General features: G+C 29.5%; 4 protein-coding genes and 1 long non-coding RNA gene across 9 annotated transcripts in view; 4 read left to right on the top strand and 1 right to left on the bottom strand.

Annotated features, from left to right (window-relative positions):
• The window catches only part of LOC107882148 (cubilin), a 40,738-nt gene extending 35,559 nt beyond the window's left edge, over positions 1–5,179 (top strand). For both annotated transcript variants that reach the window (XM_029489605.1, XM_016802452.2), the window contains exons 54-62: positions 70–284; positions 1,011–1,176; positions 1,245–1,459; positions 3,151–3,301; positions 3,427–3,608; positions 3,672–3,840; positions 3,927–4,067; positions 4,786–4,892; positions 4,987–5,179. In XM_029489605.1, the coding sequence (XP_029345465.1) occupies positions 70–284; positions 1,011–1,176; positions 1,245–1,459; positions 3,151–3,301; positions 3,427–3,608; positions 3,672–3,840; positions 3,927–4,067; positions 4,786–4,892; positions 4,987–5,103 (1,463 nt within the window). In that variant the 3' untranslated portion in view covers positions 5,104–5,179. The remainder of the gene's footprint in view (positions 1–69; positions 285–1,010; positions 1,177–1,244; positions 1,460–3,150; positions 3,302–3,426; positions 3,609–3,671; positions 3,841–3,926; positions 4,068–4,785; positions 4,893–4,986) is intronic.
• A 7,728-nt stretch (positions 5,180–12,907) lies between these two features.
• LOC100574729 lies at positions 12,908–14,769 on the top strand. Its single transcript, XR_001679071.2, has 2 exons — positions 12,908–13,188; positions 13,786–14,769. It is a non-coding gene; the product is annotated as an uncharacterized LOC100574729 (long non-coding RNA).
• Positions 14,770–19,930: 5,161 nt separating this feature from the next.
• LOC100166382 (plasma membrane calcium-transporting ATPase 1) lies at positions 19,931–33,140 on the top strand. Its single transcript, XM_001950459.5, has 14 exons — positions 19,931–20,200; positions 25,821–25,985; positions 26,076–26,267; positions 26,350–26,579; positions 26,749–26,884; positions 26,943–27,077; positions 27,533–27,760; positions 27,822–28,024; positions 28,134–28,889; positions 28,957–29,136; positions 29,199–29,393; positions 30,690–30,896; positions 31,681–32,243; positions 32,797–33,140. Exons 2-14 carry the CDS (start codon positions 25,826–25,828, stop codon positions 32,831–32,833), a joined length of 3,222 nt encoding a protein of 1,073 aa, XP_001950494.2. The 5' UTR covers positions 19,931–20,200; positions 25,821–25,825; the 3' UTR covers positions 32,834–33,140.
• An 835-nt stretch (positions 33,141–33,975) lies between these two features.
• LOC100160169 (cubilin) lies at positions 33,976–67,098 on the top strand. 4 transcript variants are annotated; one of them, XM_029489602.1, is made up of 62 exons: positions 33,976–34,611; positions 35,388–35,517; positions 35,596–35,769; positions 36,093–36,134; positions 36,201–36,341; positions 36,901–37,149; positions 37,235–37,382; positions 38,174–38,274; positions 38,459–38,582; positions 38,660–38,848; positions 38,925–39,071; positions 39,146–39,333; positions 39,391–39,562; positions 39,641–39,825; positions 39,940–40,111; positions 40,233–40,438; positions 40,551–40,710; positions 41,160–41,344; positions 41,787–41,967; positions 42,040–42,265; positions 42,395–42,525; positions 42,583–42,772; positions 44,543–44,703; positions 44,777–44,970; positions 45,806–45,965; positions 46,053–46,287; positions 46,908–46,965; positions 47,035–47,400; positions 47,472–47,640; positions 49,054–49,391; positions 49,453–49,858; positions 49,929–50,261; positions 50,332–50,501; positions 50,573–50,795; positions 50,903–51,127; positions 51,371–51,529; positions 51,611–51,804; positions 52,114–52,248; positions 52,455–52,657; positions 53,303–53,481; positions 54,265–54,516; positions 55,798–55,962; positions 56,253–56,464; positions 56,665–56,848; positions 57,613–57,798; positions 57,868–57,962; positions 58,036–58,215; positions 58,622–59,029; positions 59,225–59,368; positions 59,432–59,594; positions 60,359–60,559; positions 61,201–61,342; positions 61,408–61,664; positions 62,237–62,460; positions 62,708–62,873; positions 62,936–63,153; positions 63,990–64,143; positions 64,278–64,465; positions 64,529–64,694; positions 64,781–64,921; positions 65,673–65,779; positions 66,753–67,098. In XM_029489602.1, exons 1-62 carry the CDS (start codon positions 34,532–34,534, stop codon positions 66,867–66,869), a joined length of 11,499 nt encoding a protein of 3,832 aa, XP_029345462.1. In that variant the 5' UTR covers positions 33,976–34,531; the 3' UTR covers positions 66,870–67,098. The 4 variants fall into 4 exon arrangements, with proteins under 4 accessions (XP_029345462.1, XP_016657940.1, XP_029345463.1 ...); XM_016802451.2 differs by having other exon boundaries at positions 49,929–50,264; XM_029489603.1 differs by having other exon boundaries at positions 49,929–50,278; positions 50,349–50,501.
• A 613-nt stretch (positions 67,099–67,711) lies between these two features.
• On the bottom strand, positions 67,712–71,545 carry LOC100571812 (UPF0691 protein C9orf116 homolog). The gene is made up of 2 exons (XM_003242816.4): positions 71,331–71,545; positions 67,712–68,226 (listed from the first exon to the last, which is right to left on the bottom strand). Exons 1-2 carry the CDS (start codon positions 71,422–71,424, stop codon positions 68,039–68,041), a joined length of 282 nt encoding a protein of 93 aa, XP_003242864.1. The 5' UTR covers positions 71,425–71,545; the 3' UTR covers positions 67,712–68,038.
• Between the last annotated feature and the right edge of the window lie 544 nt (positions 71,546–72,089).

Below are 72,089 nucleotides of genomic sequence, written 5' to 3'. Positions count from 1 at the left end.
AACTATTTATAATAATATGCAGTATAGTATATTATAGCGTATATATTATACTATGTATAATAATTTTAGGTAAATCTCGTGGATGTGGAGGCACTATAAGATTAAATCAATCAAATAACAATATGACACTGAGTAATTCGAACATTTCTGCGAAAACTGATTTGGATTGTGAATGGTTAATATTAGTACAGCCATCATATGCTGTCCAGATGCACGTGGTCAACTACACAGAAACACCCAAATGTCCTTCAAACGAAACAAACTGTGTATGCAGTTCTGTTCAGGTAATAATAATATTCATACTTTAACTCAAAATGTAATTTTTTTTAACATTAAATACATCAGAACTCGGCACATTTCTAAACTTAACATTATGTTTTTACAATATTTTATTTTAACTATATTGTTCAGGCTTTTAGGTTTTTAGTGAAGCGATGCATGTAGGTATTGGTTTTACAATGACGTGTCTTAATTATCCAATGCCACTAGACTGTAGCCTACCACGTTTCGTGTGAAAATTGGCTAAGTAAAAAATAAATAAAATCTTTTAGCTTCATAAAGTTTTGATTTCACATTTTACTGCACTACCTAAGTAAACTGAACATATTATTAGGTGTGATCAATGACGTACTTATTTACTTGGCGTGAACATCAATTTTTTTAAATTAAAATTTAAACATTTTATAATAGGTCCTAACAGCTGTTAAGCGTTAACCTCACAATGCTATATAATATCTCTATGAAATTCTTACAAAGGAATAAATTACAGTATTAAGCAGAGATACCGATTATTTCCGCTTAATTTAGCAAAGTATAATATTATGATAATATCACTACATTATGGCGCTAAAAGTTTTTTTTTTTTTTTTTTGTACTTCAACTTTTTTAGTAAGGGCCATTGTGGACGGAATTTTATTTGTGATAAAACAACAAAGTTTGATGTTTAAAACAATATTTTATTTTTTATTATAACTGCTAATAAAATTTCAAATGAACGGTCTTATTTTAAGATTTATGATGGTCCCGGAAGTTCAGCTTTGAAAATTCGTCAATATTGCCCAGGAAATGTTGACTATGCTTCATTAGTTTCGTCTGGTAATAAAGCTTTTATTAGATACTCAAGCATCGCATCGGACGTAGACACACATTTTGAGATAAAGATAACATCGGTGACATGTAAATTAGCAAATATTGTAAAAATGAATCAAAATAATTTCAATAAACTAATGTTTCTCTTTAAATAGCGATTTGTGGTCCAAGTACATTGATTGCGACCAATCAATCACAAGTATTAACGTCTATAAATGATCCATTGCCATATAACATGAACGATTTAACTTGTACGTGGTACATACAATTAAAATCAGATGACCAATATCTTGTGTTACGATTCACGGATATGAATTTGGCGGACACCAAGGACTGCTCGTCTAATTATTTGGAAATAAAATACAGGCATGTGAGTATTCCATTATTTAATATTTAGTGGATAAATAAAAGTTAGCTATTTGGAAAGCAAATAATTATTGAGAACTAATACTTATGTAGGTAGGTACTTATTATTATTAAAGGATTATGTTGGTAATCTTTACAATTTTTTAGTTAATTTATTACGAATTCATAGTGTAATATCATCCTCTGTATAGACTGTCTATTTGTTCTCTTAATAATATAATAAAATATAAGATACTAGCCGACCCGTCACAACATCGCCCGTAATTGGTTGTTTATTTTGCTTCCGGACGATGAGATGTATATTTTTTTTATTCAAATTTTATCGTTTAATGTGATCGGCAAGTAAATATAAAAATAATTAAAGAAAACGTATTGAAATGTTTCTAGCACTATTAATGATAAATATATTTTTATTAAAAATAGCTGATCCCGTGGACTTTGTTGCCCGTTAAATGTACCAACTTTATATGACTCAAACTTTGTTCAATTTGTTATTTAATATTCGGTATATGGTGTTCAAAACTTACCTTAGATGTTCCGTTGCCCAGACTAAAAATTCTGATTCGCAGCAGTATATTATCAGGTTAGATCGCGGACCCCATGTTGTTTGTACGTAAGTGTATGATTTAGCTCTGGAGTATTAAATTTATACCAAGTTTGTCGTTTTTACTTAATTCCACCTACCGTGGATTAATATAATCGATTAATACAAAATCCTAACCTAACCGTACTAAAATCCGATGAATAAAAAAAAACCAAATTTAACCCTTTTTAAATTAATCTATCTTCTTCCCAGAGGTCTAATCTACACACAAACATTAATTTATATATATATATTGGCGAAAAATAATAATACAAATCAACTAACATGCCTGAATAACCAATAGCAACTATTATAATATATTATATTATAATACACCAGTGGTTTTCAACCTGTGCGTGGCGGCTCCCAGGGGCGTCGTCGGTTATTATCAAGTGAGCCGCGTTCGAAAACTAAAAATACAATTGTAATAATTTATAGTTTTTGACTTTTTGTTATCTACTTTTCACTGCCGTGTAAGTCTGCGCGCCCTATACATGTTGTACGCACTTGGGTATGTGTGAGATAGATCGGCCGATCGGCCGATCGACAGATTTCGTCATTGAATAAAGTTAGATTGAATAATGTAAATTTGTTTGTTTTAAATTTGCATATGGGAGCCGTATATTTGATTTCAAAATCAAAGGGAGCCGTGGACCCAAAAAGGTTGAAAACCACTGTAATCCACTATTATTATTTTAATGTGCAACAATAAACTAAATTTTTTATTATTTAGTTTATTTTTTTCTGGGCAGTTGGCGCCACTGGTGTATTTTTGACATCCATATTTCTTCCTATCCTGGTGGATTTTCCTAAAATTCTTTCATAATAAACTTGTCCTGACAAATACGAACACAACAAAAAAAAAATTAGCCAAATCGGTTCTGTAGTTTTCTCGGTTAGCGCGGTCATAGAAAATCCTTTACAATTTTATATAATAGTATTGAGTATAGATAAAATTTAAAAAAAACAATTATAATAAATTTGAAAAGAGCTGATCTAAAATAAAAATAGATGTAATATAAACTATTGACTCTCAAGTATTCAAAAATAAACAATATTGTCCTAAGACTTTAAATATTTTAAAATGTATTTAATATGCAAATTATATTTAGTTTTTGGGATTGTACAATACCCTCCACTTATGCCACGAAGACCATGCATTTGATTTTGTGAGTAAGCCATCGAATGTGTTAACATTGACACTACATACAGTAGCCGACCAAAAAATACCGAAAGGCTTTAGACTCGAGTACATGACTACAGGTATGTACATATGTGCATTTTGCATTATTTAATTTGTACTTAATACACATTGATTATGCGGTAGACTGATTTCATATTATAGTACCAAGTAATAATATATTATTAACGATTCAATTCAATCATAGGATGTTTAACAACATACACAAAACGCTATGGGTATATTCATCATGGAGATAATAAACAATTGACGTCGAGGAAAGATGAATGCACATTCACCATAAACTTAAGTCAATCAAATTTAACAATTTCTTTATTTATTACAACGTTCATTTTTATCGGATCAGGGTCTTCGTCTAATTACCTAAAGGTATATTAGGTGTTAATTACAATAGTCAGTTCCAAATATGTAATTTACACATTTTTATTTTAGGTTTATGATGGGCCATCCGTCTCATCGCCACAGGTGACCACATTGAATGAAAAGTACAAAATTACTCCTTATCCTGTATTTTCAACGGGTCCGTCGTTGACGATAGCTTATAAAGCAACAGACATATTGATTGGGTTTTTTGATTTGAGTTACACATCTACGGATCAAGGTAGAATGAGTGCATTATTACTGAATTACACGCGTTGTTCGTGAAATGTGTATTTTACTGGAGTATGTTGGATACAAAATATATAGGTAGAGGTTGTGGTGGAAAAATGTTCAATATGGATGGTATGATAATGAGTCCACTGTATCCCATGGTGTACAGTAAGAGCTCAACTTGCAGGTGGGATCTAGCGGTTCCTAGACCAAATCCGATCAGGATTATGTTTAGAGGTGTGTATCATAAATCATAATAATATATTTTAACATGAACGCTATACTTATCCCTAAAATTATTAGCTTATACGAAACATTTTTTAAAACTTGTGCATTTCTAAAAAAATATTTTGGAAAAAATATTATAATTCTAACTATTTTTTTTTTTTAATCATAACTTAAGGTTGAATAACCTTATTATTTTTAGAATAAATTATTGTATTATCTCTAGAACATTTTAATATCAATATTTGGAAAAATTTTCAAGTATCTATACGGAGAGAACAAAATATATTTTGGCGACAACTGTTATACGCAATCATTTCCGTTATTTCGTAATTTTTATTTGGTTTTTATAGATTTTCTTGAAAATAAGGTGCTAGAAAACATTTATTTTTATACTATTTTCAGTCTTTTCTGTCAGAACCTTCCCTCAGAGTTGAAGTTCTGAGCATTTGTTAGACTACAAAAGTTTCGTTTAATAATGACTTGAAACTGTGTAAAACATATATATATATATATTCAAAACCTTATTATTCAGATAAAGTAAAATGAACCGACGATAGTGGTTCATCGAATCATCCTGTAGATATTTTTAATGAAATATTATAAAATGTCGTGTGTAGGTGATAAATCATATAATTAAATAGTCACATAAGTTCGTAAAATATGTGGTAAATGCCACATTATTGTTATATTTTCACGTCGCTACGGTTTTATTTTTCAAAATGTATAGAGTTTAACCTTGGTGCGAGAACGACATGCAACACCGATTATTTGGAAATGTACAACGTCGATCAGTCGACTGGAGAATCGTCGCTTGTTGCTAAATACTGCGGTGGAGTGAGTATAATATTATATAATATATTACTTGTTAAAAAATTAATTATGCCGTTAAATTTCATTAATTAATTGACGGTTTTGATCGTTTTTTCAGGATACTCCAGCGCGCCACATCAGCAAAACGGGAGCAGTTTTCATTCGTTACGTGACAACCGTACACAACACCGGCACGGGTTGGATATTGCACTTTGATGAAAAAGGCAATTTGTAGAACAATTGTTTTTTATTTTTTGCTAAGGAATTCAAAAAAAAAATTATAATAAACGATTATAGGTGTTTGATTTTAATTTAATTATAATATAGTATCGTATATCTTGCGTAAAACGTGTTGAAGTGTTTAAAGAGCCTTGAGTGCATAAGTTGATAGGCTTAAGATTCGTGTACCTACATATTATTCTAAGACGTTCATTAGGTATACCTACTTCAGAACCTACCTCGAACCCATGTTGTTCTGTATGATAAATCATTTGCTCACGGAGTTTGGATATTAATTGACTCATTAATATCATATTGGGTACCATTTGTATCATTGTGTATGGCCAAATTTTAGATGCTAAAAGGAGAATAATTAGCTGTAAGAGCTAGAAATTGACGTATAGCTTAATTAATATAATTAATTCGTTTTATCAAATCTTATATTCTGATATATATATATATAAATGTATATTAAGTTAATGTGGTTAATAACTGGTAAAAACTTTCTGGTATGTATAAATGTTAATACAATATAAGTAAGGTATAGGGTTAGGACGCAGTGCGCACTTATACAATTTACAACAAAACATGAACATAAAATAACAAATCAAATTGAAAATACAATAATAGACTTCAAAATGTAACTTAATACAGTTGCAGATAAAATGTTGACCGAATCTTTTAAATTTATTAATAGTTGATCTTCTCACGGTTTTTGCAGCTTTTTACAATATTATTTCTGAGTAATTATCCGGCCACCGTGTCTCGGCCAATGACCTACATGTTTGTTTTTTAAGCTGCAGGGTACGTAGAGATAATAATTGTCCATATTTGATAAAGAACATATTATAATTAGGATACTTACACAAAATTAACGGAACAAGAGAATATGAATTTACTATAGGTACTCTTATTCATTAATGTTAGAATCATAATAACATCTAAATTAGGGTCGCCATACGTCCCGGTACAACCGGGACATGTCACCAGTTCATGACTGTTCTCAAGTAAAAACTGTAGAAAGTATCATTCAATGTAAATTTAATTTCAAAATGACTTGTTTGGAATTTCATACGTATGCTATGGGAAAACCAGAGCTATTGAAACAGGTGATAAAGTCAGAAAAATAAAATATTTCAAAATAAATAAATAAATATTATTTCATTAATCATCTAATTTAATTTCTTTCATAATTCAATGCTATTATTATTTTATTCTATGTAAACAGACCCAGGTACATTACACCATGTTCTAAATTTTAAAATTAAAAAAAAAAAAAGTTTGTTTAAATTATTTTTGTAAATGTCCCGGTCAGTACTTGAACTTTTATGGCAACCCTAATCTAGATACAATTTTGAGTCGACTCTCATTCGTATGAATAAGTCAAATTTTTAAATTTGCAACGAAGGCTGCATCCAAGCAGTTGGATCCTAATATTAGAATATTCTTATACCTATACTAATTGGGTTTCGGGTCATTTTAGGTACCTACTACAATAGTGTTTATTTTGAACAATTTATTTTTACATACGCACCATAATTTGCATGCAACGCCAACTTATATTTCCCAAAACCAAATTTCTACTAAAGTGGAATTTAAAGTTACGAAAAATTAAACATTCACGATTTTAGTAGTATTTATTATTTTAAAATTAATTTTTATATTCGCCCTACTCAAGATTATAATATTATAATATTCTAGTTACGGATTTGTATGCACAACGTAGGTATGCACAAAGAGAAGTGAGATTCGTCATGAAGTGCAATTAAGATAAAATGGATCGATATTCGATAATATAGATAAGAGTGTAACGTAAAAATTAAAAATAGTTAAAACTGGTAAATAATATGTACAACAATTAGGTATAAGATAATAAGACGTATTGCATTATATCCAGAATATAGTTTGGTAACGTTGCAAGGTTTATTAAAATTATTAAAAATATTTCGGGGGCTAATGTGTTATAAAAAAGGTGTGTCGGGCGCAAATGGGCTGAACCGCAGGAGGTCACCATTTTAAATTCCTAATTGTTTTAAAATGCACCCGGAAAATCAAAGTAAAAAGGTGGGCAAGTGGGTGTCACTCTGCTGTACAGTAGGTTACAAGTGAGTCACTGTAATATATAGTAGGCATCCAAAATAATTTTTTTTATAAGCATTTAAAGTTTAAATTTGTACAACATTTATCAAATATAAAATAAAAAAATGATTTTGTAATTAAAAATTAATAAAATGTTGAACTTTTATAGCTAAGAACTAAAAATTTAAATCAAGGTTCCGCGTAAATAGGTATAAATAAATTACTATATTGAAAATATTATCATCAAATATGCTTAGTTATATAACATAGGCTGATTGACCGTCTTAAAATTCAGAATTAATAAACACATATTTTCAAAGTATATTTATTCTGTAGATATTGACTCTTTAAAGAAGAAAATTAATTTTTAAAATCTAAATTAAATGGTATTAGCAATGGTAATATAAATTGTAACGAGAGATACTAATGTAAAAACAATATGCATGTGAATGGTCTATATCAGAGTCTTAAAAATATAATCCAAACGATACATTCAATAATAATATGTGCAATTACGACCCAAACAATAATAACAACAATAATTTTAATAATCAAAGCTATATAATGCAAATAATTAATTTATTCCAAAACAATTATTTTAATAATTAAGATTATCACCTAAATAGTACATTTTATTCAAATAATAATTATCGTGTAAAGAACGAAATTATGCCGAACCCGTATAATATAGATAATAATAATTACTTCAATCGAAAAAATACGTATAACCCCCCTCAAACAATTTTAATAGTAATAATGGCTATCACTATACAGAACCAAAGTGGAATAATACATATAAGAATATGTTAACCTAAACAGTCAGTCACAGCAATATTTTAAAAATAATGTAAATAATAATAATCAAGGTGCATTTAATAATAAATGTAATTCAAATAAAATATATCATAATGGCCAAAAAAAAAGTCTTAAGGCAAGGAAGAGTGGTGAGACTCGCTCTGTGCCAAAAACATATTCTAGTACCTATAACATTGTTAGAATTAATAATTGCGAGGAAATATAAAGATGACGAAGCCTTAATTCCCACACAACAATTAAATTACTTAAAACTTAACAATAAGCATAATACACTTGATATTAATAAAAACAATGACATAGACGGTTATAATATAGGTATGAAGTTTATGCAATGAAAGTATAATATCAGACATGGTGACCATAACAATATTTAAAACGACTTCAAAAATAAAATTTTAGTAACTGCTGAGCATCCACAAAGTAACGACAAACAATAAAAAAAAAAATATAACGACATGTAACACCATTTTGCTTCCGGTAGCATTCGAAACTAGTTATAGACACGAGGTAGTAGGCATAATTAATAACGTAAAATATAATTTTGTAGTAGACACAGGAGCCACCGCGTCTATAATTATAATTAATGCTGACAATTTACCTTTAGGAATCCCGAATCACTCCAAAGTAGTAGAATGCGTAACGCTATATAGTCACGGCAAAAGGTTCAAATTTAAAATAACATGGTATCATTGATACGATTGTATATTATTTTGTAAATATTGAATTTCTTATTAAATTCACGGTAGTTGGGAATTTAGTAAGCTGCGTACGAGTTGATTCCCGGGTAGCTGTTTACCTGCACTGATACCGTTGAGTTGATTCCCGATTGATTAAGAGGTACGTAGGTACGTAGGTACGAGTTGATTCCGTGGTCATTTTATTTTTTTTTTCAATATTTAGTCAAATATTCAGTCTATTAGAGTAACCCAAGAAACACCACGAGGAGGTTGGCTGACAAGTAGGACCTTGTGTAATAGTCACAGACTTTTTAAAATTATATCAAGCAAAAATAAATTTTGTTGGTAAACAGATAATTTTAACAGCTAATAAAGATTTAGTTATTTTAGAATTCGATAAAAAACGTATAACTTCATATAATATTAAATTGCAAATTTTAAAAATATTTAATGAAACTACATTAAATTAGGATAAGAATAATATCAATGAAACATTTTTATGTTTAATTCATTTAGTAGGTATCAATATTTTACTAAACATGATGCACTGACTTGTCTTGCGCTGAAATTCCATCGCTGAATTTATTGTCGTGAAAACAACTGCGCTTAATTGTCGCGGATCCCAGCGCCCACGACATACCAAGGCCCGATCGGTAACCCTCGTTCATATTGTATGATTGTAATAATATGTTGTACTCTGAATATTGATAAAACGGTGTTTATGCCGTTTTCAATAAATAAATTATAGAACAGATTGTAACTTCAAAACTATAGCAGTACATAGATGCATCAATAACAAAATATGTAATCAGAAAAACTGAAAAATAATTAAATTAGTTGAAAAATTCGATATTTGGGTGTTACCTTTGAAAACAACATTAAATGGAATTTTCATATTAATAATGTATTAAGAAAGCTACGTTTCATTACATTTAATTTGATCAAACTTAAAAACATGGTACGTAAACAAACAATGAAAATTCAAAAGTCTATTTTTCACTATTTATTTATTTATTACTAGCTGATCCCGTGCACTTCGTTTCCCGGCAACCAATAATTATTATTATAATAGCTTCAAAACCTATGGCAACCATTTATAAACAAAAATTTCCATATGAAATATCAAAATCCCTATTTGAGCACCTCCCGGGGTTGGTCCTCTCCCTTTTTAAATTAGTCTATCCTCTGCTCAGAGGTATAATCTATCTATGTATATAAACATATCTGATCCCGTTCACTTCGTTGCCCATTAAAATTTCCAACTCTATATGAATAATATGTTTTACAGATCACCATGGCAACCATTTATATACAAAACATTCCATCAGAAATTTCAAAATAATATATAATCGGTTGCCATGAAAGACACATACCGACGAAAATCTCTAAACAATATATAATTGGTTGCCATGGTAATATGGTGACACACACGGACGGAAATCTCAAAATAATATATAAATGGTTGCCATGGTAACATGGACACACACACTGACACACATACATTCATTTTTATACATATAGATTAATAACACGTGCGGAAGTCCAATTTAAATATAAAAACAAAGATAATATTTACATTATTAAGATACAAAATGATGTAGAACAACAGCAAAATACAACTATAACAAAATATACAAGATTATTAAAGAAATATCAGTGTTCGATCACCCATACTCTATAGAATTCTTGACTTATAAACCATGCAGTATTTTTCTAAATTCGTACCATATTTTGATTCTATTATTTTCATAACTATTATTATTATTATCAAACATATTTATGAAATGTCACTATTTTATTGACTATGAAATCATGTTATTTTTTTAATATGTTATATTTTGAATTATTATAATTATTTAAATAAATATTTTTGTAAAATATAGCTTAAAATATAAAATGACAACGTTGCAGAGTTTTTTATGCTCAATTGTGTAGGTTTTCTTTTGTATTCCGATTTCCTTTGATACGCCGACAATCTGGCTCAATCGTGTCGTAAAAAAGGTGTTTTATGCTCAATTGTGTCTCAGCCTAATTTATGATGCAAATAGACATATCAAATTAATTAGTTTTAATTAAATATATTTATATCATATTATATTTTTATATTTAATACCGTACTTACACTTGATCGCAGACTTACCTGGGCTCCCCACCTTAGATCTAAAAGACAAAATTTAAGCCTACGGCTGCGCCCGTTAAAAACTTTTTGCAATAACAATAAATACACACACATTAAAACTAAACTCCTAATTTACAAATCTCTAATTAAGCCCATCTGGACATATGGCACACAACTCTGGGGTAACGCAAAAATATCCAACATCAACAAAATACAAACCTTCCAAAACATAGCGCTAAGCAAACTACTTAATGCTCCAACTTATGTCTCCAATCTTTCCATTCAGCAAGATCTCAGGATGAACTCCGTTAAAGATGAAGCAAAACTCTACTATAAGTGGTTTCACAGTAGGTTACTTAATCATCCTAATCCTCTAATAAAAAATTTAGCAGTTCCTTCGATTCCGGAAAACCCCGTCAGACGTCTCAAACATAATTGGTGTCGTGACCTGCTGGATGCTTGAACCCTAGACCAAATCTTCCTACTAAACTCTAAACAAAATAGGCAGTGGTTTCTTCCGTCATATTACTTATGTTTTTTATTAATCTCATCTAATTTGCATATTGTTCTCTGAATAGATTGTAAATATTTTGTAAAAATAAAAAAAAATATATTTAATACCCGCATTAGACATTTAGACATATTTTATAATATCATTATTATTTTTCAATTCGCAATAGGTACTAAGCCATGCATTATACTATAGAAATAACATACTTACTAAAAGTAATTCCCATTAAATTTTCGTTACTTACTACGAAATAATTCTAATAAAATGACGTTACTATCTAACACGGGTATTTTGTATCGCTGCAGTGAGCGATCCATACTATTTATAATCAATAATAAGTACTATAGGAACATAATCTTTAAAGTTTAAAACTATAGCAACATTTATATTTTATATTTATATTTATATTAACATTACATTTATATACAACAACTTTACAAAAATCAACAAAATATAGAAATTGGATAAAAAAAAATTTAAAAATATCAAAAATTAATAAAATTGTAATAACGATGAATTGATTAATTTCTTTTATAAAATATCATTTTTATGAGTCAATTTTATTAATTATTTTTAAATATTATATTTTTATTAATTTTAAATGTAATTAATTTTTAATCATTTTTAAAAATCAGTTATATCAATCATTTTTATGGTTCAATTTTATTAATCATTTGTTAAATTTTTTCATTATTTATGTTAATTGGATAAAAATTGCAATTTGTGTAAAAAATCCATGTTTACAGGAATCTAATTTGAATAAAAGAGCCTTGTAGAATAAAATATCTCAATTGGATAATACAAAACCTTGTCGAATAAAAAATCTGAAACGGATAAAACACCTTTGTTGAATAAAAAAAAATCCTTCTTGAATAAAAAAATCTGAGTTCACCAAGATTGATTTGAAACGAATGGTAAAAAAAATTATTCAAAACAAAATTAGGGATTTCCCCAGTACCCCACCAAATTTTTGATTTAATAAAAAACCTAAACCTTACAAACCACAAAATTTATATTACAACCAATAAAAAAACCGACTTAAAATGAATGGTAAAAAAAAATTTGGGGGGAGGGCTGAGGAAATGACGTATCTAAGCTATGTTTAATGTGCTTCAAATTATTGCCTAATAAATTATATAAAAATACAAATAAAAGAATAAGTATTCTCAACAATTTGAAAAGTCAAGATTATATAAATGTATTATTATTTATCTGCACAGAATAATTATTTGAAACTCCTGCAGTCTCTCTTAGGGGTTTCCGTTTTCCGCCAAAATGACCCTCGTTCGTTATTACCATGACCGTTTTCCGCCAAAGGTATTATATTCCGATTTCCACCTAACAAAATTAATAAATTATTTGAGATATTTTTTGAGAACCCCTAGCTGTATCTTAATCCTTTAAATCGTAATGATTACGATGTACGCGCCTCACCTTGTATTACAGACGAAACATATTGATCATATTAAAATATTAAATGTATATTAAATTAAACGAATAGTTGGTATAAACAGGCCGGATGTGTACTGATGTCTTATATGTGTAAATTATGTCGGTTATTGTAATAAATACGCAGCACAATATTATCAGTTTGAAGTCATAAAGTCATCATTATGTAACATACAATCAAAGTTTACGTCAAATGGCTCATAAAAAAGATGAAAATTGTAATAAAGATAAAAATATCTATAGGTACACATTGATATCACATTTATATCTACCTTTTGTTCGTACACGGTACCGTCGCTGCCCGTCGACCAGTATGGTGTTTGTATGCATATCCGTGTTGCGTGTGCGTAAAAATTAGTGAAAAACGAAAAAGAAATGACCTAACAATTTATGATACAATGTCAATACTATTACAAAAAAAAACAGACATCAATAAAAAAAATTGTTCAAGTTAGTACATATATTTATTTAAATTTTATTTTTTTTTAGTTACCAATTTATGCCTACATTATTATGTACATTAATTAGAAATAAATAATAATAAATAAAATAATTATATTTTTAATAACTATGTGTTATGATTATAAAATTGGATGCAACACTAATACACTACATTATTAATTTTTTTTTACTAAACGCAGGTTTTATTATTTTTTATAACTTTTTTAACTTTCCTTTAGTGTTAATAGTTTTATCAATCGGATTATGTTATCAGTTATATAACTGATATGAAGGGTTCTCAAAAAATATCTTAAATTATTTTTTTATTTTTTTTTTGGTGGAAATCGGAATATAAGCTTTGGCGGAAAACGGTTACGCCCTCTCGCTTACATCTCTGATCTCTGACAGAACACAGATAATAATGTTATCACCATTAAATTTGTTTATTAGTCAATATAACTACTTATAAAACTAAACGTAAATTTGAGATATAACATACTTGCAAATAAATAAAATTGGAGACTACATAATAATAGTAATATGAGGTTGATATCTTAAAAAAAATTTGCTAAAACTATAATATTAAAAATTCCATTTTGTTGACAGTGTTTGGAGAGACAGCAGTGTAATTGGTTCGAACCACTCTTAGTAAACAGCAATTGGTTTTCCAGAAAGCATCAGTTCAGATATTCGTAATGAGTGTACGTGTTTACCTATAAAAAAAATATTCATACCTTATTTGACTTACCTATTTTCTTTGTATTATCAAGTGTATCATAAGATAAAAAAAATATAATAAATAAAAAATATATTTGTATGGGTCTATTAAGAATTTAAATATATTAAAATTACTATAGATACTCACACATCATAATGGAAAATAGTTTTCCGCAAATATGGAAAATAATAGATATTCACCACGGTGGTCAAATGAAAAAATTTATATTCCAAGAAATACCAGAACATTATTATGATGAAATTATTAATAAATATGCACATGAATTTTGGTCTGAAGAAATTACATATCGTAGTTGTAATTTCTTGAATGACCCAGTATCTGCATTAAATATGAAAAATAAATATAGAAAATATTTAGCCCAAAAAATATCAATTGGCGTATTTGAATATATAGAAAATGATAACAATACATTAGTAGGTCTTAATTTTTTATTTCGTGAGAATATTAAATCAATGAAGATTATGCACTCAATCTCAACTTACTCCGAACAAATTTCTAATTACCTACAAACTGTTTCCAAGAGTTATGCTGAACAATTAATTGGCAATGAAGATTATCTTGCATCAGAAATGTTATTTGTTCATAAAGATTACCGCAACATTGGCTTAGCTCTACAGCTGCTGGAATTAAGAAATTATATTGGAAAAAAATATAATTTGAAATATACAATCAGTTTTTTTACTAGTAGCACTGCTCAAAAATTAGCCGAAAAAGTTGGCTTTACAAGAAAACGTGTATATAGTTTTAATGATGCAGTAGATAATGAAAAAAATTATCTATTTCCTTTATTAAAAGATAAAAGTGGAACGTGTATGATTAAATATATTTTATAATTGATCGAATATCTAAAATGTTTAAATTAAAAATATATATAATATAAACTATACCGGATGATTCTTTTATTATTGAACACTCATTATTTCAAAAAGTGTACATTTTTTTACATAGTTTCAAGTCGCTTATAAAACAACGTTTTTCTTAAAAAATTTATATTTTTAAATATTTTTTATCCTTATAATTTTTTAAGTTTTTTACTTTTTTAAATGACAACACGGGATTTTAATTTTATGTTCTAAAGCAGAATATTTTTCTTAGTATTTTGATACATGAAAATCGAATTTCGGGTGAGTAGTTTATGAGTTATAAATATTCAAAGTTTAGATGAGCGGAGTGGAGTGGTACGGGATTACCCCGCGAAATGTTTGTCCACTTCTCCGCTCATCGAATAACGTTGTTTTATAACCCAGATAGCATTTTTTTGTTTAACAATATTATTATAATATTATAATAACGAATAATATTTGTATAACGTTATTATAATACTATTATAATATTGTCGTTACAAACTGCTGTCTGGGAAGCGACTTGAAACTATGTAAAAAAATGTACACTTTTTGAAATAATGAGTGTTCAATGATAAAATACCCGGTATAAGCACAGAATAGATTAAATTTAATCTATTCAGTGATATAAGTATAGCTGTATAGGTTATGAACTTATGATCTATATTTTTAAAAGTAATAAAAACGAATAAAAGATAACATGTATACAATCAAAATTAATATAAGCAATTAATAAACAACCAAAACAAATTTAAAATAATTAATTACCTAGATAATAATATAAATATATAATGGAAATTTATAGAATTATATCCAAAATAGTATATAATTCGTGGGTGTAATTGGGTATATTTTGTAATACCGTGTAGTGTAGGTATATGTTTAATGTTTATTGTCGAAAATAGGTTTGTATTATGTACCTAGTAAGTACATAGGTAAAATATATAAAATAATAATTTAAATTTATAAAAATAAAAATTTAAGAGGAAATTATAAAAAAAAAAAACAGACTAGTTGGATAATAATTATGAATTTATAACTCGATATCCAATTCCCAATCCTTCTCATTCATTACAAAGTTATTTACTAATGTTTTAATTTTTATTGAAAAACAATGTCAACGATTTAATTTTTTTAGCTCTACCTATTATGAAATGTACATTTTTTTTGCGATACCTTATTACTTGTTGTGAATTGTGATACAATAAATAAACTTGTTTAGCAAATAGTTTTGTTTTTTGAATCCTGTATAACGATTTATTTTTATGATTTGATGTGAAAAGAATAATACGCTGTATCGTATCCATACTTATACATGTTTAGTGACTTGGTCCATATTAGTATATTATTAAGTGATAACTTAATAATTCCTTTAAATATTATCATGATTTATTTATTTAATATGTTGCATTTCTGCTCATAATTATATTAAATTAGCACTAAATATAATAAAATATATAATTTTATGAAAAAGTTATGAAAAATGAAATGTTGTTAATTTTCTTCATTGACGGTTTTGATGTTTTCTCAGGATACCCCAGCGCGCCACATCAGCAAAACTGGAGCAGTTTTCATTCGTTACGTGTTAACCGTACACAACATTGGCCCGGGTTGGGTATTGCACTTTGATGACAAAGGCAATTTGTAGAATAATTTTGTTTTGTTTGATGTTAACGAATTAAAAAAAAATTATAATAAACGATTATAGGTATTTAGTTTTAATTTAATTATAATATAGTATCGTAGGTAATAGTTATATCTTGCGTAAAATGTATTCAAGTGTTTAAAGAGTCTTAGATGCTTTAGTTCATAGGCATAAGATTCGTGTACTTATAATATTCCAAGACGTTCATTAGGTATACCTGAAGTCCCATGCCCATTTTGTTCACTGAGATAAATCATTTCCACACGAAGTTTTGATATTATTTGACTCATTAATATCATATTAGGTACCATTTGTATCATTGTATATGGTCAAATTTTAAATGCTAAAAGGAGAATAAATAGCTGTAAGAGCTAGAAATTGATGTTTAGTTTAATCAATATAATTAATTCGTTTCATCAAATCTTATATTATGATTTATATTTTGTACGGTTAATATCTGATTAGAACTTTCTGGTATATGTATAAATTGTAATACTAAATACAATATAAGTAAAGTATAGGGTTAGGACGCGGTGAGCACTTATACAATTTAACAACAAAACATGAACTTAAAATAACAAAATAAATTAAAAATACAATAATAGACTTCAAAATAGTAACCTAAATTAGGTTGGTGGGTCATTGGCCAAGGCATGGTGGCTGGATAATTAATCAGAAATAATATTGTAATTCGGGTAACCTTTTGAAAAAAAAATTCACTGGAGGCAATTCAAGGGTCAGATGGGAGGCAATTCGGGAGCGCCCACTTGACTACTCTATGAACTCCCCCGGCCCCCCTCAATATTAAATATTATTATTATTATGATAATTATCATAATAATAATATATAAAGCCAATTATTGAAAAATTAAGAAAAATTATTGAAATGAAGTTTTTTATGGCACCATGCGGGGCTAGTCGGGAAAAAACGTTCCTGACGAAATACAATTTTTATAATATATTAAACAGTTATTTTAGCCAAAACATCCAATTTTCATTCTATCATACTGATCGATCTAGTAATGCGATAATACTTTTTAAAACAGATTTGAATTCGTTATTATGTCTACTTAAAATTGGTCAGTCCAATTGATCAGTTTTCAGAAATATTATCGCATTATTAGATCGATTGGTAGGATTGAACAAAAAAAAAAAAGGGGGAGCGTTAAGTTGTAGAGACGGTCCGCAATAGATTGATTATAAATATCATGCGTATATAGAGAATATAATTATTGATAATACATCGCTACACTACATATATTATGCATTTATAATTATTATAATTAATAAAATATATATGTATAGTAAGTATATAATATATAAGTATTGCATTGTACGTAGGTTTTATATTCTTTGTCACGCATGGACCGAAAGTTTGATTTCGACCACGGTTGAAGCGTTGGAAAGCGACTTTTTTCCGTCTAGCGGACCGTAAAGTGGGAATGGGGATCCCCATAGAGCCGGGGAAAAAAGTGGTAATCCTCAAAAGTGCTGGGCGTGTACATCACGCTTATTCCATGCACAACCAGACACTGAAATCTATACCACGGTCCTTACAAAGCATAAACTTTCGGTTACACCTTATATAGGTGCATATTATAATCTCCTATAGCATGACGCGTAAACATTTTTATTTCATGAAATTGTTCTCGTAGAATTATCTGATTGTTGCATATATAGTGCTTTACCTTTGCCGTGATTACATTTATTTGTGTGTCACGGTTGGTATACTAGGTACCTAATAGAAAACGGATATAACGCGATAGGATTTGAAACAGTGTGATAATATCTGCATACTAAAAATTATTATAATTTATAAATTATAACAATTTGGTGACTTTAACATCAATTTTAATGATAATAAATCGGAAACTTTTAAAACTTTCCTTATGGACACATTCAATTTACATATATGATAAACAATCCAGCAGAATCTTCAAGACTACAACGAAAGATGACACCACTATCGATGCAGAACTTTCAAGATATTTGGAAAAAATTACATCACAAACATACGTATCATATTTCAGTTATCACAGGCCTGTAATTTCGTTTATTGAATATGATTGATATAATAGTAATTAAATAGTAATAATAATAATAACTTTCGTTTTAATTTATGATTCACATTTACTTTTATTTTGAATGGTTCCACTAAAATGTATTTGTAATCTATAATATTTGTTGGAAAAGAAACTTTGTTTATACCGGATGTGGGACAGCACTCACTTTTTTTTTAGTTCTTACCAATTTACTATTTATGATCTATATATTATATAATCGGATATGTGTTGATTGAAAGATTGATCAACGTAGAGCCTAAACGATGGTTTACACTAGACACGTGACATTTTCAAAAAATTGGTATTATAATAATTTACAGCAATACAATGGTCTCAATAATTATATAGCGCGCAGCCCTTTCGGCCCCAAAGAATAATAATATTATATGGCGATACCGCCTTACACAAGTAATAATATTAATTACTAATAATTCACACTTAGCGCCCTCGGAGCTTACTATTTACAAAAAACTCTGTGATTAGCACCCTCAATAATAATATTACAATAAAATAACTACGGCGACGTCGCGGCACGTAATTATAATAATGTTTCGCCTTGACATTCACGACCGAACTGGTTGCGACACCGGCCGCCTATATTGACCGATGTCGTGGCGTTATCTATATATTATAGGTATTATAATTATTATTTATTACACAACGATTAAGTAAAAATAATATAAAGACGATATAATTATTATGATCGTGTGCGTTTCTGTCGGTCAGTGGGGGATACATATTATGGCACTTATTCTGTCATGGCGACGACAGGTTTACTATAAGTAAGAGTTTTCCGAAATTCTCACTTGAAAAAGGTGACACAAGGATCACGATGGATATCAAACAATTTTTTTTTATTTATAAATGGTTATTTGCGTAGGTATATAAACGGTTTTCATTGGTTACTCGGGCAGATGAGGTAAAAGAATGCATCAAATCGTCGCATTTACGATTAAAGAAACTATAGGTATATCTTAAAAACATAATATGTATCTTATATATTCAAAAACTACCGAAAAATCAGCAAATTGTTCTTAGACAGGTATATCATAAACGTTTAGAGAGTAGGTAGTTTGAATCAGTAATCACATTAAAAGTATACCAAGTGCTAAATCCAATTAGCCCAAACTGTTCGATGCCAGTCCGTCGTGGTATAAACTCGGGTCGGTGCGCGCCGCGAGGGATGGTTTCATATTATTTTTCGGCGGTTCGTACATCGGAACGAGTGTCGCTCCTAACGAACAAGAACCCGACGACCTGCTAATCGAGTGTCGTTCCTATTTTGTTCCGTGATGGTATCACGATTTAACTATTTGAGATAATGTCTATATTATGATTGTATGAACATGTTGATATCTTAAATCCTGTACGGTATCTACGCTGTGATACTGAACGATGCATGTAATAATAACTAATAAGTCGCCAGCTGCAGCTGTTGCAGGCTGCAGGCCGGTGTCGTGCACAGTCACAGTGCATGTTTTACTTCCGTCGAGTGCGCACCCTGTCCGACGGCGTCCATGCGTATCGCAATCACAACGACGGTAGCATTCGTGTACCGATCGTAGACCCGTTACAATATATTATTAATACTCGTCTAGTGCCGTCATTCGATTCGGCGTTACAGACTAAAACAGTAATAATATTATTTTTACATTTCGTTTTAAGACGCACACATACGAGACCACACGCAACATACGTACCCGCGACGACGGTGACGCCGACCCAAAATACGGTGAGATCGAACAAATCCGACGAGACGGATGTTGTTATAATGATAAAATATTGTGTTTTTGTCTTTTATTCCCCCGGCCATCTTCCTCCCGCCCCTCCACAAAGACTCGAAGGATTTTCCAGTCATTATACAGGCGATACAGCCGATATGACTCGATTAATGATAATTACCCCCTGTGGCGAGACATAATATGTACGCACAAAATATTATGATATACGTACGGCGTTGTCGTCGGGTAGCACGGAAACGGGCAATAACGACCACTCGACAAGCGACGGGTACCCAGGGACCTATACGACCCGATCACTGTTTATTCCGACATTTATTATTATTATCGTCGGAATTTTTTTTTTCGTTTTCGTTCCGTTCCATCGGAACGAATGAGAGCGGGAAAAAGCGTTACACGCCAAACGTTTAAAATAAAACAGGATACCGCGTACAGAAGCGCGCGCACACCGATGTTTGTGATATTATTTTTATCGCAAATGCCACAATATTCCCTTCCGTTACTATATAAGGAATTGTGGTGTTGGTATGTATTATAGCGTTATCGCTCCCGCGAATCACGTTCTTTCCCTTCTTCCACTCTTTGTCATAATATACAATGAATGGAGCCGTGTCCCGATATTCGAAGAAGCAGCTAGTCTATCGTTAAGATGTGCTATCTGCGCATGCTTGTGTATACTCGTCGCATATTTATGCTAACACAACTGCGTTCTTCCTGGAAATTCATAAATGATAACCAGTGATACAAGTGATAATTAATATACGGCGAGCATAGTTGCGCATGCGCAGATAACGCATCACAACCAGCGACACGTCGCTAATACGTGTTTCAAATTGTTTACATATAGCTGGTGAGATATGTCTCCGTCCATTGTATTTGTATATTATGACCTAAGCCATAACAAATTAAATAGGAATGTCAACAACATTCCGGTTTTGAAACAAATCGAGCAGCCACCCTCCACCCAGCCTTGTACTGTGACGTAAGCATTTCTCCGATACTCATTGGTCCACTCCCACTGCCGTCGCCGCCGAGGACTAACCACCACTCCACCGCTCACCAAGTTGGAGAAATGCCTACATCACACCGCAGGGACGGGTCTAGGGGCCCAAGCTCCCCAGACATATTTTTTTATAAATATAAATATAATATATTAAATAACAAATAAACAAAATCTAAACTTTTTTCACATTGTTTTTAATATATTTTATTAAATAATCAATAATTTATTGATCACATTGATTACCTATACCTACTATTATAAAAAAAATTTAGTAAAGCATAATATTTTATTATATTTGTGTTTGTGTTGTAAAAAAATAGTTGGGCCTCCCAAGATCTTTGCTCTGGATCCCTGCCTGCGTCATAGATATACGTATCACAAGTTGTTAATACATACAAATTTAATTTGTCGAAGCGTCTACCACGGACTAAGATAATAATATAATATACTGGACTGGTATCGATTACCTTATCAGTGGTCCTTAAATGTTTGTTACTATGAATGCTTTTACCCCTACTTGTATTCAGTGTTGTAAAGTATTTGAGTTAATGTATTTCAGTAAAAGTATTTAAATACTTTTTTCCGTATTGAATACTTTTTATTTTGAAGTATTTGAATGGCATTTTAAATACTTGTTTTTATTCTTTTAAATCTTAATTTGTTTTTACTTATAATGCTTGTAAAATAAAAAAAACCGTGCTGTCGTGTTTATCCTTCAACGTTATAACAACATTATATTATATATTTATAATTTATTATTTATGGACAATTCGATATCAGTTTACGTCGATTATAGTAGTTTGGTTAAATGTTTTTTCTCCAATCGTCGACGACTACGGTACGTCGGTATCAGAATAACCTTATTAAAATAAAATATATAATATTATGAAATAAGCTTTTGCTTAACTTTATAATTTATTTCACAATACGAAAATATTATTACTAATTATTAGTACTACCTATTTACCAAGAAAATAGTTAATCAATATTATATTATTATCATTATCGTTTATCGTCGATGACGATCGATGACGATATGGGGTATATCCAAATAGTTCTAATAGGTTAGATGTACTGTAGAGAAAACTTCATTTTTGTGGTGGAACTATCACTAAAAATGTGAGTAAGTGGATGTCACTCTGCTGTACAGTAGGTTACAAGTGGGTCACTGTAATGGATGGTGTTAAATTTGAATTCAATGATATATTATCATTGTATAAGAATAACGATTCTGAGCGAAAGCGGTCAGTCAGCCTATGATATTTGATGATATTAAGGTGAATATAGAAATTTATATATAACCTATTTATGTGGAATCTTGTTTTAAATTTTCAAACCTTAGCTAGATAGTTGAACATTTTATGAATTTTTAACTAGAAAATAATTATTAAATTTTAAATGTAATACATTTTGTCAAAATTTGAAATTAAAATGTTTATAAAAAAATTGTGCCCGTGTATTTATAAAAAATTTTTTAACTGCTATTGTAACAATATATCAGGAGCCTTGTATTCAATTTTCACGCTTTTCTACCCAACAAATAAAATGTTATTGATATTTATAGAAAAAAAAAAAACTAAAAAAATTTAAAACTGACAATTATATCTGTAAACAGCCCAAAAAGAGTCAAAGTGTTTTCAAAATTTTATGGTGTATAGAAAATGAAAATATCAACATTCAGTGAAATTTTCAAGTATCTACAGTCATTCGTTTTTCAAATACAATAAAATAAGTAAATCATTACATGAGAAATCGAGTGAATACTAAATGTTGTAAAAATATGAATTTCAAACGCTCATAAAAATTTAATTTGGCTTTCTTGTACATTTTTTTTTTTTTACAAAGGTAGACAAACTTCTGAGAAATCTTGTATTACATTTTCAAATCTTAAATTTAAAAAGAAAATTTTTTATGAATTTCTTGTAATTTTTACGTATTTTGTCAATATTTGAACTTTAAATGCTTATAAAAAAAAAGACTAGATTTTTAATTTTTTTCATCTGTCTTTAAAATTTTAAAACAATATACTAGGGCCCTTCTATTAATTTTTCAAGCTTTTTTAACCAACAAATAATATTTTATTGATATTTATAGAGAAAAAAACTAAAAAAAAATGAAACTGAAAATGTCCGTAAACAGCTCAAAATAAGTCAAAATATTTGGAAAATGTTATGGTATATAGAAAATGCTAATATAAACATTCAGTCACAATTTCATATACCTACGGTCATTTGTGCAAGAGTTGCACCAAAAACCAAAATCGATTTTTTCCAAAACAGATTTTACGTACAAATTTCCGTTTTTCGGTTTTCCTTAATTTTTCTTATGTTTTTCACGGCGCTTTAGAAAACTACTGAGACATTTTTACTTTTGACTTCCCAAAGTACTAACTAGATTCATTTTCCTATCAGAAAATAGATACTGTTGAAGAAAATCTAAGCATTTTTATTGTCGTAATGGGTGATGACAGACACACAAAAAAAAAAAAAAACACATCATTGTAAAATCAATACATTCATCGCTCCGCTGAGAATCTAAAAGAACTAACATGACTGATCAGAATTTTGATTATTGAACGATAGTCATGTTATTAAAATGCAATAAACAAATTTTTGATTATGACAAATTATATCAGAACTAAATATAATTTTTTTTTTGTATTTTACGATTATTTCAAATACTTCTAACTATTTATCTAACTAACATTTTATAGTATTTGGGTGGGTGGTATTTTAAATACTTTATTTTACAAGTATTTGAGTAATTACTTAAATACTTTTTTAAAAGTATTTTTTATAACACTGCTTGTATTTATGAATGGGCGTGTGTCAAAACATTTGAGAACCGTTCCTTATTACCCTACGACCATGACGATACCAGTTCAGTATATCTGGTCCATGGCACCCATAGACCTTTAAACTATTTGAGTCATTGTATAATGGATGGCATTATAATCGAATTCAATAATATAATGCCATTGATGTTGTGACGGTTTGTCAGTGTGAATATTTGATATTATATTTATATTGTTATTACTTATTATTAATACGGTAACCGATAAGTTGAATTAATATCATAAAAATACAACAAAATAACTATAAAATCGTTATTCTTGTTTGTTTAATATGTAATTTCTTCCAAATTTGAACATAAAATAACCATATAAAAAACTGGATTTATATTTTTGAGATTTTTCGGTTACAGAAAAACCTATTTCCGTCGAATCTTGTTGTAAGTTTTCAATCCTTAGCTATAGGTACAATTTGAACATTTTTAAATTTGATAAATGTTGTAAAAAATAGAACTTTAAGTGCTTACAAAAAAAAATTATAACTGTATTTTTAATATTTTTCAACTGCTATTTATGCAATATTTCAGGAGACTTATATTAAAATTTCACGCTTTTTGGCCCAACAAATAAAATTTTATTGATAATTATAGAAAAAAACAAGAAAAATTGAAAACTGACAACTTCCATAAACAGCTCAAAAAAAGTCAAAATATTTTTAACATTTTTTGATGTATAGAAAATTATTATATAAATATTCAGTAAAATGTTCATGTATCTACAGTTATTCGTTTTTGAATTACAACAAAATAAAGAAATCGCTACATGTGAAATCGAGTGTATATACCATTTTTGTAAAAATATGAACATCAAACGCTCATAAAAATTTAATTTGATTTAATTGTGAACATTTTTTTTTTTTTTTGGTAAAGGTAGAAAAATTCATGATGAATTTTGTATTATATTTTCAAATCTTAGATTTAAAAAGAAAAAGTTTTATGAATTTCTAACTTAAAATAATTTTCAAATGTTTGTGTCTTTTACGTATTTTGTCAAGATTTGAATTTTAAATGCTTATAAAAAAAAAATTGTGACTGGATTTTTAATGTTATATTTCAAATGTCATTGTAACAATATATTAGGAGCCTTGCATTCATGAGTTATCAATATTTTTACCCAACTAATACAATTTTATTGACATTCGTAGAAAAAAAACTAATAAATTTGGATACTGAAAATGTCTGTAAACAGTTCAAAATAAACAAAATAATTTGAAAATTTTATCGTATATTGAAAATTGGGAATATAAACAACCAGTGAAATTCCATGTATTTACGGTCATTTATTTTAGAGTTACACCAAAAACCAAAATCGATTTTATCGAAAACTATTCTCGTTTTTCATTAATTTTTATGTTGTTTTCCCCGACGCTTTTGAAAAACTATTGGGAATTTTAAATTTTGATCTCCTCAATGTATCAACTAGATTCACTTTCCCATCGAACAATATACTGAAGTTGAAAATTGAAGCATTATTTCGACTACCTATCGTGTACACAGACACAAAAAAAATTTTAAAAATACATTTCATTGTAATATCAATTCATTCATCGCTCCGCTCAGAATCTAAAATTATTTTTCTGTTAAAATTGATAAAATATTCAACTTCTATAGCTAAGGATTGAAAACATTAAATGAAAACTGTTATTCAGTCGAATTTTAAGCTTGATTTAGATGTCTCAAATCTATAAAGTTTTAGATATAATAAACATTTTCATGACATTTTAAAACCCTAGTCTTATCATATAACTATTACAAAACAGGTTAAATGGCCACAATAGATGGGCGGCCCGCCCAATATGGAGTTACACTTCAAGAATTACAAGAGCTTATGAGCTGTAGTAGAAATGAGGAAGGTGTGGCTAAACTAACCAAACTGGGTGGCGTTCATAGTATTTGCACGAAACTCTACACTTCACCTAGTGAAGGTAATTATTTAATTTTAAACAAAATGTTGTCGCGTGTAAAAAAATTAATATAATTTTGATTCTATACTGTTATCCAATTACTTTTTGTAGGATTAAGTGGATCTACAGCTGATCTAGAGCACAGGAAAGCGACGTTTTCCTCAAATACCATACCCACTAAACCTGCAAAGACGTTCATGCAACTCGTATGGGAAGCTTTGCATGATGTCACTCTAATTATTTTAGAAATTGCTGCTCTCGTATCATTGGGATTATCACTTTACAAACCTGCTGACGAAGAATGTAAATTTTTTTCTGGAAATTCTCTGTATATAGTTTTTGTTTTTTTTATATATAATCTAATACTACAATTTCATCATCGTAGCAATTGATGTAGAGAACGATGAAGTAAAACATGGATGGATTGAAGGATTAGCCATATTAATATCCGTCGTAGTGGTCGTTATTGTAACAGCGTTTAATGATTATACGAAAGAAAAACAGTTCCGTGGTCTTCAAAACCGTATCGAAGGTGAACACAAATTTAATGTCATCAGACAGGGCGAACTGCGACAAATTTCCGTAGAAGAAATAGTAGTTGGTGACATTTGCCAGGTAATTGTACTTAGATGACTTAAGGTACCCACCCACTGCAGTGATGGTGGTAGCTGTTAATGGGTCAGGACACAATTTACCGCCACCGCTGCCTTGTTTGGGAATCTTTAACCAATGACGAGTTAATATAAATATTAAATAGTAACCAAACGTCGTCATTATTATACAGATTAAATACGGAGATTTGCTACCAGCCGATGGTGTGCTAATTCAAAGTAACGATTTGAAAGTTGATGAATCTTCTTTAACTGGTGAGTCGGACTCCGTCAAAAAAGGAGAACCATTCGATCCCATGGTCTTATCAGGTATGATTACTTTGGTTTTTTGTTGTAAAAGAATCTCAATATATTTTTTTAATTTAAGGAACCCATGTAATGGAAGGCAGCGGAAAAATGTTGGTCACTGCAGTGGGTATAAATTCTCAGTCTGGAATAATTTTCACACTCTTAGGCGCGGCTGTAAATCAACAACACGAAGAAATTAAGAAACAATGGAAAAGTAAGCTGTATGATCTCGTTCAAACTTGGTATAGTTATAAAAATACATTTCTGCATATATGAAAAATCCTCGGAAAATCATATATAATTGTGTAGTTTTATACATTTTTTTTTAATATGTAGAAAGTTCAAAGAGATATGATGACATGTACAAACTTTTATCAAGTTATTTTATACTAACTTAAAAATATATTTGACACGTTGAAATTCACCTTGCTAACTTAGTTATCAGTGACTGGGATATGCATTTTTTAAGATATCCTTAATTTATTTGTCATCGATATTTTATTTTTATTAGACAATCCGTGTATTTTGTATTTATTAGTAATATGCATAGAATTTTACTCCTAAATAATTTAAATATTCTTATTGATACTATCAATTAAAATTTTTTTTCAAACTTATTAATATATTAAAATAGTTGAGTTTCATAAAAATTAAATATTTTATCAATAGAAGCCAAAAAATTGAAGACAAAGAAGAGCTTAACTAATGAAGTACCACCTAATATCAACAGCAATGCCACTGATATCAGTATGAAACTAATTGGTAAGGGAGGTGAAACAGATGAAAATGGTGCTGGAGATGGAGGACAATCTGGCGAGTCAGAAGAACCAGCAAAAAAAGACAAGTCCGTGTTGCAAGCTAAACTCACAAAGTTGGCCATTCAAATTGGATATGCTGGTTAGTAAGCCAATTGTTATCTTTTAAATTGTATGTAACTCATATTCTATTTTCATTATAGGATCAACGATCGCTGTACTCACTGTGCTTATATTAGTAATTCAATTTTGTATCCATACATTTGTCATACAACAAAAACAGTGGAAAAATCACTACGTTGGTGAATTTGTTCGCCACCTTATTATTGGTGTCGCTGTCTTGGTGGTGGCTGTTCCTGAAGGACTTCCTCTCGCTGTTACTCTGTCTTTGGCATACTCAGTCAAGGTAATTTATATCATTGAGATATTATCATTGTATCATTGGTGTTTATTAAAACATAAACGTTGCATTGTATTTTTAATTATTGTTAATATTTATTTTGTAAACTATGTAGAAAATGATGAAAGATAACAATTTGGTTAGACATTTGGACGCTTGTGAAACTATGGGTAATGCTACTGTCATTTGTTCTGATAAGACCGGTACATTAACAACAAACCGAATGACAGTTGTCCAGTCTTACATCTGTGAAGTTCTTAGTAAAACAGTGCCTCAATTTGCATCGATACCATCGAATGTTGGAAACTTATTAATGGAAGCAATATCTATTAATTCAGCTTACACGTCTAAAATTATGCCACCCGACGATCCAACCAGTGAACTACCTAATCAAGTCGGTAACAAAACTGAGTGTGCACTTCTAGGATTTATTCTTGCTCTTGGTAAAAATTATCAAACATGGCGGGACGATATACCCGAAGAAATGTTAACACATGTATATACATTTAACTCTGTACGGAAGTCCATGAGTACAGTCATTCCAAGAGAAGGCGGTGGTTACAGATTATTTACTAAAGGTGCCTCCGAAATCGTAATCAAAAAATGTTCGTATATCTATGGTCGTGATGGTCAATTGGAGAAATTCACATGTGAAATGCAAGACCGTTTGTTGAGAAATGTCATTGAACCCATGGGTTCTAATGGTCTTCGTACTATTTCTGTTGCGTTCAAAGATTTCATACCAGGAAAAACCGATTCACCCAACCAAGTGCATTATGAAGGTGAACCTGATTGGGAATCTGAAGAAAATATAGTGTGCGACCTCACTGCACTGTGTGTTGTAGGAATTGAAGATCCCGTTCGACCGGAGGTAAAATGTACACATTCTCTATGGCCATTTAAAGAAAATGTGTTATTTACTTAGAATTTAAATTTAGGTGCCTGAAGCTATAAGAAAATGTCAGCGAGCAGGTATTACTGTGCGTATGGTTACCGGAGATAATGTGAACACGGCCCGATCAATTGCCACAAAGTGTGGTATATATAAAACTGGCGAAGACTGGCTTGTATTGGAAGGAAAAGAATTTAATCAACGAATTCGTGATGCTAATGGCAAAGTTAGCTTAATTTGCTATTTTGATTTTAATAAACTATGTATTAAATGGTTTTGTTTTTACAGGTTCAACAGCATTTATTGGATAATGTGTGGCCTAAATTGAGAGTATTGGCTAGGTCATCGCCAACAGATAAATACACACTGGTAAAGGGTATTATTGACAGTAAAGTGAATGAATGTCGTGAGGTAGTGGCAGTGACCGGTGACGGTACCAATGATGGTCCTGCATTGAAAATAGCTGATGTTGGATTTGCCATGGTATTAAATATAAATAATTGTATAGTAAAAGTTAAAAATAATAATAAGTAATAACTATATATTTTATCAAAAACTCGCAACTATTTATTAGTTGTTAACAATTTCTGTTACTTCTATGATTTTTAACGGTTTGTTGTTTGGTTATTTAAACAAAGTAAATGGGTTGGTTTTTAATATTAACTATTATTTATTTTAATAATCGTGCGACAGTCGTTTATAATTGTTTAAGGGTGTCGGTGCCTGATTTTTCAATTTTCCGAAATTTTATAAAATTTTAAATTATATAATATATTTCATATTTCAGTTACTACATTAATTATAATACTTTTCCACTAATCTACAGTTAGGAACCTATTTAGGGGGAGGGGGGGTATTACTAATACCGTGATACGGTGTATTATATCAACGAAAATGACTTTACAGGAAAAACTCTCACGCTCTGTTCAATAGTCAGATTTTGTTATTTTTTTTTTATTTAAAAGGAGAGAACATTTTCGGATCAAATGCCAAATTTTCATTTTACTTTAAATAGTCGTAGAAAAATACGTTTGAAAAAGAACAAATACTGTGCATTATTCAGATGTATCTTTTAGCTACTATAATATTATAATTTTGAAAATCAGGCTTTGATCTGACTTGCAAAATGTTCTATTCTTATGAATAAAAAAAAAATCCGACAATTCTACAGAGCGTGAGAGTTTTTAATGTAAGACATATTTTTGTGCTAAAAAATGCTCTAGCCCTAAATGAAGTGTCTAAAAGATTAAGAATGTCCAATGTCCATATGATTTTTTATAAATTTACATTGGCAATTAATTTAGGAAAAACAAGATCTATTTACACTATTTAGATCTTGCTGCAATATTATATTCCCAATTATAATGTTAAATAAATTCTAGTCATCCACACTATTATCTTAAATATAATTATGTAGATATTACATTGATTTTATTCCTTTATGTTTTCATAATTAATATCTATACACTATTGTACTCGTATACATTGTATTGTTCAATTAAAAAATCTACCCAACTTTGATATATAACTTACTAGGGTACTTTAATAACTTAACGATTCATATCTTATGCTTAAATGTCTGGTAATAGAAAATTAAAAAAAATCATATATAATAAATGTAACTTTTAAAATATTGTATACATTTTGGACAAGTAAAAACACGTAAAAAATAAACTATAAGATATTAATAGGATTACAAAAGTTTGAATAATTCTCAGTGTTATTTTTAAATTAAATTTTAATCGTTCACTTAATGTACTCGTATGTTGGTTTTTGTAGGGTATTGCTGGAACAGATGTAGCTAAAGAAGCTTCAGATATTATTTTGACAGATGACAACTTCAGTAGTATTGTTAAAGCAGTTATGTGGGGTCGTAATGTGTACGACAGCATTGCTAAGTTTTTACAGTTTCAGTTAACCGTAAATTTGGTAGCTGTTATTGTAGCGTTTATAGGAGCATGTGCCGTCCAAGATAGTCCGCTAAAGGTAAGTGTAACGTCAAACATGAATGTAGTAACATTAGTCGTTGCTTTTTTTTTTTTTTTACGAAAGTTTATCACAAAGCTGATTGAATTACTTGTGAATTTAACCAGAATTAATGAGTTAAAAAGTAAACGCACAACAATTTATACGTATATAATATTTCCATCTAACCGAAGATTTATCTATTATAGGTACTCTGCCTGATTATATTATGAGATTAACCTCTTGGGGGGGGGGGGGGGGGGAGTTCTATGCCCGCGCGGGCCGGTCGCTTTGTTTGGCTGAGCACCGTTAGGTTAGGTCAGGTGCGTCATTTTATTGTTTCTGCCTTGTATTTTGCTAATAATAACAATAATAAAGTGATATTTCGGTCGTGGTCGATAGTAAGAATCGAAAGTTGAGACGACGACGGTGGCAAGGGGTGTGATCTGACCAAACCGAACGAAAATCGGTTCGCCGCCTGAGGTTAGTTTTATACGAGACAGAGTATAAACGATAGTTTAAAAATAACTGTTACTTTAACGATACCTACATTGATATGAACAGTTTTATGATTTATGATATCTCAAAAGTTGTTGATATGACTCATATTTAAAAACACGCTTCGTCTTATATTAAAAAAAAAATTAAAGCGTTTTCTGTGATGCCAGGTATTTGATCCCACATGAATGTTTTTTTTTGTATTCCGTTAACGTCGATTCATTATTAATATTTTACAAAAAACCCAAATGTATGTCTTAACATGTATGATTTTCTGACGTTGGATTTTGTTTACGCACATACCCAGGCCGTTCAAATGTTGTGGGTGAATTTAATTATGGACACGCTGGCCTCGTTGGCGTTGGCCACGGAAATGCCCACTTCCGAATTGCTGTTGCGGAAACCCTATGGCCGTACGAAGCCTCTGATATCGCGCACCATGACGAAGAATATCGTCGGCCAGGCCGTCTACCAACTGACCGTCATCTTCGCACTGTTGTTCGCCGGCGACACGATGCTGGACATACCGACCGGCCGTGGAGCCGAATTCGGCTCGGAGCCCACGCAACATTTCACCATCATCTTCAACACGTTCGTGATGATGATGCTGTTCAACGAGATTAACGCGCGTAAGATCCACGGCCAGCTCAACGTGTTCCGCGGACTCTTCACCAACCCGATATTCTACGGCATATGGATCGCCACCATGGTGTCACAGGTGTTAATCGTTCAGTACGGCAAGGACGCGTTCAGCACCAAGGGCCTCACACTAGATCAGTGGATGTGGTGCTTGTTGTTCGGGTTGGGCGCCCTGCTGTGGGCTCAGATAGTCACCGCTGTGTTGACTCGCAAATTTCTGAAACTTTTATCGTAAGTCAAATAAATTATATGCTCGCAAACGCTGAGCCTCCCGTCGCGGCCCCGAAACGGTTTTCAAAATACATTATACGAGTAACACGATAAAACTTTTATCCTCTGTGTTAAATAAAAGTTATTAGTTTGAAAGCAATGAATGTAGTCTTTATTTGATAATAATAATAATAATAATTTTTATTTATTCAAAAATACAATCTGTAAATAATGGTTACAATAAGCATATGCGAATTTAGTACTATAAATACATATATATATATATATAAGATATATATTTAAACATTAGCATTTTTAGATAGATGGTATTCATTGTAACTTTTAAGCAACAATTTTATAAAATACCTATATGAGACACTAGGGTATTAAGATATTTGTTTTAAATTAATTTAAATTTTGTTTAAAAGCGATATTAATTCTTAGTGCGTAAGTTGCTCCATAAATTAATATTTCCTAACATACACAGTTGTACTACAATTTAATTTACATGTAATATTGACTCAAACTTAATAATTTAAAAGCATATTTTTTATATTCTACTTTCCTGTTACAGAATGAAAACGAGAACAAACGTATTAGTAGCAGCATGATCATATACACACATATATGAGATGGATTGCAACTTTAATAATTACCAATTACATAATTTTTGTATATAAAAATAGCTTAAATTATATAAAAGATTTGTTTTTAAAAATGCTATAATAACCTAAATATTTTTTTAAGAATGTATGATAATTTTATATTGTATGTAAATTTGTTTGTAACAAAATATAATATAGGAAATCGGATGTGAATTGTATCTATTTCATGTGCATTGTGCACTGAAAATTTACAATTTATCGTCTAAATTTAATTAAATCTTATTTAAATAATTCATTACGTACAACAATTTAAGTTTGATTATTGTTTGTAAAATATCATTTTAATATTATTTTCTACACACAATTTCATTTCAACAAAAAAAGAGTGTAAGTAGGTGTCGTTTTGCCAGTAAGTTACCAGTTGGTCACTGTTTAATGGATGATATTAAATTTCAATTCAATAATACAATATCATTGGATACAAAAAACGATTCTGGATGGATACGGTTTGTCGGCCTAGGATATTTCGTCCAAATTTGAACTTAAATAACTATAAAAATATCTGTGTTTATATATTATTTAGATTTTATGCTTACAGAATTAGCTACTTATTTGAAACTTTGTTTTACATTTTCAATTCTTCTCTATAAAAGTTGAATATTTTATACATTTTTAACTACTAAATAATTTGAAAATTTGAAATTTTGAAATTTGTTAATTAATAATTTTTTCAAAATGTGAACTGTAAATGCTTATATAAAAAAAAACGTGCCTTTGTATTTTTAATGTTTTTCAACTTCTGTCGTAACAATAAATCAGGAGCCTTGTATTGAATTTTCAAGCTTTTTCACCCAACGAATAACATTTTATTGTCATTAATAGGAAAAAAAAACTAAATAAATTTAAAACTGAAAATGTCCGTAAACAACTCAAAACGAGTCAAAATATTATCAAGTATAGGTAATGATCAATTAAACATTTGGTGTAAATGCTAAGTGTCTACGTTCATCAGTTTTTCAATAATAGTAAAATAATATAATCGTTGTATGAGAATTTGTTAGTTACGGATGAATATGACATATCCAATAAAATATTAAAATGTCTTACTTCAATCGCTCGATAAAATATACTTTGACTTTCCTTTAAAGTTTTTTTATGAAAACTGATATATTATCTTTGGTCTTTTGAATTTTGATTTATAAGTCATAACTTTAACATTAATTCGAATTTCAGATGCTTATGTACCGTCCAGCTCTAAGTCTTCTGCCAAAGGTATTGCCATCTTTATCAGTTAGGAAGTCATGTATTAGTATCTTTAGATAACTATATAGGTGATGTATGTACTATGTATACTGCAGAATATCATTGTTTATGTCAATATGTCATGTTTATCATGACTAAGTACAGACGTGAACGTATAATAATCAATTTGTGGGTGTATACAATTAATGATTGAATGTCATAATACCATATTTCATCAGGATACAGTGTACGTTTATTTATATATTGATGTGTGTACCTCTAGCTAATGACTATATCAAACATATTATTGTATTTTATTGTAGTCCACGAATTCCGTTATTAGTAGTAGGTATCGAAAACAGTGTTGTTTTACTGATATTTTAACTGTTTGGTTAGGTTATACACATAAAATATATTATATTAACTTCGTTAGTTTAAATAAATTTTATATTTTTCATTAAAATGTGGAAAGCAGTTGGGTCACTTTTTATTTTGCTTTTTATGTTAATCGCTTCAACAATTGGACAGTATAATAAACAGTTGTAAGTAATTATGTTTGTATTTTGACAACTCATAACTCACAAGTAGCAAAATACAACAAACTGTTTATTGTTACATTAAATTTAAAATATTATTTTCAAATTGATATAAATTGTTTTAATGTCTTCATAATAGCTACTAATAGGTGTGTGATGACTATTAAAATTTGTGAATAATTTTAGATGGGTGAGTTAATGATAGATGATATTGATAAACACTCCGCCAACTACGTGTGAGAAATTCTCTAAAAAATAAAAAACTTAAGTTAGAAAAGTTGTTAATTCGAAAAGGGGCTGAGTAATTTCTTAAATTCATTTATATAGAAATTGTTTATAATTGTCTGTATTCGATGAAGTGCGATAATTTAGTACAAATAATTTTACTTAGCTTGGTGGCTATACTTATAGTATTATACAAATATAAAATGGGGATGTAAATATTTATGTGAGTAATATACTAATATATGTTTAGTTGCAGTCGTACATATTAGTAGTCGCCAAGCTAAGTTAAATTATTTGTATGATTATGCGTTTTAAATTTTAATAGTATTTAAACATGGTGATAATTAGATAGATAATGATTAATAGTTATGCTTACCAATTCAATTAATTTATTGTATTTTCTCATTATATGTAGTTTTATTAACATTTGTGGAGCACTAATAAAAAAAAAAAAAATTAAAGATTAATTTATCGAATTTGAATAAAAAATACAATTGAGCTTTACTTGAACAAATATTAGGTATGCCTAAAACAAAATGAGCGTTTAAATAATTTAGGCCATGCTTTCGATCTGACAACGGACATCTATGCATCGACAGCGCCACTAGCCGCAATATTTCTTTGAGTACTAAAGGAAAAGGATTCATAAACGTGAATAATGAAAACTTACTTCAAATTATCGGACTGGTAATGAAATAATTGAATATATTATCTGTAATAAGATAATAAATAATATTTGGTAATATTAATGGGGACATTGTATAGGCTAAAGAAGCTTCGGAACTAATCGATTCGTTTCGATCAAACGATTTACCTGAGTTTGCGGATACAATAAACAAATTTGTGCCACTGATAGATGGTCCGAGAAGTTTATCTAGTCGAGTTACCGCTCTGGAAGTGCAAATTATGAATACGTCATCGAAATTATCTACTAAGGGTGTAAGTTGATTTGATTTTGCTAAGTTTTGTATGTACGAATTACAATTGTTCCATAGACAACAACTATTATTGGACTTTTTAAAGATTAACTTGATGCTTTCTAATTGTAATATTTATACAATTTTATGTGACAGCAGTGATTTATATTAATTAATTTTATATAATAATTAGAAATTCCAGTTTTAGTATAGTATATTTGAATAAATGTTGGTGTAATTAAATATTAAATATTTCTTACCCTCACGCAACAACATACATTTCCTTGCCACCGATTTCACTTAAATACTTAAAACTGTATACGGCATTTTTTTGTGTTGGCATAGAAAGGTGGATCGACGTCCATCGCAGATAGATTAGAAGTCAGAGTGAGTAAATCGAAATTGACCCGTAAGCAAATAACATGTTGTTTCAATATTTTTATATTTATATAGTTGACTAATTTGGAAAAGAAAATCACTAATCTCGTTAGTCTTCTGTCGATTAGCGAATGCTTGAGTAACCCTTGCCAGAATGGTGGCATATGTGTGGATCTTTATAACGGATTTCAATGTAATTGTCCAAATAATTGGCAGGTAAGTGCTAAGATAATCATATTAATCAGTGGCTAAACGCATTACCGTAAAAAATAATTATATTTTTAATCGATTCATAGGTGCTATATGTGTATAAGTCAACTATTGTATATTTTGTATAAATCAAGAAAGTATAATTACTTTATAAACTTAAAATTTGGATCAATGATTTAGAAATGTTATTTCGTATTTAATTATTTTGAATATTATTTTTGTATGGAAGTTTTGATATTTCAATTTTGAAGAAACTAAACTGTTCACAATCTGACAAGTCTGTTAATTATAGAACATTAATTTTACTTAAATTTAGCATAAAACGTTAAGTAGGTAGTTTGAATTCATACTAAAAATCACTTAAACTGCATTTCTTTAATTTTACGATGGTATAGTATCTGTATTACCACTATTATAATATTACATATAATTTATTGATTTATATAAACCTAAGTTTAACTTGATAATGGGCGTCACGGATTGAAATATTAATAAGATTGTACATTATATTCGTCAGAGAATAATTTGGAAAACGATCCCAAGTAGTATTAAATTTATTGCGCAGGGTAGATTATGCGAACTGGACGTAGACGAATGTGTACATTTTCTTCACACGGACTTAGGGTGTCAAAACGGAGCGGAATGCAAGAACACGCCTGGAAGTTACGAGTGCGTGTGCGCGGCGAACTGGTTCGGTTTGCACTGCACGAAAAGGAAGAACGACTGCGACGGGGCAATGTCGTCGGAGCTCTGCGGCAACGGCGTGTGCATCAATCAACCGTCGACGGTCGGTTACACGTGCATTTGCAATCAGGTCAGTGTCACCCCGTCATTCAGGCGGGTAGTTTTCCGAGTCCCTGTTCATACTATCGTAGGTATTTTCCTATTTTTATGTAAAGGGTTGGACTAACATGGACGGGGGACAAAATCCGGCTTGCACGAAAGACGTGGACGAATGCAAGGAAAACAAGCACACGTGCTCCACAAACCCACCGGTCGAGTGCAGGAACACCAGGGGGTCGTTTACTTGCGGAAACTGTCCCACAGGTAAATATACGAGCGCTCACGAATTGTCTCCCATCTGACCCTCGAATTGCCTTCCGTGGATTTTTTTAGAAAAGGTTAAGTAATGCCTTCTATTTTGGCTAGGGACCCTCTTGTACGGATAACTATAATCAATCGAATTCCAACCTTGTATTAGCCTTATATTATATTGAACCTTATATAAATAAACTAAATAAATTGAGTAAATTGAGTAAATTTTGACAATTTTGACGTGTTGACGAATTGTTTTGGTTTCCTTTTTGGAAGATCTAATTAATATTACCGTATGTAACTGCATTGGTTTTAATACATCCAAAAAGTTTTAAATATGAGGTTGAGTTATTAAAATATTCAACCTTATCAATTCCAAATTTAAATCCATCCCAAAGTAGAATTGTTTTAACTTAATAACTACTGACCTTCATTTTTATAAAAATTATGTACCTATTAACTTGTTGTTCATGGTGATTGTTGCACAAACAAAACTGACCATGTTGAACTGATGATGATGGAATAACGTTTAACTGATAATCAGTAATCGACAAGATTATTGCATTTAACAAATTAATCTGTCAGGGAAATACTGTATGTCCGTATGTTTTAAAAAAATAATATTTTGTACATTTCGAAAATCGGTGTGATAATCGATAGTACACGTACAATTTTCGATATATTAATAATAATTTAGGTATGATATGGGAGGCAATTCAAGTGTCACCAAATATACACCCCTGAATATTATATTCATATGCAATATGTTTATTAAACGATTTTATGTTTTATAATTCGTTTAGGTTATGAGGGAGACGGTTTTGTGTGTACCGACGTCAACGAGTGTTTGATAAATAACGGTGGATGCAGCGTGAATCCCAGAGTTCAGTGCTTTAACACGAGAGTACGTGCATATATCAATAATCTTGTTGAATCAACGTTAGGAGTTCGTACGATTATTGTGTAGATGCAAATAATAAGCTATTTAAATCTATTATTAAAATTTATAGCATGTTCATCTAAAATACAATTTACTTTGATATTTTTTTTTCTTTTAACATAATTCGTCGTTTTGAAAACTCATCCAGGGTTCGTTTAAGTGCGAATTATGTCCACCTGGTTACAGTGGCGATGGATTTAATTGCATCTATAAATCTGGAGGTGCGTGTGCGATAGACAACGGAGGGTGTCATCCAAATGCTGAGTGCACTGGTAAACAAGATAAAAATATGTTTTCATATGTTAAGTCATGACGTACGACTGTTTTTTTTTACTTTAATTACCTCTAGTTTATGCTGAAACAACAATACAGTGTACATGTCGGCAAGGGTATAATGGTAATGGTATAGGGTTGAACGGATGCATAAAAAACTATAAAACTATAGATCCTTGCCTGAATAATCCTTGTGGTCTCCATGGCGTGTGCCATTCAAATTCAACTAACAGTTTTTTGTGTCAGTGTGACACGGGTTATACAGGTGACATTTTGTTCACAACATTTTTTTAAGTATGCTATACGTATTATTATTTTATGACGAATTGTATTCATCATAGGACGATCATGTAATATAAGCATAGAAAACCCATGCTTAGTAAATCCCTGTGTAAACGGAGAATGTGTTCCTGACCCGAAATCCGGCGAATTTCGTTGCAACTGTGATAGAGGTTATTTTGGAACCTTATGCGGATCATTTATAGAAGGTTAGTGTATGATGCGAGATATTATTAAAAACATTATTTGTGCAAAACGTATTTAATGCAGACATATTTTAAAGAATGTGGTGGTTATTTCGACACAAATAATGGATCAATACAATATCCAGAGTCAAATACAACATTAACATATAAGAGCAACATGAATTGTGCGTGGATGATTGATGTAAATTTGTCTCTAGTCATAAATATATCTTTTGTTTGGATTGATATTGAAAAATCAATCACTTGTTCCTTGGACTATGTTGAAGTAAACATATTTCATTTTTATTTTGTACTTTTAGTTATCTCTTTTGATTCGTTTTAGATTAAAAACAACGACGACGAAGATGGTAAAGTGTTGGGTAGATTTTGTGGAAATAAATTACCTATAAACAATAATATTATTTCGGATTCAAATTCAGTTATTATACGTTTTCGATCTGACACATCCACAAATTATCGAGGTTTTCAGTTAAACTACACAGCAATACAACCAGGTAGAATTAAATGTTGACATATTCCTGCAATATTCTTACCTAAATCTATACATTAATTAAAACCTATTATTTTTTTAGACTGTGGTGGTACATTCAATATCGGTTCTCACGGAACATTATCTTCTCCTGGTTCTCCAGGAAAATATCCAAATAATCGTGACTGTTATTGGACATTGAATGCCTTTCCAGGAAAAAGAATTCAATTCAATTTCTTTTCATTAAGCTTTGAGTACCATATAAATTGTAGTTACGACTATTTAGAGGTAACGTTTTCGTACGGGTATTATACTATTATTATTGATGGTTAAACCGACAACCGTAGATTATCTAAAAAATAATTATTATAACAAAATACAATTATTTAATTATGAATATAGATTAGAGATGGTTTTACTCAGCATAGTCCAATATTGGCAAAATTATGCAATACTCCTAAGCAAAGTTTGCCTCCTCCTATAATAACTTCAAGTTCACATGCAAGTTTGCATTTCCATTCTGATAGTCTTGGCCAAGAGTACGGATTTCAAATGACGTACAGTGTAATTGAGGGTATATATTATTATTTATTTCTAATAATATTTTATAGTTTCAATATTCCATATTTTGTGTCTTATAAAATAAATGTTCTACTATTGAAAAAATTACATATTAATACATTATACTTGAGTAGGTGTACCTGGATGTGGTGGAACTTATACAAGCACGTCTGGAATCATATCTTCTCCTATACATTTGACAAGTGATAGCTTTAACGATTTGGACAGTTTGAATTGTGAGTGGAATATACAAATACCACTTCGTCAGAAACTCAAACTTGAATTTGTTAAGAAGTTTGGCATTACATATTCTCAAAATTGTTTAAAAGAATTCTTAGAAGTATGTGTTATTTCTTATTTGCAATGTTGGTTTTACCTAAATTTGATTAATCCTTCATAATACTTTTAAATTAATTTTATGACAGGAATATAATATATGTATATTATTACAGATTCACGATGGTCCCAATATAAAATCTCCATTAATTGGTCGTTATTGTGGTTCAATGAGATATGATCAACCAATAATCTCAAACAGTAATGAAGTTACTCTTCTTTTCATATCAAATTTTTCATCAAAAGTTGATGGGTTTACGATTAAATATGATACATGTATGTATGAATATATAATAGATAAAAATAAAATAATTTTTACTAGGGAATAATTTAGTAATTTATAGTTTTATGATTATTACTATACTTACATAAAGATAATTCTTTTCACAGAAAGCTCCTATGATATCTAAAGAATTTAAAATTAAAAAAGTATATATATATATATATAATTTAATCATTTTTATCTTTATAATTTTTATAGTTAATTACATTTTAATTTCATATCCCCAAGTCCATTGAATTGTTTTTGATGTGTGACTTTCTTCTCAAGAACCAATTAGTAATTAAATCATAATAATATTATATAGGAAAAATATTGTTTTATTTTGTCATAAAATTATGTAATTATAGAAGAATAATTATCATAATAATATTTAATATAATATTATGCTCTCTTTGATTTTAATTTTAATTGTTGAACATTTGTGAATAATTTTTACTTTTAGTATGTGGTGGAACATTTATTGCTAGTGATGGTATAATCGAATCACCATTCTATCCAATACCTTACCCAGAAAAAAAAATATGCGAGTATCTAATCGAACAACCAGTTGGCAAAGCTATTCAATTATCATTTTTGGATATGGATATGGATTCTAATTATCCATTATGTTTTTTAAATTCGTTAGAGGTAATTAAGATTTTGAAATATTTTATTTCAATTAATAGTAATAGCTTGACCATTATGTATGTATGTTAAATGTAAATAATAATATTAAAAGACCATATTGTAGTTTATTAAAGTACTAAGAACAACTCTACAATTATTCATTAATTATGAAAATAATTAAAAATTGTTTCAATTTATTTTAAAAATCATCCATTTGATGTTTCCTTTTACAGAAGTATATATTATTTAAGATTTCACAATGCATATAAAGTGTTTGAAAATGTGTAGTTAAAATGTACACAATTATTATATAGGTAACCTAATCGTAATATGTTATATATATTATAAGAATTTGAATGAGTATTGATTCATATATTTTATACTTTTCGTAACCTAAAACCATCACGAGTTTGTATCGTACCTACATTTTATTGATGTTCAATGTAAATTTTATAATCTTCAGATCAGAGACGGGGACAATGCGAATTCACCTATAATCGCGTTGCTATGTGGAAATATTCAAAAACTTTCAAAACTCCCATACATATCAACACATAATTATATGTGGTTAAAATTTTCGAATGATGATTCGAATGCAGATTCTAATAAAGGATTTCGAGCTAACTATTCAACCATTGATATAAGTAAACAATAGTATTATTGAATTAAATTAATAACTATGATAATTATGATTTTAATTTTTTTATATTCCTTAGCATGTGGTGGTATATTAAAGCAACCGTCCGGTATCATACAATCACCGAAAAATCCGGAAAAATATTTAAAAAATCAGATTTGTAAATGGATTATATCTGTAAATGAATCTAGTCAAATTCGATTAAATTGGGTATCATTTTCCTTGGATGACCATCTCACTTGTAATAATGACTATGTTGAAGTCTACGATAATAGTATTAAAGGAAACGCATCAAAAATTGCCAAGTAAGTAGGTGACTGAAAAGTCTCACATATATAATTCAACATACGAAGTTATTATTAAAATAGGTACTTTGTATAGACAATTAAATGCCTTTACAAATATATTTAAAATTGATAATCTTTCATTTTTAGATATTGTGGATCTAAAGTTCCACCTATATTGACTTCATTAGGTAATCGTCTAACAATAGTATATAAAACTGATCATTTAGGAGCACTGGATGGCTTCATGTTAAATTATACTTCATTGAATAAAGCACAAGGTATATGTTCAGTCTTATATACATTTATAACATAATTAATGGTTTATATTTATGCAGTATGTGGTGGAAACTTCTTCACCTCAGAAGGTTTTATTACGTCGCCAAATTTCCCAGACCGCTATCCCCTTGATATGAATTGTATATGGACCATAAATGTACCAGTCTCAAAGCAGATTGAGTTGAACTTCACTCAATTTGATCTCGAAGAACAGATTAACAGTATCTGTTGTGATTTTGTTGAAATTCGGTACGTCTAATCTAACTATCAGGGAAGTTGTCACCTTGGGTAGGGGTTCGAACCCCCTTATAACGCGGAAAGTACTTATTTATGAATGTTTTTAAAAACATTTAAAACTACTAACATAGTATTTTAATTTTTAATTTATTAGTTTTATAGTGATTGATTTCAGCTTGATATAAATTACAAAAAATAAATATGATGTATGGTTATCGCCAATTGGTTATAAGTAAGGGGTTTCATGTTTTTAGACATATCGCGGGTTTGGATCCAAAAGGTTCTATGTGTAAATTTGAAATTGTTCAGAAAAGCCAGTTTAAATGTGTTTAAATATTTTTCAACTTATAATAATTTGATTTGGACGTAAAAATTATCAAACAATTTTTAATTAAATCAGAATTTATAGTAACTAAACAGTTAATTGAAAAGGAATTTGGCTATGAAATAATATTGATAAAACAAAACTTGGAACCAAATAGTTCTAGAGGGAGGACCTTTTAGTTCAAAAATTAATAATCAAATATGATATAAAACCTTTTTGTAAACAATATAAATAAAAGTATTGTACCACATAGAACTACTTCTACATAGTAATACCAACCTAGTATACAAAATAATGTATATTGATCCTGTACATACTTAATTTATTTTATTTAAGAACACCGTCAAATTAATGCGTCATAATATTATCAAAATTATATTATTATTGTTATAAACATTATTTACAATATTATAATTATTCAATATATAAACTTAATAATATGATAACGAAATGCGAGCAAACGTCGAACAATGGAATATCCCAAAGAATATGTTGTTATAGTAAATACTTATATGTCTATTTATAACATTATTAAACTTTTACAACACCGCCCGACCACTGCGACGCATTATGAATTCACAATAATATTGTTATTGGTACAAATTATTGTATGCGTGGTAGTAAAAATCACACCTAGAACTTTTTGTTTCCAATAAAATATTTTTTGACTTAGATAGAACCCTTTTGTTCTCACATTAAATAAATTAAGTACAGTTCTATCTATGTTTCGAAAGAGTGTTATTTTGAAGATAGATAGACTTTTTTGCACTGAATAACTTCTTTGATTCTTAACATATTGAATTATTTACTAGCTAGAAAAAAGCGCGGTAAAATTCATAGCCTATATAACGAAAAAAACGAATTTCGTAAAATATTTACATAGAACCTTTTGGATCCAAACCCGCGACATGATAGCCGCGCTACGACAGTGTGACATTGTGGTGACTTTTAAAACTATATTAACCTAACCTTTAAAACTGTCAAATACTATAGACTTGTAAGTAATGTATCTAGTAATCTAGTATTTGAAACTATTGACAAGTGTTAAATACGATGTGACACAAGTGATAACCTTGGTGAAACCTCAAGAGTTGAACTATGCGTGGATTAAAAAATAGAAAATATGCATTATAACAAAAAACTAAAGTGCGTACGTTACTGACGACATCGTTGTTAACGGATGCTTGAAAAATCCAAAAAAAAAATAAAAAATTATATCACCTATAAATTACAATATTTTTTAAACTACCAATCAAAATCAATATATAAAAATATGAATAGGTAATATGTTATTCAAGTTTTTTTTAATTAGCTATATTAGGTAGGTGTAAAATATGTAATTATTATGATAGTCCCTCACCTCCCTCTCACCATTTGAAATTACTGTTTACTGCCCTGATTTAAGTATGAATTATTAATATGACATGTAATAATTATACCTATATAACTTTTTATAGAAATGGTGAACATTTTACATCACCCTTAATTGGGGAGTATTGTGGATCTAAAATTCTTCCTACTATATCTTCATCAGGAAATTCACTTTTTATAAGATTTGTATCTGATTGGAAACTTCCACATAAAGGTTTCTTTATGCAATGGTATTTAATTGACAGAGGTATTAACTATAAAATACCTATAATATAATTTAAAATATATAAACATACTATTTTATGTAACATTGTTAAAAGGTTGTGGTGGAACATTGAATTCTGATAAAGGGCACATCGTATCTCCTAACTATCCATTACCTGTATTAGAAACATTAGAATGTTATTACAAGATATCTGTGGCACAAGGAAATCGTATCACCATTAATATATTAGATATACAGTTATTAACAGACAATGTTCCTGGACTATTGTGTAATGATGATTTTCTTGAAGTATGTATCAATTGTGTTTTAATACTCGTAGAAGGCAAACCTATAATTTTAGTCTGAATAATAAATTAAGGTGCCCGGTTCCAATGCCATTTTGTCCCCAAAAATACACTCTGCCGGAATAACGATATCACCTTGTAGAATCAACCAAATGTGATATTTTTTTTTTTAACTGCCAGAGGGAAATACTCTACAGCCCGCATTGATCTCTGTTTTTCAATATTTTATTCTCTAACTTTATAATATGTCTAAAAATATACAAGATAAAAAGCATTTTTTCACACATTATTTAATACAATTATTTAAAATAAAATTCAAAATCAGAGATCGATGGAAGCTGTAGGAAGTTTCTTCTTTCAGATTAAAAAAAATAGTCATCAAAATCCGACAATTCTACAAAACTTGAGAGTTATTCCCGTTAAGTCATTTTTTTCAATATAATACACCCTAAAGACCCCCCTCCTCTAGATAGGTATCAGGTAGTAGATTAGTGGAAAAGTCTTATAATTGAGGTGGCAACTAAAATATAAAATTGAATTTTCAAATTTTATAGAATTGTTGAAAATTTTAAAAACTGGCACCGGGACCCTTATAATGCATAAAATATTTCGTGTCCAGGCCCTTGTGTTTACGCATATTATATAGTATTATGTGGGCTTACAAATTATAAGTTTTTCGAAATTCAACCCACACTGATCCCACCATCATAATTATTTTTATTTAACCCTGTCCATCTGCCCTATATAGTTATGACTTAAATTGAATGTATCGATTTAAGTGGGTACTTATTTATCGTAATTAAATTAGTCTATACATTGTCGGAAATGATTTTTTTCAGTTTTATGATGGTGGAAGTTCTGCTAGTAAATTATTAGAAACATTTTGTAATTATACTAGTCCATATACAAAATTATATTCGACATCAAATCAAATGTATATTAAATTTAGAAGTAGTGGTTTTTCCAAAGGTAGAGGTTTTTCGTTAACATATGCTACTGGTTCGTATAAATGAAATAATAAAAAAGTAATTGTGAATACTGTATAGCAAAGTTTTTCAAAAAAAAAATACTAATTGGTTTTTTTAGATTGTCATGTAAATTTAAAGGGATATCAAGGCGTAATTGAAATGGTTAAAGAAATATATACAAATGGACTTACACATTGTATGTGGACAATTATGGCTCCCAAAGGAAGTAAAGTTAATATAACTTTTACTGCATTTAAAATATCATCGAACAGCATCAGTTGGATACATTTACATCTAGACGACCACGGTGACGGCGACGATGACCACGACGAGAGTTTACATTCACCATTCTGGTATATTCAGGGTCAAAATTTACAGTACTCTTTAATATATCCGGGAAACTTAAATACAATTAGACAACATTTTTTTTTGTGATTAAAAAAATAATAACTGCAAAGTGCAGCTATTACTGATATTTTAACCAAATACGCGTCTGAAGTTCAAACTATGGAAATCACAAAATTTATTTTGTTACAATGTTATTGAAAAACATTTTCAACCAACTGATAACTTTTCCAAATCAATAATAAGCCCAACTCAGGACAAAATTATTTCAACGCAAGACGAGTCGTTCACAAAGACTAAACACTTTTACTTTATTATTAGTAACTTCATATATATATTTATATAAGGGAGCTCGGAACCTGTATAGTATATCGATCGTTCATCACAACTAGCAAACTTACAAGTTATACAATAGGAGAGTTTATCATCATTTGTGATTAAATATTTATTTGTATTACATTAATTGGAATTTTAGTATAATTATCTTATATATTCAGTTTTAGAAAAAATATAGTAGGTATTGAGAATTAAAATAAAAGACAGGTAAATAATTTAAAACAACAATTATTGTAGTGTTAAAAATTCATAAATTAAAATTATGATCATTTTGAATTTCGTATATGTTTAGGTATCCTAATATGCATACAAACGTTTTTCATTATTATTGTGAAGATAAAAAATTAATTGTAAGTATGTGTAGGTACATTTATATTTTATGGTTTTTGATAGATTTTAATTTATATTTTTATTCATAGATAACTGAAGGAGCAAACAGGAACGACATTAATACTGTTTTGTGGAAAAATAACTGTTCTATGAAACCTCATGCTGTTATATCTTCAACTAAGAACATTGTTAGAATTATTTATAGTTTCGAAATCGATAGATACAATGAGAATAACAAGTTCAATAATTTTCGTATCGAATGGATAGTAGATGGTTGTGGTGGAGTGTTAAATAAATTGCAAGGAGAATTTACATCACCTGAATATCCTAGATTTTATAGTTTGAGTACAACTTGTGAATGGAATATTATCATCAATAAAGGATATATTGTTGAAATAACTATAGAAGATTTGTGGTTTGAAACTTCAGGATCTTGTTTAATTGATTACTTAGATGTACGTATATAATACATACATGGGTCTGTTTAAATAATATACCTAATTTTAAAAACTAATATTTCTTACAGATTTACAATGGATATGATGATTCAGCCCCAGAATTGTTAAGAATATGCCATAAACAAACAAGTCCAATTACATTGACGTCTAGTGGAAATGAAGTTTTTGTAAGATTTGTATCAGTCAACGAATCTCAGAGAAAACGTTTCAAAGCTACATACAGGACTATTGAATCAAGTATTTATTTTCTTCTATAATTATTTAAAATGATCATATTATTACCCAAGTATATAATTATCTGATTAATTATATTTTTGATAAAGTATATTTAAATTTAACTTAATTTATTCAAATAGCTGAGTGAAATAGCTAGTGTGAACCTACAGGAACTTCGGAGAGCGAGGTGAACGTATAACATCTACACTGACTAAGCCATTACGTCAGAAAGATTGCACGAGGTTAGGGCAGATTGAAGTAAACAAACACAAAGTTTTACGATTATCACACGGTTGCGTCGAAAGTCGTTTATATTGTTACAAGTACCTACCGGTGCGTGACAGGGGGCTGAAAAAGTGAATTTTACAAAACCACAAGAGGCACACTTATATGGTCAAACAGTTTTTCGTAAAGTGGGTCGACGGAATCAGGTGTTGCTCTAAGAGCGAGCGTAGCAGATACGTCAAAGAGCGAGCTGTCGGTATGAGTGCAATGTATGCCGGCGTCGGTGACTAATGAATCAGCGAGCGGGAGGTTAGCGAGCATACAGGGTATGCGGCGAGATCAGAGTGGATCTCGTGGAGACTGTCAAAAATCGGATCTACTTAACCGGGGTACGATCTTCAGACGGAGTAACGTGGCTTAAGGACAGGGTGATCGGAAACGTGTGGCTCAGTCGAGCGCAGTCACAAGTGGAGACGCGAGGTCGTGGTCAATGAACATAAATACAATAAATCACATAATTACGAAAACAATGTAAAACAGCTCGCGCTGCGTAGCGGTATAAATTCGGGTGACAGCAAGTGGTGATTAAGTGCTACATATTATTATTACTACATAGTTAGAGATAATAATAAAGATGTGAATCTTTCACAATAAATAATGGGTATGAAACAAGAGATAAAACAATAACATATACAATTTACATTAAGACTTTTTTACTTCATATGGAGAATTCGATATAATTTATTTTTTCACAATTAATTATCAGGGTCACATACTCCCATATATCCAAACTTTGCTGAAATCAAAAATATACCTAAAATAATTATGTTTAATAAAGATAATCTGACAATTCATCAACACATCAAACTAGATAAATTTAAAAAAAGTTATTTTCTGAAATAAAATCAATATAAATACAATAGGTATGTATATCTTAAAATACTTTTTATAATAATTTGGAAGAGCATATCATCACGGTATGTTTGTTTATTTTTTCTACTTTTAACAAAAATGTCTAGGAAAATTACAAACTACAAAGTTAACAAAATACCTTTTCTTTGAATTTTCCATCTGAAGACAAGTGATAAACTGATAAACTATACTACATTACTACATTGTCAATAAACTTGATTATCTATAATTTAAAACTAAGTGATTAATTTGACATCAATGGTTTTTGTTTTTTTGTTGTTTTTTTTTTTTTTGTAGAATGTGGTGGAATGTTCACTGCACCTCAAGGAGTTATCCATACTAGCAATTACCCGCAGAGCTATGATGCTCACAGTTCTTGTACGTGGAATATAGAGATAGCAGAGACTCATTTGATTAATCTTACATTCATCGACTTCAGTACTCAGAGTTCGCCTAAAGGGAATAATGATATCGTCCTAGTATATGATGGCAATATGCATGGGAAATTACTCCTCAATCACTCTGGAAATAGTATACCACCACCTGTTATGTCATTATCGAATAAGCTCCTTATATCGTTTGAAGTTGGTAAACATGAATTCCAAGCGAAAGGGTTTAAAGCAATATATTCCACGGTAATTTTTATTAGTATTAATATATACAATTCTTCTACTATTGAGATGAATTGGTTTTTAGGCATGTGGTGCAAAATTAATAACAAACGATTCGGGAATTATAACTAACAATCCATATTTTACAAATGGTGAACTCCAGAACTGTATTTGGACTATTATATCTGATATCCCTCAATCAAAAGTCACTTTAACGTTTACTCATATAGACATATCAAATTTCGTAGAAGATATTAAAAGAGTTGAAATGTCAAATATAACTGAACGCCCGTGTTCTAATGATTTATTTCACACAATATTTCGAATTTTGGATGGCCCAGATTCAGATGCACCTGAAATAACTAAATTTTGTAAGTCAAATCCAATACCACCGCCTATTGTCAGTAATGGACCGGCTATGCGTATAGAGTTCACAGATAACTCTGGTGCGTTGGATTCGTTTACAGCTCTGTATTCTGTAAGATCAGTAGGTGAGTAAACATATGATATAACTCACACGATGTAAATATTCTCGTAATAATATTGTTTTGTTTTAATTAGCATGCGGTGGAACTTATGACTCCATAAGAGGAACGATTTCTTCACCCAACTATCCAAATAATTATTTTAGAGATTCAGAATGTGTTTGGATACTAAAGTCCTCCGTTGGAAATCTCGTGTCTTTGAATTTCATTGCTTTTGAGTTAGAAGATGACGAGTTTTGTAATGAAGATTATGTGGAAGTCAGAGAAGGGGATTCTATTGGTCCAGTTTTAGGTATATTTTGCGGACCAAATTTACCATCCAATGTTACTTCAAGTTCAACACTTTGGGTCAAATTTCGTTCCAATTCTGTTGGCTCAGCTAAAGGATTTACTGCAGATTTTAAATATGGCAGTATTAATATCACAGTAATACAATTTTTTTAACTAAGGTTTTTTTAAAATTTGTAATTTTATGCTAGTTTCTGAAATCTACAAGTCACAGCGGTCAGGGAAAATCTCTAATCCGATGTATCCCAGACCATATAGAGATAGTGAAGATTATTCGTGGACAATAGTGGTAGATAAAAAAAAAATAGTTCAAATTGTGATAAATGACTTTATTTCCACATCAGAAATTCACGAATTAAAAGTAAATGAATACTTTGCGTACAACATATCTTTCTTATTTTCAGTAATTCTCGAATTTATTTGTATTTTTAGATATACGATGGAAGTAATGTCGAAACGTTAATTTTATTTGAACTAAGTTCTACAAAAAATAACAATATAGAATCTAAGAAAACTATCATATCAAGCGATAACACTGTTTTCATACGATTGATAGCAGGGGAGAAAAGAGTTGGAGGCATTCGGTTTTTACTATGGTGGACACAAATAGATGCGCTATATTCGAACAAAGTATATCCAATGTTGGAATATAATTGTAAGCGATAATATAAATACATAATTTTAGACCAATAATATGTTGTTGCATGAGTATAACGAGTTAAAATAAAGTATTAATTAATACACAATGTTTATCGTTTACAGTTAATAGTACAAGTTTTGACTATTATTTATCATCAAGCTCTAATACAAGTGTGACTATAACAAGTCCTGGGTATCCTCATGGTTATGAACCGTATCTAAATGTTACTTGGATATTACACACGGAATCACATTATCATATTGATATTGAAATTATTGACATAGATTTTTATCCAATTCGTTCCTCTTCGAATACGAATCGTGGAGATTACCTGAACGTAGAAACTGGTATTATTGTTGTTTTCTTACCGTTGTTTTATTTTTGTTTTTAAGTTAATTGATTATTGTAAGTACTTAGTTATTGTTTGTATTTATCTTAGACAGGTATTTTCTAAAGATATTTTTCAGTTTAATATTCATTACCAATTTTATTAATTCTTTTGGAACTAAAATATTGACTTTTTAATAAACACAAAACGTTATTAAATCGATCATAATATTATGTATATAGTTTATATAAATACGTTTTAGTTGATCCTGACACGGCAAATACAATACTGTTGAAAACAGTGTATGCAAGCCCCAAACAAATAAATGATAAAAATATAGTCGGAAAGAATAAAGTAATATTAACGTTCATATCAAACAAATCGTTAAATGGTACAGGATTTAAAGTTGAAGCAAAATTACGTATGTTAAATTATCTACTTTAATTGTATTTTATACGTAAGAGCAAAGAAAATTGTTCATAACTTTTCTATGTTAAAATAGAATGTGGAGGTCAATTGCGAGGACCGACAGGAGTTATTAGTTTATCTAATACATCAAGTCTCTTTGAATTATCGCAACCGTATCAACTTCAATGTACATGGAATATCACTGTACGACCGGGAAGAACAATTTTAGTGAAACTTATGACAATAAAATTAGCATCACACAGTCTATGTGCTGATGGTTATATTTTGGTATGTAGGCACATATTATAAACAGGTGTATTTTGGGATTTAATTCCAAATTTTTCTTCTACGCCCTTCGTTTTAATTCCGAGTTTTGTTAATAAGTATTGACTTAGTCTTTTTTTAAGACATCGTACAAGTAAATGCGCTCACAACACTTAGATACTGGAAATATGACAATTATAATTTGTTTCCCTAATTTTTAGAAGAAATATTTCATGCAGATATACATCATTAGGACCTTTATAATTTAACATATTATTGAATTTGTACAATAATATGATGTTTGCATTTTCAATACTTAACACAATCTTTTAGTTGAAAAACGGATTGTACGAGGATTCGTCGTTTATGGGCAAAGGGAAATACTGTAATGAATCTAAAGAATCAACATTGTTTACCACTGATAACATGTTACAAATCAATGCTGTATTAGTCAGAGGAGACAATATAGTAAGTTTAAACAGTTTAATATAGTATGTAGGTATACTGTACAAAATCCATATTTATAACCAATACATTTAAATATTATGTTATATGGTTAAATAATTAGTTTATCAATGAAATGTGCTAAAATGTATCGTTTTCCTCAATTTTTTCTCGAATACACAAATATTATTTTGTTTAAAATTTACCAATCTGACAACCTCTCAAATTAGATCAAAATAGCTTTTGAAGAAAAATCAACTAACTGTGGTGGACAAATTTTTTTGAATGATGCATACGACATTACCCAAATCACATCGCCTTCATATCCAAATATACCTCCAGCCCACATAGAATGCATCTGGACAGTAGTTGCACCGTCTGCCACACGGATATCTGTAACCATTGAAGACTTAGATCTCTCCATCAGTGAAAAGTAAGTTTAAAATATAGTTTATATTTTTGTGTTTTTATTAATCTATAGTTGCGTATAGCTTATAAAAAATAAAGTTTGTTATTGTATATCACTAGACTTTTATAGAATTATATAAATCTATGTGCGTTATATATATATAGGCACATTATAAAAGATAATAAGACAATTTATCAAAAGAAAAATTTGAATGAATTTATAATGTTACGATTATATTTTAGGTATAGGTATACCTAATGTAGTTTTACACTTTTGTTTGTTTTTTATTGATATAAATTTAACATTTTACATTCGTACCACATAGTACAGTCGTTAAAATAATATGTAATATAACTATATTGCGTGAATATATTAAATATCTTAAATGTAAGTATTCACATCTAGTATTATAGTGATGATATATAATTAAAAATATATGCACCTACAGTTAACTTGAATTATGATTTATTGCATAAGAAAATGTTTTAACTACGAAGTTATAATTGTAAAATTAATGCCTAATTGTAGGTATTTGTTTATAATATACCTAATTGTTGAAGCAAAAAAATTAATATCCATAATTTGTACTTTAGTAAAATCAATTAATTAATTCAATACCTAAATAATTCATGAAATATTATTATTATACTTTGGTGTCTTAACATATAGATGTGAAACAGAATATTTAGAATTCAGAGATGGTGCAGCTCGATTTTCACGGTTAATAAGTCATTTTTGTAAGAGTCAGGACATTCCGGATACCGAAACTACAGACAGATTTTTATACATTAAATATTTCACGGATTTAACTATACCGAGTAATGGTTTTAAATTGAATGTTACTATAGGTAACTAGTTTTTTGTTTAATTAAAGTTATTTAATTAATAATTAATAACTATGCATAGTATTTTAAGCATCAGTACAAATGAATTGAATCGTTATAATATTGTCGTCTTCCGTACGGTAAAACGGGACCCTATTACTAAGGCTCCGTCCGTCCGTCCGTCTGTTACCAGGCTGTATCTCATGAACCATGAAAGTTAAAAGTTATTTCTGTTGAATATATAATATAAGCAGGGTTGCCAACATGTTTATAGATGATAGTACGGAACCCTTCGTGCGCGTGTCCGACTCGCACTTGGCCGGTTTTTTATATTAAATTACATTTTATGTTAGATATTGTTTTGTCATTTGACCTCAACACATTGACATGTGATTTATATAGACATTTAAATGTTTTTGGTTATGATTTTGGAACTAAGCTGTAGTACTAACAATAGTGCCGTAAGATTTGTCATCACTGTTGCAAACGTTTTAAGCTTAAAAAAAAAACGAAATAGGTAGGTACATATTTTCCTTGGGTAAAATATTTTTGTTATAAATTCTTGAATACCAGCTTTAATTTTTGCATTCAACAAAATAATTAAAGGTACCATATATGCTACTCAATATTTTTATTCTGCAAAGAAAATTGAGGAATCGCTGATGAATTGTTGTGTTTTTCAAGTTTTACGCAAATTCGGTTATATAAATAAGTTGCGTCCGACCCAAAAACATATCTATAATAAAATAATTTAAAAACAATAATTAAAATATGATGTGAAGTCTATAAATTATTATTATCTAACAGCGAAATGTGGTGGTACTCGACGGGCAGCTGAAGGTGAAATATCGTCGCCTAATTATCCTGGCTCATACGAGTCAAACATGGATTGTGAGTACAAAATTATCGCTGGACCCAACAAGCGAGTTTTATTAAAATTTGAGAAGGTTAACCTTAAACGCCGATATCCAGGCACTGAAATAGTTGGAGATGCAGTAAGCAAAGAAACCTCCGACGACTCGTTAACTATATTTGACGTGGACCCACTAAACAAAACGAGTAATGTATATTTGTGTGTTTCTGAATATACACGAGGTAGTAGAAAAAATGCTTTTATTTTAAACTCTTTTGAGGTAGTTCCTGATAGCAAGTGGGATATACAGTAAAACTCGCTTAAGACGCTTTTTAAGGGACCAGCTCTCTAGAGCGTATTAAGCGGGAAACTGTCTTATGCGGGAATGAAAAAAAATGAAGTGATTGAAATATGGAGTTAATTTGTTTATTATTGAACATAATTTAACGGGCAATACACTAATAAATTAATTATAATTACATACATAAGTATATATATTTTTTTGCTACTGAATTTAATTTTAAATAAATTATATCAAGTATCGCTGGTCTAATTTTTTTCGGTAGTTTGTTTTATCTCTTTAATGATAGCCTGATATAGGGGTTGTAACTTAGATGTAATATTCGGTGGCAAGAAAATAAGTTTTCTATTGGTAGTAGGGATATCTTTTGGATGAACCGGACAATTGTCCACGAAAATCCTTCATCGTATTATTTTCAAATGTTGAGTTTGTCTGAAATGGACAGCGCTTTACTTTTCATACCGCTAACCATAACGAAATTACGATTATACACTTGCGAACGAACTGCACTTACTAAATCTCATAATATGATGAAATACAGTAAAACTGTTATAATATGTAATGATGAAATAGGTATAGCGATAAAATAAAACGATACAACAATAAGAACACGTAAACGAGTAAAATTTCTATTTTTATTTTCACAAACCTACTAGGTAAAATTTATCGTAATCTGCTAAACAAAAGAGCGTCTTATCCAATAAGATAGAGAAAAACCGAGCGACTTAACAGGTCGTTTTAATATTGACTAGTTTAGGAAATGTCTAGGGTCCGACCGAAAATAGCGTCTTATGCGGGAAAGCGTCTTAAGCGAGTTTTACTGTAGTTGCTATTTTTGAGATGTAAAAGTAAAAAATTCCTAGCATTTTTCAGAACAATAAGAAAAAACGAAAAGCAATTCCTAACCTTTCAAATGTTCACCAAATGTTTGTATACGCTTTTTCTGTACATGATAAAATTGTTGACGATTTTTAAGCTATTTATAGACATTTGGCACTTTAACATTTTTGAAGCTTGTTTTCTATTACCGATATTAATTTTTTACTCTGTCAATAATTTGGAAAATTAAAAATACTTACCTACTTCTTCATAATTTTTTTATAATATATCAATTAGAAAATATCAAAAATATATAGTTACAATATTTTGATGACGATTTCATTTTTATATTATTATTTTTTTCTAGGGGTGAAGATATCAACAATTGCTGGTTCCGATCTACCATTAGATGTCATCAAATCATCTGGTCAAGAATTAATTATTAAATTCAAATCGTACTTTACAAACGCACCATTTCGTATGAACAACACACAAGCAACATTTTTAATGTCATATAAGACTGAATATATTGGTAATTTGATTAATAATTACATGGGACACTAACACTCCATTAAATCAATAATTTTATAAAAGCCAATTATGTGAAATGACATCAAAATATTATTGTATAATAAATAGTTTAAGTATAGTAAATTACTTATTGTAGTTCCAAAAATGTTTTTATCTGTATCGCGTCTTCATATTTTACTCAATGCATTATAATATTAGAATACAATTTAGACATATTAACAAAATTAAAATATCAATTATAATGAAATGTTGTTTGTATATTTTAGCCATTATGTGTTTATTGTTTAATAGATTGTTTTAAAAAATATGATGTTGAAAGTGGTGAAATAAGCAGTCCTCTCTTCTCTGCATTGAATAGTAAATGGTTTATATGCATTTATAAAATTAAGGTACCTAAGGGACGTAAAATCACTGTAGAAATACTCAAAGGAAAATCGCTCATTCGACCTTGCAGTGACAGGAATGTTCTACTCGCAGAGGACTTGTTAAAGGAGAAACTCGAAGTAAATATTATAAATGACTAATTCCAAAAATATATTTTTATGCAAACTTATAATATATAGAATGCAATTCTTTAATAAATACAATGAAATCGTCAAACCTTGTATTATTATACAGGTTTTTTAATTACAAACCGTAAATGTGTCGAAATCAGTAACATCCCTAGGTAATACATATTTTATTGAATGTTTTCATTTTATAGGCTTATCAAATAAAAGATACGATTTCTCAGACTGTTGTATGCATTGACCCTGTTATTAATCCTATATCATTGAACTATATGTTTGAATCAATTGAAAACGAGATGACACTGGATTATACAAAAGGTTTCAAAAATGGTAATCCTGAAGGTTTTCAGTTAAAATTCTCATCGGACAAACCTTCTAGTAAGTAAACATTTTCTGTAAAATTTGTTGTGTATAACTATTGTTTACACAAACCTACCTAACCTTCAAGGAAAACTGCATAAATGATTTATGGAAAATTTTAAATAATGTTATTTAAATTATGACGTTTAGAATTAATAACACGTTGAGCGCCACGGTGTTTATGATGTGCACGTGTAGGTTCCTAGAACAAAAATAAACAATTTTGATTCAGAAATTCCGTTGGCTATATGGTTTTAGCCAATATTCATAATTTATTTAGGTCAACAATTATATTAAATCGTAATAACTATTTTATTTGTTGTAAACAAAAACAACCCAATAATAAAAAAAAATATATTATTATTTAGTTTATTTTTTTGATGGACAGATGGTGCCACTATTACATTTTTTCGATCCTGATTTCTTACTTTTTGGTTGGATTTTCTTAAAACTGTCTTTCATACAAACCTTGTCCTACCAATTGTGAACACAATAAAAAAGAATCAACCAAATCGGTCAAGCCATTTCGGAGTTTATCCCAAACAAAAAAATTACTTTATTTTATACTATGTATTGATGATGATTGATGATTGATATTGATTATTTATACTAAATTTAAATGCCTTAAATTAGACCATTTCTATAATCGCAATAACCTGTTTACGATACGTTATACCTAAGGAAAAACCAGCTTATTTTTTAATTTGTTATATTTATAAACATTGGAACAATAAAAATATATATTTAGATTAGCTGCAGTTACATTCTTATAAATGTTATAGTGTGTGGAGGAATAACAGATGCTAGCATCAAAGGTAATATAGAATTTCCTATCAAACAATTAACCAAAGGTTATTGCCAATGGGATTTAACAAACACTAATGGAACAATTGTCATATCTACTAATTTCAAAGTCAATGAAAGCCAGATATCTTGCCGAGATAATTATCTTTTATTGGCCACTTATGGTAGATATATATATAATATTATCGTTACACTTTAGATGTCTTTAAAATGTGACTCTAATTATTATTTAGAAGATGACAGTGAACTATTAAAAAGATATTGTCCAATGTCGAATACGAACGACAAGTTTACAATTCTAAGTCCAACGCCCATGGTTAAGCTTTTGGTAATACATTAAAAATTAAATTCAAACAAAACAAATGAATTAATTTATGGTGAATAATGAGTTCATAATTTAGGTGCAAACAAACTTAAAGAAAATTAACTTCACAGCGATAATTGAGTATAACGTTAATTCATGTGGCGGAGTGATGAATGGGCAGAAAATAACAATTACCAGTACTAATTATCCTAAAAATTATGGCCAAAATTTAAAATGTGCGTGGTATTTAAAACTTCCTGAAGGCAATAACGTCGATGTAAGTATAAATGCCGACGATAAATAATATCTTATGATAATCTACTCATACATGTGTATGTTTCAAAGTTTAAAGTAACTACAATATTCTATAGATTAAACTTTGAAGCTTAAGTATCTTTAAGAGTTTATTTGTTAGGTTGGATTAGTTATGCTACAGCAATAAAATAATTTGTTCAACTGTTTTGAAGTGTTTTCAATAACGTGATGTTTTAAATAACTGAAATATTTGGTATTTTATTATAAAACATATTTGTTCGTATTATTTAAATTTAAATTTTTTTAAGTAAGTATAAATATTTCATTAAAATGTTATTAATAATAATATATATAATACTAAAATATATAAATATACTACATAATAAACTTAGATTAAATTAAGAATTGAATTATTTGTTTTTCTTTAGGTGCGTTTTAATGATATTGACCTCGACTCATCGTGTGATAACAACTATGTTATGTTACACGATGGACCAAGTCCTGAAAGTCCTGTATTGGGTAAATACTGTGGCAACATTTTGCCGGAAAATTTAGTTGCTACTTCAAACGAGCTATGGGTAGTGTTTTCATCTGAAAATGGAAAAATTAACAAGAAAGGGTTCAATTTAACTTTAGAATCCCGACAAAATGGCTGTGGAAATATGTATACAGCGGAAAAAGGCGATATATCTACTAGAAATTATCCAAACTTATATCCAAACAACGAAGAGTGCGATTGGATTATAGCGGTATTGCCAGGCAGCAGGATTGGCTTGCAATTTGTAGAACGTTTCAATCTAGAACAAAGTGTAAATTGTACTAAAGACTATGTTCAGGTAACAAATTATGGATAATACTTATAATAGGAATATATGTTTTTTTACTGTGTATTTATGTACTTGTTAATATTTCCGTCAAAATATAAACAAATTGATGGCAAACGTTTTTAAATACCTCCATACGTAAAAAAATTAATTTGAACATTTTAAAAAGTAAAATATTTATTTATTTATTTATTTATGATGAAATAGGTTTTCAATTTCGTTAATGATATTTGGATGCCAATTGGAAATCGATTGTGTGGTCGTCAAATTCCACCACCGTTCAACTCGTCTGAATCAAAACTCAAAATTCGTCTACGAACTGATAGTGATATACAAGGCGATGGCTTTAAAGCAAGTCTATGTCTTTATTAGATTCATAGAATAAGATTTTCTTAATTATATCTTATTATTTAGGCCAGGTGGTCTAGTACATGTGGTGGAGTTTTCACTCAAAATTCCGGAAAAATTATTTCACCAAACTATCCAAAACATTATCCAAACAATATAAAATGCAACTATACGATATCTGTCCCTGGAGAGGAAATAAAATTGATTTTTAATTCGTTCGATCTGGAAGGTAACTTATTATTGAATATTATAATTTCACGATATGATATTTGATAAACTTTTTTTTTAAAAACCTCTATACATTTTTTTAAAAAACCTGGACACTTGCTCAGCTATATTATATAGTAGATTTTGAGTGTAAATCGTCTTTGAGTATGTCACTGGATATTATCTACATAATTGAATGGATGTATTTAATGTGAAATCAATTCATGTTTCATTGTTAACGAAAAATGATTGTGCGTCGAGACAATGTGTTATAGGCTCTATTTCTAGGTACACTGACGCCGATTAGCCCTTGTTACACTGCTGTACAATAAAACTGAAATAGCTGGTATACTCAAACTATTATATTTTTAAAATTTTAAGTGTATCGACGAGGTTCCTATGGTAATATGATTAAACTAATAAGTAACAATAATCATCATCGGTTGTTAAAGTCAACCTTACGAAAAATCCGATAAGGAAAAACAAAATTTTATCAAAATTTGGCGGGTCCGTTTTTTAGATTCTAAGTGGAGGTTCTTTTTTTTTTTGTCGTCTGTGGGAACGTGATTAGTATTACATTATTCAATGGTTTGCTATGGGCAAAACTTCACGTATCTACTATAACGTAAAACCATAACGTTGGGGTATAAATTTCATCTTTGTCGTTGTTCGGTTGCCATATCCAGCCCAAAAAAACACATGAATCTCAACATATTATATCTAACTAACAACGTTTAACGTTACACGAAAAAATTAAACTATTATGTTTTTATGAATGTGCTGCAGACCACGAGTGTCGTTATGACAGTTTAACAATATACAACACCGCAGGCGAGTTGGACAATCATACAGGACATTTCGTTGGCAAGTATTGCGGGACTAACGTACCACATCCAATGACATTTATGGATAGTTTCACGATGATATTTAAGACAGACGTTGAAGATGGCTATAATGGATTCGAAATACAATATCATGCAGTTCAAAGTAAAAAAAATAACCTGATATTTAACTTATAGGTACAGTGTGCACGTGAAATTAATATTTCACGTGCACAAGTGATGTGGTATCGATATTATTTATTTATTGAATGGCCATCTCCCATCTCCCATCGTGGCGATCAGCCAAATACAAATAAACGGTCTACCAATGAACCGTGGTCCACCGTGACAATAATAAAAGTATTGTATGCGATCTGCAATACAAATTTAATTAATGTCAGTGATTTTACATGAAATAAATAAATAAAAACATTTATACGTTTATTGTCAGTTTTATTATATTTTATAACTGCGCGTAACTAAACTGGATTCTTTAGTTGAGAATATACTTAACAATTATTTTGTGACCATTTTAAAATGTTCATCATGATCTATAAATATATAGGTAGGTACTATAATTACTACTAGTTAGAATAACTCTGTATAATACACAACAATTTTCACGACCCACTAAACTGTTGTCACGTATTATAATGGTATTGGTTTTCTAATATTAACACCGAGATATGTGAAGATACGTAATATTATGTAAGCTACAAAACAATGGCGATTAAATTGTATAATTTTTTCATATTGCTTTGTAGATAGTAATGACTATAATGGAATTTTTTTACTTTTTTCGTACAGGATGCGGAGGAGAAATTACAATTCCGGGGATTATTAAATACCCAATGACTATTGACCCACTTTCGGGCACTTATGAATACCCGGATAACACAAATTGCTCTTGGATTATACGAGCCCCTCCAGACCAAGTTGTACAGATTGTGTATGTTTAATTATTTAGATTAATATTAAATATAAATAATTTTTGATTGAGTGTGTGTCTTACAGATTTACTAAATTTCGATTGGAACGTTCATCACATTATTCTAATGAAATATCAAATAAATGTCCATATGATTCTGTCGTTGTTTTTGATGATTCCTATCTGAAAAGTAATAACTCTCAAGATTTTGGTATCTTTTGTGGGATTTTGGATTCAGAGTTACCAGAATTTGTGTCTAAAACGAATACTGCGTATGTACAATTTGTTAGTGATTCATCAAGCGGCGGCGAAGGATTTGAGGCTGAAATTAAATTCATTTATGGTAAAGTTGTATATATTTTTTTGATTGTTTATTGTAATTAAATTAAAATCTAATAAACTATTTTAAAACTTTTTAGTTATTGATCTTCAAAGTGTTTTAAGTCATTAATACATTTTAAACTATTATGTCTCTACAATGCGTAGTTGTTTGAACAACTTATATTACCTATACAGTTACAAATTGGCCATAAATATATTTCACAAGTCCAAAAAAAATATTATACAGTGTCATAGTATCACTGTATTCTATAGTTCAGAAACTGTAGGACTAAATTATTGTTTTGAAATAGAAACATTTTTCCTAAAATACAATATTATTATTTGTACTAAATTGAACAAGTAACAAAAATTTTAAATTAATGTCTAAAGAATAAACTTACAATTTTATTATTATAACATGTATTTATCATTTTAAAATTATAAGCTATACTTAACTTATACACTATAATAATATTATCATTAAAGAGTTTTTACTAAAAATCATTTTTTTTTTTTTTTTGAAATCAACGACTTATAGTTTTGTATTATAAATTATAATATACCTACATAATATATTATGTATATTGACTTCAGGTGAATCTCATGGTTGTGGAGGTACTATAAGGTTGAATCAATCAAATAATAATATGTCCAGTTATACGTTGAATAATTCAAACATTTCATTGAAAACTGATTTGGATTGTGGATGGCTAATATTAGTAAAGCCATCGTACGTCGCACAATTTCAAGTGACAATTTATACAGAAACACCCAAATGTTCTTCGAACGCAACAGACTGTGTGTGCAGTTCTATTCAGGTAACAATTATACAATCTCTAGATTTTTCCCTTTATTTGCGTTATAAGACCTACCTTAGTCTGTCAGTCAGTAACAAAAATTCAAACTTTGATGTTCTCTCTTTTTGAAAAGGTATAATATCAAGGACTCAATTTTCTAAAATATCCTACGCTAATTAAGCTCGAATTATATTCCCAGTCTCAAATTTAGAAGCAGATATTTGATTATGATTATGAGTTATTATAAAACGAACGGTCTTATTTTTAGATTTATGATGGTCCTGGACGTTCAGCATTGAAAATTCGTCAATTCTGCCCAGGAAATGTTGAGTATCCTTCAATATTATCATCTGGTAATGAAGCTTTTATTAGATATTCAAGCATTGAATCGGATGTAGACACACGTTTTGAGATAAAGATAACATCGGTGACATGTAAATTAGAAATTAAAAATAAAACAAAATATTCCAATAAATTAATGTTTCTATTTAAATAGCGATTTGTGGTCCGAGTGCATTGATTGTGAACAACCAATCACAAGTATTAACGTCTGTTAATTACCCATTGCCATATAATACGAACGATTTAATTTGTACGTGGTATATGCAATTAGAACATGAAGGCCAATCTCTTGTGTTACGATTCACGGATTTGAATTTGGCGGACACCAAAGACTGCTCGTCTAATTATTTAGAAATACAATACAGGCCGCCGGTGAATATTCCATTATTTAATATTTAGTAGAAAATAATTAATGTTAGCATTACCGCCTTGAACTAATGATTAGGTATGTACTTATAATTATTATGGATTTTGTTTGTATTTCTTACAATTATTTAGTTAATTTATTATAAAATTTACGGACTGAGCTATTTTTAAAATTAGATAGATAACATAAAATACGTAAATACATTATTATTATTTAATTATGTGTGCAATTAAAAATTTTAAAAATATGTGCTGAGTCCGTGTTGACATAAAATGTCTTAAAGGTGCGTTGGTCATGTAGGCGGCGGAACTGAAGGCTAAGTGGAACATATCAGTAGAGCGAGAAGACCGTCGGGAAACTTTAAATGTAATTAGGGAAAGTAAGGTAGGAGACACCAGTCTGTATTTTAAAAATGTTTTACCAAAATGACGTCGGCCCTCGGCTTAAGTAACTAGCTGACCAATATAGGTGGCAACAGTATAATAATCGTGAGGAGGTTAGGTTAGGTTATACAAGCAATACTCGAAAAGCAATATGACTGTTTGATCTATTTTTTTTAACAAATTTCCAAAATTTCATAGGATTACTAATCAAGGCGAGTCAACATTAACTGCATAGGCAAGGAAACATTTTGTTACGAATCATACTATCATCTTAATAATATAATAAAATGTATTATTTATAATAATAATTGTGTTTGAAATTAATTGATTAGCGTGAAAAAAAAACGGTTATATCCTGATGCTATATAATATTAAAATTTAAGCCTAAAGTATTTAAAAATACTGTCCTAATAAATTTAAATATTTTTAAATGCGTATAATATGCATATTATATATAGTGGTGGGAATGGTCGTACACTACTCTCCGCTTATGCCACGAAGACCATGTATTTGATTTTGTGAGTAAGCCATCGAAAATATTTACATTGACGCTACGTACAGTAGTCGACCAAAAAACACCAAAAGGCTTTAGACTCGAGTACATGTCTACAGGTATGTACATATTTGCATTTTACACTATCCAATTTGTACTTAATAACTACGCATTAATTATCCGGAAGACTGGTATTATAATATTATTTATTACTAGTCATAACATTATTATTAACAATTCAATTCAATCATAGGATGCTTGACAACATATACAAAACGCTATGGGTATATTCATCATGGAGATTATAAACCAATATCGAAGGGAGATGAATGCATATTCACGATAAACTTAGGTCAATCAAATTTAACAATTTCTTTATTTATTACAAGGCTCGTTTTTATGAGCCCACGGATGCGATCAGCTTCGTCCAATTACCTAAAAGTAGATTAGGCGTTAATTACAATCGTCAGTTCCAAATATTTTGAATACACATTTTTATTTTAGGTTTATGATGGGCCTTCCGTCTCATCGCCACTGGTGACCACAATTCGCGATAGGTTTAGGACACCTTATGCTGTATTTTCAACGGGCACGTCGTTGACGATGGCGTATAAAACAACAGACAATTGGACTGGGATATTGGATATGAGTTACACGTCTACGGATCAAGGTAAATGAACGCGAAAACCGCATTATTTGCTGTTCGTGAATTATTGTGTGTTTAACTGGCGTATGTCGGATACAATATTAATATAGGTAGAGGTTGCGGTGGAAAAATGTTCAATATGGATGGTACGATAATGAGTCCAATGTATCCCATGGTGTACAATAAGACTTCAACTTGCAGGTGGGATATCACAGTTCCAAGACCAAATGCAATCAGGATTCAGTTTAAAGGTATGTATATTATATTAATATTACTATTTTTTTTTTACAAGTTATGCATTTATACAACAATATAATTTTTATTTTATTTATTGTAATTAGTTAGGTAATATACAACCTTATTATTTTTAAAATAATATTTTGTCTGAAAAAAATGTGATTTATATATTTGGTGACATTTTATATTGTATTTGTGGATTTATTTTTTTTCTAACTACAAAAAAAAGATTTTCTTTAAAACCATTTTACGTAAATATTTCCGTTTTTTCATAATTTATTTTTTCTCGATTTTCTTGTGAATTACAAAAAACATCTATTTTTATACTATTTTTTCTTATCAATCCCCCTCAAAGTCAGAGATCAGAGCATTATTTATACTAAAAAAATTGTCTTCAAACAAATAAAAACACACACATATAAATGTGTAATCAATACATATCCACTGACAGTGTCAATGTAATTTTATAATGACATCAAATTATGTAAGAAAAAAAATATGTTCAAAACTTCACCTTTTTTATATAGACATTATATGTATAATGTATATATAAGTCAGCCGGTAGAAATTGTTAGAAAAATATGTAAAAACGTCGCGTGTAAGTAATAAACAATAATATTAAATAGTCACATAAGTAAAGAAAATCAATATTGCGATCGATCGCATATACATTTTTTAAATAAAATATTTATTTTGAATTTTTCAAACTATAATATTAAGTTGTACAGTGTACACGTTGATATGGATTTTCTTTTCAAAACTTAGAGTTCAACATTGGTGCGCGAAGCACATGCAATACGGATTATTTAGAAATGTACAATGTTGAACAGTTAACGGGAGAATCATCGTTTGTTGCTAAATATTGTGGTGGAGTGAGTATATTATTAGCAGTTAATGTCATGAAACCGCGACCACACTGGTAAAAATGTACGTTATGCGTACAAGTTTCCACACACACGATCCGTCGGCCCTTGGGGTTTTTGCGTCACACCCCTAGACCAAGACGCTGATAACTCAACATTTATAGATATGAAAAAAGCGATTTGGAGTCCAAACCTAAAGATATATTTTTAAGAGTTTTAACCTAACCTATGCGTTTGAATCTAACAACTAAAACACTTGCAAACCTATAGGTTGTAAGAAAGCTTTCTTTACAATATGACTTTTTAAAATATTATGAAATAATACTCTTTTAAATCAAAAAAAAGCTATAGGTACTTGTGGCCTTTTAAAAGACTGCCATATTTTTAAATATACATTTAAGGCCTACATAATAAGTGATTTTAATATAGCCATATAGGCATAATAAAATATGGTAGTATTGAATTTCATATTATGTGGCTGCAACATCACAAATTATAAGATGCAATATCATATCGCCGCAACTCTAAATATTTCTGTTTTGCACTTAACATAATGTCACACGATCATAAGTTTTTATTTAGTGCAAGAACGCCACAAATTGAAATAATGCAGTCTTTTTTTAATCTCGATGTTTAATTGGATAAATAAAAAATAAGTATATACTGCCAGAATATGGCTTTCAAAATTAGCTAAAAATGAAATGATCCAATACTGATGCATCTTTTTAGAGGATAAATAAAAAAAAATATATTGACTGTGGCGTTCTTGCATTTTATAGAGCTTTTTTTTTCTCTTTTCGAGAGTAATCATAAGTCAAAGTGGATGAATTTTGAGTTGTTGCAGCCTCGTTCTAGGAGTGCGAATTATATTTGCGACGTAAATTATTACACAATGTAAATTCTTGCCAGTGTGGATGCGGTCTGATATAATAAAATATGTAATTGTTTTTTTTTAATTCTACGGTTTTGATGGTTTTTTCAGGACATTCCGGCGGATTTCACCAGTAAAACGGGAGCAGTTTATATTCGCTACGTAACATCCGTACACAACACCGGCACGGGTTGGGAATTGCACTTTGATGGAAAAATTCATTTTTAAAACAATTTTGTATTGTTTATAGCTTACTCATTTAACAATTGTCAATAGTCGATTCCGATTATATTTAATATTTAAATTATATTTTATTGTATTTCTTGCACAAAGTGTATTCAAGTTTTTAACGAGCTTTAGGTGCATATGTTCATGGGCCTAAAATGCGTGTTCTTTTCTCGGACGCATTCATTGTGCCCGAAGTACTAAGTTGTAATAAATCATTTTCCCACACGGTTGTCGGTTTGGATATCACTTTAATATTTATAATATTGGGTACCATTTATATCATTGTCAAATTTATCATATTAATGGAAATTTCAATAGAACATTTTGTTTAAAAATGAAGTTTTTTACAAAACTGATTAGATGTACAATTTCTGTTGAATACCTAAGTATTTTTAAGAAAAAATCGGAAAACCAATTGATCTCTAATGTAGGAGAGTAGAGCAGAGACAGCGTACAAACTTCAGTGTTCAAAAGTTTTAGTATGATAATATAATATAAATTATAAGTACCTCAAAATGAATATTTGTGCGAAATTTCAAAACGAAAGGCATTTTTTCCAGGTAAATATAGGTACTAAATGTCCTGATCTAATTAAATAATATATAACCTATAGTAAAATATTATGATGCATATAGATAATAAAACATGGGCATATATAGCGTCTTACCAGCGATGATTAATGATTGCGATTGAGGCAAAATAAGTGAATTATTACCTATATATTGAGTATCGACCACGACTATGATAGTCGCGTGCCCAACCCATGGCCAGCGGCTCGTGAACATTTTATAAAATTAGATATTCGTATAAGTAGGAAGTAGTATAAATAAAAATAATAATAATTAAAAAAAATAATATATATTATTTTAATAAGCTTTTAAGGATATTATAAAATATCTTACAATAATTGTGTATAGTTTCTATTTTCTTATGACGAAAACAAATTGTTAACTAGAGGGTATAGCGACTAGCGTGGAAATATTCAATGAACGAAAAAACCGTGAAGCATATATTCGGCCCACAGTATGAATAATATGAATTTCAGATGTGGCCCGCAAGTCGAAAAAAACTTTGGGCAGGCCTGATCTATGTTAATAATATGACGTGAGGGGTGGTTTGGCCACCCCTGCAATATATTATTAACATCGACGCGTTGCAGACGTCGTCGTTCACATGTTCAGCGAGTTGTCTCTGTACATTCCTCTGACAAACTGCTCCTGTCCGAATCGCTGGGGCTTGCCGTGATAGCATTTCCTCACAGTGTGCACAGTCGGCGGGAAGTACCCGTAATCGTTGTACGTGGTCGCGTAGAACGGATTGGTTGGAGTTCGTCTGGTTTTGCTGTAGTTCTGTAAACCTGCAGTGCATAGTATGGGGAACTAAATTATTATTATTCGACATAACACTATACACTCTCCACAATAATACAACATACCACATTGTTATTGTAATATTATACGACAACGTTTTGGTCGTTTGATGCATGTCTGATGATTTTTTTTTTTTAATTTAGTTGATGAAAGGCGAGTTTAAGTATTTCTAGTTATTATAGTCATCATATGCAAGACTGGGCATTAACGAGTTAAAAAGTTAAAGTTTAGTTACTTTTAACTAAGTTACTTAACGAGTTACTTTTTTTTTAAGAAGTAACTTCTATCTTAACGAATTACTTTTTTTTTAAAGTAACTTATAACTTAACTCGTTAATTCATTTTATAATCACGTTAAATTATATACTTTTATAATTAATTTGATTATTAATATTTAGTTAATAGTTGATGATAACAAAGTAAAATTTAAAAGTTTTACCATCACTTTGGAAAACTTTTAGGTAAAAAAATAAAATATACAAATAATTTAATTATTTCGTTGGATTTCATAATATATAAGTACTTACAACAAAATACATTTTTTTAAGATATAAAGACCTACATTATAATATTATGTTATTTGTAGATCTTTAAAATGAGGTGTAAATGGTGTAATTATAAGTTTTATATGAAAAAAAAAAAGTAAATTATTTTTAACTAAGTTAAGTTACTTATTTTTTCCAACTAACTTGTAACTTTAACAAGTTAAATAAAAAAGGAAAGTAACTTTTAACTTTAAACTTAACTTACATTTTTCCAAATTAACTTAACTTAACGAGTTAAAAAAAATAGTTAACTTGCCCAGCCTTGATCATAGGTGTGAATTTAACTTGAGTGGACTGGATTGTCTGCTGTTTTTTTTTTTTGCTAGTCAATTAGTGCGTTAAGTTAAAAGCTGAGTTGGAGAGTTTTACCGACATATTGTTATTAGTTTGAATTATCAGTATGTCAAAAAGTGAAAAGCTGTGTATGGATGTCTATATAGTTATTAATCACCACCGGTGAATGGCCAATCCACCTGGAGCGGATTGCGAACGACATTCCAGTGTTCGTCTGATTGTGTTTTTTGTATGCAAAAAAATGTTAAGTTTAAAGACGAGTATGAGGGTTATCAGATATTATGTAGATACTCGCATATATATATATATATTTATCGGTATAGAGCTACTTTACTGACTTATTGACTATATATTATAGTCCTAACCTAACCTATTATACGCGGATTACCGATGAAGTCGTCGATATACGACATTATACATTATAGTTACTGCGGACCTATATTATAGTCATAATTAAGGCTAGGATTTCTATGCAATAAAAAATTGAAGTTCTAAAATCTAATATAAATAATAATGTTGTTCTAAATTATTCAAAAGCATTAGGTACCCGAATGAAACAATTATGTGTTGTTTAAAATGTTGTCATGATTCGCAATTATACAAGGCTGTGTCAAACTCACACTAATTTTACTGTAGGGTAAAAATTGTAGAATAAGTAATGTTAAATATTAAATCTAATCTATTGAGTACTGTTACAGTTGTATGAGTACATATTATATGAAATTATTAAGATTAGATATAAATTAAATTAAGCTGGTTGTAGGTACAATATACGTCATAGTAAAGTAAATTAATTACCTGTAGTCGGGTATTTTTTGGATAGTTCTTATTTTAATATTTCTTCTCTTATCGACCACTTTTATTAAAATAAACCATAAAACTTCCTTTTTTTCTTTGTTGAAAACTATCGAATAGTTTACACTATCGAATATCTATTCGAATGTTTTTAACATAACCAATATTTAGTAGTTTTTAATAGAAACTATCAAATAGTTCGGTGGACTAACTTAGTGATGGGCATTATCGAATAGTATACACTATCGAATAGTATTTGATAGTTTGAATAATCATAAAAACTATTCGATAAATTATCCAAATAAAAACTATTCGATAAATTATACGGATAAAAACTATTCGATAAACTAGTCGAACTATAGTTTTCATATTCGAATAGGTTATGGATGACTATCGAATAGTTCGATAGTGACTATTCGATAGTTCCCATCACTAGTTATGAAATGTGAAATAATATGTATCTTGTTCAAAAAATACAAAAATATACAAAATAAAATAACCTACATTTGCTTCAACATATTAACGTGATTCGTGGACATTACAAACAAAAGTGGTACATTGATGTCGCAAAAAAACTATGACAGTGCACATAAATCCTGACCCTAGTCATAATGTTCATATTAAACGAACTAGACACCACGTATTTGGAGTGTATCGGAGGCTAAAATATAATTTTGTTCGTACTACACACTTTATATTATTAAACTTGGAGTTACTGCGGGGGATTCACCCCCCTCAAAAAAATGTATTTGATCCATACAAATAATCATAAATTATTATGTTTTTCTTTATCTACTGAGTAGGTACGGTACACTACAGTGAATTGCGGAAAAAAAATCCCCGACACTAGGAAAAATAGTGATTACAAAAAATGAATTATACAATCACATGAAATTGATTGATCAAATATTGTTTAAAAGCTAATTAGTGTAATTACGACATTATTAATATTTAATTAAAAATATACACTAGGTTTAGGTATACTTTTCATTAAAAAAATTAATATATTATAATAAATAATTTTCAAACATTAACAATGATATTATTATTTTGTTTTAAATTATCACGATTTGAAACAACATATTATATTAATGCTTATTTTATAACAATCATTAACTATTGTTTGATAATTATTTCTATTACCTATTTGACTTATCAATCATTCGAAATATTTTTATTTTACAACCTTTTAAACATTGTATCTGTAAATAAAAATTGTAAAAAACTGCTCCTAATAATAATAATATTTATCATTGTTAATATTTAAATTCCCCATCTATCTATTTCTAACTGATGTAACATCAAATGATTTTTCAATTAATGAAGAAAAAACCCGTTAAAAATTTACTACACACATTTTAAATTCGTATAATTCCACACTTAGCATTTCGTACTACACAGAGTGTGTCATACTACACACAACTTAAGTCCCTGGAGTGTATAGCATCAATTACCTACCTGGGCATTCAAAACGAGCGGGTAAGTTATGGGTTTCGTAAAAGTCTGATGTTTTTTCCTGGGCATCGGCTGAACAACCGTCTCCGTCATCCATGTTGGAAAAACTAACTTCGTTTCGTCGTGCATATCGTAGCGAGCGTACCTACTACAATTAATTTAATAATATATTGATCTAACTACGACCCACTAGGAATTACCCATCATGGAAACCACTATCACACTAAATATATTTCTTTTAGCACAAATAGCGAAGTGAATAGTGATCATAAAATTATACGCATCACGGAATTCACTATCATACTTAATACTTAATAATATATCATTTCTTTTACCAATCGTTCGTTCAAAAAACGAATACATTCGCAAATATTATAATATATAAATAATGTACCTAGCGTATTATATATTATTGATAATCATTATAATATCATATTATATTATAATTGTAAAACCCAAACTGCATTGGTCACGTCATGGTCACCGATATGAATATTATCGACATAACATATTATTTTAATAGTGAACGGTTTCGGCAATTTTTGTTTTATAACTGTAACATACGTTTTTTTTTTTTTGTAAACATTTTATTTACACTACTGATATCATATTTTTTGGCCTGGACGTCTCAATATCATGTGATATCAAAATGGGCAAAAATAAATACTTATGTATTGGTATTGGCGAATAAAAATATGGTAACACCTACGTTTAAAAAAAATTCTACTTGGATTAAAAGTCTTTAGAAACATCGATGATTCG

The sequence above is a fragment of the Acyrthosiphon pisum genome, chromosome A2 (assembly GCF_005508785.2).
Source record: "Acyrthosiphon pisum isolate AL4f chromosome A2, pea_aphid_22Mar2018_4r6ur, whole genome shotgun sequence".
NCBI classification, from domain to species: Eukaryota; Metazoa; Arthropoda; class Insecta; order Hemiptera; family Aphididae; genus Acyrthosiphon; species Acyrthosiphon pisum.
This window is presented reverse-complemented; position numbering and strand designations above follow the sequence as displayed.

Excerpts from the sequence above, each read along its gene's own strand:
- LOC100160169 (XM_016802451.2), top strand. The coding sequence starts at position 34,532 with ATGTGGAAAGCAGTTGGGTCACTTTTTATTTTGCTTTTTATGTTAATC. Across the intron at positions 40,112-40,232 it reads GACGTACAGTGTAATTGAGG|GTGTACCTGGATGTGGTGGA; the intron begins GTATATATTATT and ends ATACTTGAGTAG. Across the intron at positions 58,216-58,621 it reads CTGAAGGCAATAACGTCGAT|GTGCGTTTTAATGATATTGA; the intron begins GTAAGTATAAAT and ends GTTTTTCTTTAG.
- LOC100571812 (XM_003242816.4), bottom strand. The coding sequence starts at position 71,424 with ATGGATGACGGAGACGGTTGTTCAGCCGATGCCCAGGAAAAAACATCA. Across the intron at positions 68,227-71,330 it reads CGCTCGTTTTGAATGCCCAG|GTTTACAGAACTACAGCAAA; the intron begins GTAGGTAATTGA and ends TATGCACTGCAG.
- LOC100166382 (XM_001950459.5), top strand. The coding sequence starts at position 25,826 with ATGGCCACAATAGATGGGCGGCCCGCCCAATATGGAGTTACACTTCAA. Across the intron at positions 26,580-26,748 it reads TAGTTGGTGACATTTGCCAG|ATTAAATACGGAGATTTGCT; the intron begins GTAATTGTACTT and ends ATTATTATACAG. Across the intron at positions 27,078-27,532 it reads AATTAAGAAACAATGGAAAA|AAGCCAAAAAATTGAAGACA; the intron begins GTAAGCTGTATG and ends TTTTATCAATAG.